This window comes from Halichoeres trimaculatus, unplaced genomic scaffold (assembly GCF_033239565.1).
Source record: "Halichoeres trimaculatus isolate MK-OKI-2021-1 unplaced genomic scaffold, fHalTri1.1 fHalTri1_scaffold_4, whole genome shotgun sequence".
Taxonomy (NCBI): Eukaryota; Metazoa; Chordata; class Actinopteri; order Labriformes; family Labridae; genus Halichoeres; species Halichoeres trimaculatus.
Genome location: NW_027437182.1, coordinates 28,209,835 through 28,281,923, shown reverse-complemented (window position 1 = coordinate 28,281,923; position 72,089 = coordinate 28,209,835). Strand labels below are relative to the sequence as shown.

At 41.4% G+C, this 72,089-nt stretch overlaps 1 protein-coding gene across 1 annotated transcript; it reads left to right on the top strand.

Annotated features, from left to right (window-relative positions):
- Positions 1 to 25,524: 25,524 nt before the first annotated feature.
- tp63 (tumor protein p63) lies at positions 25,525 to 55,897 on the top strand. The gene is made up of 14 exons (XM_074667971.1): positions 25,525 to 25,600; positions 27,041 to 27,175; positions 27,285 to 27,414; positions 41,506 to 41,763; positions 48,930 to 49,116; positions 49,207 to 49,322; positions 49,888 to 49,997; positions 50,091 to 50,215; positions 50,455 to 50,537; positions 50,758 to 50,882; positions 54,056 to 54,201; positions 54,553 to 54,700; positions 55,401 to 55,494; positions 55,595 to 55,897. Exons 2-14 carry the CDS (start codon positions 27,096 to 27,098, stop codon positions 55,889 to 55,891), a joined length of 1,899 nt encoding a protein of 632 aa, XP_074524072.1. The 5' UTR covers positions 25,525 to 25,600; positions 27,041 to 27,095; the 3' UTR covers positions 55,892 to 55,897.
- Positions 55,898 to 72,089: the final 16,192 nt, after the last annotated feature.

The window sequence follows — 72,089 nt, the reverse complement described above, 5'->3', positions numbered from 1 at the left end:
CTCAAACACAAGAAATCCATCCAAACAACAGTGTGCCGCTGTGAAAACATACCACACATGAATCGTATGTCAGGATAGTGTTATTATCCTCGAAGAATGTTAATCACACCGGTCTGAGCGGTGGCCATTTCTGCCTCAAGGGCCTGTTTCCTCAGCAAGTGGAGCAGTTTATGAGTGAGGTTAAGATGTCACTGTGAGCTCTGCTTAAAGACCCCTCCAACCGTCCCCCAGCCTGACCTCCGGCACTGGAGGGAGGAATGTGAAGGCTTGACGCTAAGTGAGCGCCCCTGCTCTCCGTTCCCTCTGACCCCCTCCGCCCAGCGCGGTGGCCCCCCGGGGCTTCTTGTGTCAGCCACTGTGTCCCCAGCAACCTCACCACAGTTTGAAAATATGTCCTTGATATGGTCGGCATGTCGTACGCACATGTCCCAGTGGCAAGAGATAAATTTGAGAGCAAGGAGATGTCAGGCTGGCGACAGCTGTGGGCTACGGTTTCACCAGATGTCCGCGGTTGCTAGCCTTCCGTAGACGTGAGCTGGCCGCCCCCTGGACGTACTTTACATGCACAGTAAATATTTTCTCAACACGGAGCTCGTACAAGGCGCAAACCAGAATTCGTTTGTCACGGCTCGTATGGCCGAGGCCTTCAGGGGCCTGATTTATAAGATCAGGAGGCACGCACCGATGAGATGCAGCCTGAGATTTACTTAAAGAGAAGCACAGCTGGAGCCATGACAGACAGTGACTGAGAAACGAGAGTACGGCTACGTGCTCTGACTGCTCATTGGTCGATCCAGGATAAGTTCTTAGTATACGCTTTATATAACACATGGATGTAGTCAACATATCACCCATCAGTTACTGGAGCGCCATTTTGAAGCCTTTAGTTTTGTATTTTAGCAGCTAGCTGAGCCTTTAGCAAAACAAAGGAAAGCTGCTTTTCAAGTTTTCGTAGATTTTGTAGAAAATCTCAGGTTTCTGCCAACAGAAGTTTATTTTTACAGAACAAGTAAAACAGAAAAAAATTTAGAAATTATGTCACATTTCATACATGAACTCACCCATTGGTTTCTGAAGGGGGATATCAAGACAAAAGATGTTGGTCACCCAGTTCAGATGCTGCATCAACCTCACATTAAGTCACCTGTCTAAAAACAGGTGAAGAAGTTAAGGCAGATGATTATCTGTCAGGCAAACAGCTGTAACGCCCCCTGACTGTCAGTCCTGCACTCGTCTCAGGAAAGTTTATGTAAAACTCAAAGGTCTTTATATCATCACATGGGTCACAAATGAAGGAAAAAGCAACCAAAACGCTGTTTTGAACCTAGCTGTAAATAATTTTATTTTTCTGGATTAGGCACTTGGTCACTTTGGTTTTTGCAACCAACCTTATTAGAGTGCAAAATGTAACAACAACCCAGAATGCACTTTAAAAAATGTATGGAAACTTAAAATGTAACAAGTGTTCAGTTGTTTCCTTTCAGGCTTTTTTTACTTTTTTTTTGTTTATTACATTTTGGGATGTTATTTTATACTCTAAGATGCCTCCAGTGGAGATTTGATGAACCACAGTTTTCTGCTTTTCTAAGCTGGCTTTGATTTTCAACAGCGGAGGGTCCTGATTGGAATGGACCAGGGGTCTGATTTTTTTTCTTTTTTTCTTTTTGAACTTTTTTGAAATTTCATTTTTTTTTTTTTTTAATTTTATCTTTAAAAATATTTTTTCAATTAATAAAAATTGAAATATTTTGCAAATGTATTGATAAACTCAGACATCACATTAATATATATATATATATATATATATATATATATATATATATATATATATATATATATATATATATATATATATTCAAACTTATATAGACAATTATTTACTAGATTTTAACTATGTTTAGAATTTTATACACTTTATTGTCTTTCTTGTGAAGATAAAGCAGATTTTGTGTCTCTTGAAGGACTTTAAACCAGGTGAGCATTAAAAAGATACTTGTGCTTTTCAGCAACAGAAGCGGCATTTAACTCTATACATTCAGACGAGTTAGCATTCTTTAAAATCTAAATTAAAACTGTAAGCAGTAAAAAAAATGTCTGGTTGTTTCATGGTTAGTTGACGAACACACCTAAAAGCCAACTTCTTTGGCCCTCTGACAGGATCACGGCCGTTACTGAACAACAGGTGTTTTGGAGTTAAGAGTGACGGTGTGAACAGTTGACCTTTACCCGAACCAGATTGTCGGCTAACAGTCACCAGATAACAGGGTCACACTGGAACATCATCGATGTCTGGTTGCGAAGTATTTAACACGTTTCTGTGTCCAAGCTCAGTTCACCAGGTTTGACTGTAAATAAGCAAAACTAACGGCCCACTTTCTAAATCCAGTTTGGACTTTTTGCAGTTGATGAAAAAGTTGTTTTTCAACCAAGGTTATAAACAAATAAGACACTAGTGACTCAATATGGAGAGTAAATAACAAGTGAACATTTAAAAAACAATTAAAAGAAACAGATTTCATGTTAACCGTAAAACTACAGAATACTATCAAACTATTAACTGTTCTAATAAATCATCATCATTAGAATACAGTTGGTACAGTTTTCTGTCTGGATGTAGTTTTCTGGCCTGTTTAACATGACCCAGGTGTCATCATCAGCGTCTTTAGATGTCCTCGGATAATGCAGTGGTGAACATTGAATGACGTGTTTGAACTCCTCCCTGGTGTGCGTGCTAAATCCAGCACTACAGACGTCCATCCTCTGAATATCTGTCCACTCACTGATCTCTGAAAAAGCTGGGTCAACAAAGTTGTGGTGGATTCATTTGGGTAACTTGAAAACCATTGTACACCTCGGGACTTCTGTTACAAAAATGTGAGCGCAGCTGCAACTGTTTACAAACAATACAACCGGTCTTCCTTTCTGACCACTGGAGATGCCCTCTGCTGGCAGTTTTAAAGAGCACAGGTTCAAAGAACCTTTCATACCTCGAGGCAGTGTCATCTTCTTGTACACATCTGAAGGTTCGTTCTAAGAAAAAAGCTGTTGCAGTAAAAGCAGATATTTTTCTCTTTGTTTCAGAACCAGCTGGTGTCACCATGATGCCTTCCTGCAGGTCAGACAGCGCTGACGGCTCTGAAGTCCATGTGTGAGGACCGTTTACATTCCAGCTGCGATGCCACAAGACACAAGGTGCCACTGACATGGCTGTGGCATTTCCTGCTGTGTTACAGCGCACACAGCTCTGACTCTGGCTCGGAGCGCAGATTGGTCACAGACGCTCTCCGGTCACTTCTCTGAGATTTGAACTGAGCCTGAAAAGACTTCAGTTACATTTCTGTGCTTCCTGACATTGCTGAAATCCATTCAAGCCTTTTAGAAATTGTTTTGATAAGTGGGATAGTGTGTTGTTTTGAAAGGCCTCGCATGGTGAAAGATGAGCCTCTTTCCTTTGTGCCATGACTCCCAGTGACTAATACTGACAGAAGCAGAAGAGGTGTGATGACGCCTCCATGGGTGCATGCGTGTGTGTGTGTGTGTGTGTGTGTGTGTGTGTGTGTGTGTGTGTGTGTGTGTGTGTGTGTGTGTGTGTGTGTGTGTGTGTGTGTATGTGTGTGTGTGTGTGTGTGTGTGTGTGTGTGTGTGTGTGTGTGTGTGGCATTCAACAGCAGTGCCTTCTCAGAATCACCTTACAGTAAATTTGGCACTTGAACTATTTGTCCGAGCTCACCCTGCAGTTCATCTCTTTCCCATCCTGCGCCTCAGTGCAGACCACCTGAGGGTGTGTGAGCAGCTAGCTGCTATGTGTGTGTGTGTGTGTGTGTGTGTGTGTGTGTGTGTGTGTGTGTGTGTGTGTGTGTGTGTGTGTTGAAACCTCCCTCTTGGCTGTGCTGGGATTGGGTGGGGCTGAAAAGGAGCAATTTCACCTCTGTAGATTTTATGGAAAAGCTGACTGATGATATATTCATCACTCTTTCCACTCTTGTGTGTGTTTCCCCAAACAAAACTCATGGAATAATTAATGCTTCAAGTTTAACAAAGCACATCATGCTTCACTTATCGAGCAAACACACATTTAACCTCCCTGTCACTGGGATGTCTTTGCTGTTGAAGTGAAAGTTCAGACATTTGTCATCAGTTGGGATTCTTTCAGTTATGTGAGGGTGTCATAGCTCTGAGATCTTTTAGGATCACGGCTCAGCTACAGACCAGCATCCGTCAGGATCACAGGTATTTCAAATGGTCTGTGTTAGTCGTGTGGAAGTGAAGCGCTGCACTGTAGGAGCAAAGTGAGGAGCAGATCTGGATCCTTTAGGCCCCTGAGGCTCAACAAACCTGTCCTGCAACCTTCCCAGCCGGCCTGCTTTAGCCTTAAGAGCAGATTTGTTTTTCAGCCCTGTTATTTTCCTGCTTGGTTAATACTGACTCCTTGTATTACAAAGCAAAAACAAACACAAACTGAAACAACAGAATGTGTCATACAGGTAGAGTAACGTCTGTCTGTTCTCTGTTAATCTGATAAGATTTGATTTTTCACGCCTTCCCTGACTTTGTGATTTAGTATTAGATCACATGTGAGATAAAGATTTTCCCAGGAATCTCAGAAGTAACCTGGCGCTCTCCCACCCCTCAGGTTCACCTTTAGCTATTTCCCAAAGGGCAGCACCAAGGTTTTGATTTTTCCTACTACAGTGTGTGTATTTTCATCCTCTTTCTTTTTATTCCTGCAGATTTAATCCACAAATAAATCTACCTGGTCTTTCTGGAATCAGTAAACATCAGATATTCTGAACTGAAGTCTGACAAAATAGAAAAATAGTGCTGTTGATGTGTTAATGCTGACACCCCTATGGTCTGTTTATCTGCCTTCACAAAGATGTAACAGAGGTTATCACCATCATTATCTTCTCAATGACATAATAAAAAACAAATGAATCAAAACATCTGGGTTCCTGTTGCACAATGGATCTGAAGAAATGATCATATCAAGCTTGGGAGCTTATTACACAACTGTTTAAAATAAAGCATGTGCCATTGTTTGTCAAGAGTTTCATCAGAGCAGTGATGGTACCGTTTTCACCACTGCAGATTACATCTAGAAATCAATGATAAAGCTTTTGGCCAAAATGATATCTACTTTTTAGAGAAAATTATACCGAAGTCCCTGTGAGGATTTATAAGTGACTGAAAGGGTCCTACTCTACAAACTGTCTTTGCGTTGGTGATGGGAATTCTGGCTTTTTTTAGAGAGCCGGCTCCTTTGGCTTGGCTCATTTAAAAGAGCTGGTTCATTTAGCTCCTAAGCGGCTCTTCAATTATTTTTCATTGCTTGAATTAATTTATTACCAACAGTAATGTAAAATTGTATGCAAATTAATTACAGCTTGTCCATCATTGTCCAGTTCAGCCAGCCTCCACCTCCACAGGGTCCAGGACTGAGCTTCTTCAGCAGTCTGTTCAGTCTCTGTCTCCTGGATCCTGTCTGCTCACAGCAGGTGAAGTTCTTCCAATGTGGCGTTGGTGTCTGGTGTTAGCTCTGTTAGCCATGTCTGTGAATAGCATGATGCTACTCTGCCCTGTGGTATCCCCTCTGTTGCTGGGTTAGCACAGCTAGCTTGTCCATCTTATTGGAGATAGATCTTACATTCCCAATAATGATGGATGGAAGGACAGGTCCATGTCGTCACTTCTTAGCTCACACCTGAGAACCAGCACGTCGTCCTCACCTCCTTCTCCTCACCTTGTGGGAAGCCATCAGGCCTTACACCAGTTAGCATTGACATGCTACAGGCTGCTAATAGCTGAGTTCACATGTAAACAATGTGGCCATGGTTACATGTAGGATCTCCAGACAAAAACAGGAGAAAAAAAGTAAAATATCACTGAAGCCACAAAAAGTCTGGTGTCCATGACCAACAAATGAGCCATACAAAGTAATGATCCACTCCAAATACAAAGATTATGAAAAAGAGACGAAATAATTACAAGAAACAGACAAAGAAGAGAGAGCTGCTGCAAATGGCAGCCATGGCCAACAGGGCGGCGCCTAGCAAATTGGCACACACCTTGGTAAGAGCCACATCTTTATGACAGTGGTTACTATTGCTGATTGGAAATGGAGTCTTTATCCCAGAAAAACACAAGCTTTTCCAGAAAGTCCTCACAGGGCCTCTAAATCAAATGAATAACTTTTTAAAAGTGGTATTTTTTTTTACAGATTTGAGACAGTCGTAATAATCTTAGTTAAAGTGGTTCATTTGTGTTACCAGAACACCATGTTGAGTGTAAACAGAAATATTGCCAATGATAGGTCTTGGTGGGATTAAAACAACATGCTGTTAAAAATGATCTCAACTCAAAAGAGCTTTCATATTTGTGCTTTGCAGTTTGGCCTTTCAGCTGAAGGGGTTAACGTCTGAACTGTGTCAGTGCTGATCCAGGTGTCACTCAGACCGGCTGCCAAGTGACTCACACCCCGGTTTAGCCGTGTGACGTGAAGGTGAAGCAAGGCTGAAGCTGGCACCAGCGCTTATTAACTTAACAGATGCAGATTGGCAGTTATCCTATTTGACCCTTAACACAGGCTTAACGTGAAATGTGCTTCATGAGCACCCAGAGTTCAAAACACAGAGAAGAGGACGCTAGACTAGATCAGAAATACAAAAAGATGTGCAAAAAAGAGCGTGGATTAAGTAAAATTGGGAGTTTTAAGGTCAAAATACTCTGAATGTGAAAAAAAATCCTGATAAAACCAGATCCTGATCTTGCCATAAAATCATCCTGACATATTTTCTCCACATCACCCCCTAATGGAGAACATGTTCCCTAGTCAGAAGCAGACTTTGCTAATGTTAATGCAACTCGTAACACTGCAGAAAACTGACCACTGATCATCTGGGCTCAGAGACACCTGAGAAACAGGCAAGGTTTGATTTCATCAGTCTGTAATGATGGCACAAGAATGTTTGAGCACACTGAGAGACTGTTTTTCACAGAAATCACTGAAAGTAAGTAGTTAACAATTACTTTCAGGGTTAAAATATATGTCAGTAGGAGCTGCTGGTCTTTGGTCATGTTCGAAAGTTGTTTGTTTTTTGGTCGTGGCTCACACAATTGTTTTCTCCATATCAATCTCAGCAATCACATGAGTTTGCTCTTTTAGGTTAAAAAACAACCAGATACTAACTGCCTCTGTTTACAACAGTTTGTCATCTCCACATGAATCATCGTTCCCCTCCTCTTACCTTCAATCATTTCATCATTGTCAGGTTTAGTTCCTCAGAAGTCACCCGCATCTGTGCTTCACCACCAACAGCTCCACGGTCAAAACTCCATTTATGGCTTATCTGCTCTCAGTCTCACTAACCCGGTAAGTTTATGAACAACATAACTCAAAAAGTTACAAACAGATCTTGATGAAATTTTCAGGAAATGTTCAAAATGGGATAAGGAAAAAGTGATTAAATTTTGAAAGTGATCCGGATCACTGTCTGGATCCAGGCCTTTTTTAGAGTATTCTTTATCATTGTGAGATAGGGCCGTTTTCACCATATGTGTATATAACTCGACCTTAAATGGTCGGATTGCTTTGCAAAACAATACAAGACAAGGTCACCAGAATTTCTGACGGATGTAAAAGTACGATCCAGACCCTGACAATATTCTGGATACTAAGATCAGGAATATGAAATATGTACTGGGTCATCATAATTTTCAACACTGTCAGGAAACAAATCATCTTACAAACCTGCAACTAACAGCAAATTGTATCACACAGTCTGCTGAAAGGGAGTATAACATTAAAGTAGGACTAAAGTGTTGGTGACCATCACAATATGCTTGGTGGAGGTCTGCGCTCTCTGACTGCTTTTCTAGTTCAGATTGAGCTGTAGTTACTCATAGACTGATAACTTTTCTCTCTGTTGCCGGATGTTTTAGATGATCTGTAATGTCCAAAAGGATGCTCAGCACATCTTGACGGGGCTGGTGAGAGTGGATCGCCTAATCTGGACATCTTGGTACAATGGTTTAAGATTACAGCCTCTGGTCAAGCTGTCGTCATCAGGAAGTTGAATTCTTCACAGACGAAACATAAGAGACCCAGGAAGATTTATGATGTTTAACACCATTCTCAATCTTTGCCTGAGGGCAGCACAAATCAGATGCAAGTTTGCCTCCAGCCACTTCTGACACATTTACTCTCAGTGGTTTGTCCCCACAAAAAAAAAAAACGACAAAAAGGGAACGAGATCAGTTCTCCTAACTCTGCATCTGTGTCCTGAAACACCACATCACCTGCTGCTGAGAAGGCCTCTAACAGCTGGTGACACAATGTGGCAGCAGATAGAGACATCGTGCCCTGCTTAAGTAAGAGTAAAAGGAGAAGAGAGGAACTGGCTTCATGTGGGGCCGTGTGTTTGTCAGCCACCGTCGTCCCTAACAGATGCACAATCACACATCGTTAACACAGATTGACGTGTGACGTTATCCAGTTGGATCCTGGTCTACCTGACACTGCAAACATTCCCCTCCTGCTGCCTCCTGCTCTGCTGGATCAACTTTCGTATGTGGTCATTGCAATGTAAATTCCTTAAGCCTTTAAATTAGCGAAAAGGATAACACCTCAGCTGACGTCACCTCCTGTCGGTTAAAATAGGCCAGTGAAAAAGATCAACAAGGTCAAGAGTAAATGTTGGGGGTCATTTCATGTCATTGACTTATGAAGGTTATCAGTAGGAGTCAAAGTATCAGAGATATAAAATTTAATAACCCTTATACAAAAGTATTAAAATGGAAAGTATTAAAATGCAAAAATCTGACATGGAAGATAGATTATTTATTTTATTTGTTTAAAGTTAAATTACATGTCTAAAATTTCTAAAAAATTTTGACAAACAGGATTGGACTCATATAATCTGGGTTTCTTTACTTGTATCTGTAAAGATGGATGATTTCTTAGCAGTTCATTAGTGGTTTAACATTTCTTAGATCTGAGATGAAATCAACACCTGATACTGAATTTAACAGTCCAATCAGGGCTTCTAAAAACCATCTCAGTGTTAGTTCATGAGTCCAAATTTGAGCCAGAAAACTGGATATCTCAGAAAAGTCCAAAATTAATCACAACAACAAACATTCATCAAAACACATTCTTACGTTCAATTGTGAATAAATGATAGATATACATTTATATATACCACTGATAATTACATATAAAACTGTACATTTAAGAATTTGTAGATAACCACACTTACTTAATATGAGCATTATATATATATCATTTTGGTTAAAAAAAAAAAATGCTTAACCTACTACTGGATTGAACATAACAAAACATGAAGAATTTTGGGGGTTTTCATCAATTTACTGTTAATTTAGGACAGAGCTACCAAAATCTTTACACTGGGTGGTCAAATAACAAATGTGTTAAGCACTGCAAATCTTTGGTTTTTGACTTTTCAGGGTTTTTTTTCTTTCCTTCTTTTCCGATTTTATGTAGAACATTTCTTGTGTGTAAGATCAACTGGTCCATAGAAATCTAAAATTATCTTTGAACTAGTTATTTCTGATAACAGTTAGCAAAGAACTAATCATACATCTGATGGATAAATACTCCTGAAAAGTTGATCCACATAAAATAATTCCATGACTGAGTTTAAAGCATGATGCAAAATCAAAGTTGATTTTTTTTTTCTGCCCCTAAAATACAAGCATAAGAAAAAAACTAACCTTGCTGAACATGATCCCCCAGTGACGTATCAAGATGGTAAACAATACACATAGAAAACACAAATACATGCAGTCATCAGAGCCTCCCCTTATCTTTCAACTTTCCTTTCTTAATCTGGGAAGTGTCTTAGAACATAAATTGCATGTTTTTGGTCTCAGAGTGTAAAATAATCCTAAGCAAGCGGTCAAATAAGGTATTCTTTTATTTCAGTATTATGCTTTACATGCAGCACATTGGTGGGTTGGTGGAACATTACAAACAGAAGAAATTTCCCCTTTTCTCTTTAAGAATCAGATGAGAAACTTTTCCCATCTTGGGATTTGTTTGTTTAATTGAGATATGTTGGTACTTTGAACAAGACAACTCAAAGGAAGATTTCCTTAATAAAAATGCCCAGAGTCAGTTCAACATTGTTCATCTTTCAGCTTTGAGCTTTGACCAGTCCAGCTGTTTTCCACCTCTCTGTCTTTGATGTTCTTCAGCTTTAAATGCCCTTAAATGTGTTTCTATGCTTCTTTTAAAATGTTTCAATATCTTGTGTGAGGCACTTCTTGCTTAAATTTTGTAGTATTATGTTTTTGATGTGCAGCACTGTGGTAACCCTCTGTTTGTAAAATGTGCTTTGTAAATAAAGTGGATTGGATTGGATTGGATTAAATGTACGTTCAACAACTTTCTTTGCCTCTTGATTGTTTTTCAGATATACACTAGTTCAGTGACTGAAAGATGACCAGATGAATTCAAAATGTTCTTTTTTTTGTGGAATAATAATCAATATCTTCAATTTTTATGGTGGGTAGACTACACATTAAATATCAAAGGGCCTGGCGCGCTCCTCCTCTAGGCTAAAAACAGCAAACCTTGTGAGATCAGGGTCACTGTTTGAAGTGGTGTTTGTGCTGTTTTATTAAATGTGACTCATGAAAGGAATTAACAGTAAAATCGTCTCCAATAAAAGGAAACCATTCTCCTGCTCTTGAGCCTGCACAATGAGCTCTTTCATGGCTAATGTGAAGACAAGATTATTCTTCGGTATAAGAAAAAAGCTGTCCCAGTTTTGGGGTATTTGGGGATTTTTTTTGTGTTGGCTTCACGATGCAGAGTATGTCAGACATGTAATTGTTAGACGGCTTTGGTATGTTACAGATGAACTATATCCATCTCCCCATCAGGGACTCTGAGAAATGCCTCTGAAATATCCACTTTCTTTCAAGCATCCCAGAACATCGACAGGGTGTTTTATTTTTAAAGCATATCCAGTGACAAAGGACACTTCAACCCCTCACTTAGATTACATGTGGACGAGTGTAAGCTCATGGATGGGGGGGTAATGTGTCTGCGAGCCGCCCTCAGGCATCATTATGTCCTACGCATACATGCTTTTTAATGGGTTGAGGGGCAGACCAATCACACTTGTCAACCTGTTGCCTGGATACCTCTGGTGTGGTTGCTAAACACCGGTCCACAACTTTTACATCATGGACTATATTTCTGAAAGTTAGAATATGAAAGATTGTATTACCTTACAGAAGTGCTGAAGCAGGTCCCGGGAACACCTGCTCTTTCAGTGTAAATATCATCACCCCTGCTCCTGAGCCCTGACAATTTCCCCGCCTAATGCCTGCCCCCAATTGAGAGGATGATCACCAACTAATCCAAATAAATCGCCTGCCCAGAAACTTCTGATCATATTCACACAGCAGACATTTTCCTCCCACCACTGGGTATTACACATCATTACCAATAAACAGCTCAACATCACAAGCATCTGAAACACATTAAAAACCTGGAGAGCTGTTTGGGCTTTATTTTCATTAGCTACTGATACATATCTTATGCTAGCATAAACCAGCTACCTGATCATGGGATAGCAAAGGAATGGTTCACAGTTCTGTGTGCCAAAGTGGTTGTTTGCTAACATTACTGATGGTGTAATGGTGTAATTTAACAACTTAGCAGTAATATTAGCTACTCAGTGGCTGAATGCTAACACCGCTGTTTAAACGTGTAAGTGTTATAAGATAGGAAAGGCTAAAAATAATGAGCTCAGGGTAATGTTAGCTAGAAAGTGTTGAATGTTCAGTTGGATTGTGGAGATGTTCCAAGAAAGGAAAGGCTAAAAAAAAACTAGCCTTTCAAGTTAAATTAGATCAACACTATTGTGTTGATTGACATTTAAATGCTGTTTAAGGTGACGTTAAACTTCTTTATGGCTTCCTTTACATAACGCAAGGGTTTTGTGTTCTTTCAAAGTTACTGTATCACTTTATTATACAGTGACATAAGCATTTAACAACTTTCTAGCTAACATGACTTTCAGCTATGCTGTAAGACATTAGGGATAGAAAAAAATCAGAGTATTGGGATTTTCCTGTTTAACAATTTAAAATTGCATTTTTTGTTGTTGTTGTTAAAAAAAAAAATGTTTTCCCCCTAGTTAAATCCTTCATTTTAGTCTTTGTCTAAGTTGGATTGGGGAAATGTTGAGATGTCAGATCACCTGAATGAACATGTGATGTGCTTTTCTTGGGGGAAATATGGCTCATGATATAGTGTGTAGACATTATCATTTAACTTTTTCGCAAGGTCTAGTTCTAAAAATGCAAACTAAAAATTGCAAAAATCTGAAATTTCAAAGAATCGCAATTTGAACCGAATCAGCACCCCAAAAATCCTACAAGAATCAGAAAAAGCATATTGTCCCAGCCCTAACGGACATAACAGGCTGTCGGTCGAGAGACTTGGTTATAACTATGTTTTTAAAGCTAGCTTTATCTTACCACTTCACGGCTTTCTTTCTTTTTACCTCGACATTTTTGTCTTTCCTATCATGGCCCTCGTTGACCACATGCCATAGCAGCTATTGCTGTCATGAGTACGACATAGTTGCGCACGGATATATTTGTGTTACTTTGCACAACTCCACCAAAACATTTGTACAGTGTAGTCTGTGTGACAGTCAGAGACGCTGGCTGTGTCCAAAATCACTCCCTATTCACTGTGTAGTGCACTATACAGTGAATAGCATTTTGTAGTTCTGTCTGAAATCGAGAACTGAGCATGGTGACACACTAAATAGCCCACTCAATGTATCCCACAATGCATTTTGAAAAGTAGTGTATTAGCGATGCTCACTATGTGAGCAATATATACCATCATGCATTGCAGTTCAAACAGAAAGAATAGCCGATAACATGATTAATGATCACTAATAACATGAAACAACATTAAAAACTGTCAAAGAATAACACTTAACTGTCTGTTTAACTTCGAGCAGAGAAACAAACAACACGGACGTTAGCCGCTGAACAGTTCATCATGGGTGATGCATTCACTGAACCTTGTAATTCTCGGACACAGCACAAGTTTCTAGACAAATATATTGTTTCTTTATGTAAAAAATAACATGTAATAAAATTTTCTATTATATTTGGCTGTTGCGGAAAATATGCTGCATATAATATTAGTTATAGCTGAAATCTATGCTGTTTAGCAGTGTTTGAGAAAAATTATAACTGTAAATCCCCAGCGGTCTGTGAGCAACAAGAGACTAATTATGTCACTGTCAGCGGCTGGCGAGTGGGTGAGTAGTGTCCGAATTGTTGTTTTAGTTTAGCTGATTGAGTGGACTATAGAGTCCACTTCATCTAATTCACTTCATAGTGAGTAATGAGTAAGGAATGAGTAAGTGATTTTGGACACAATCTAGACCCTGCGTTTTCACAGCGATTTGTATTATGCATAGACTGTATAAAACATGGACGTAGTATCTGTGACATCGATCATCTGTTTCTGATACAACGTTTTTAAACTTATTATCAGCAGGAGTCATATTGCAAATGAGGCCGGCTTTGAGCCTCCTTACTAACAGTTAAAGGACTCATCTGTCATTCCGCTGAGCTGTACCTCTGAATGGGTAAACTCATGGTCTTGATATCTACTAAACTGATGAGTGAGAAAACAATTCAACCCCCCTCTAGTGTAAGCAATTAGAGAAATAAGATTGTCAGACTAAAGTCATTTTTTGTACCAGGCTGTAAACATCTTTATTTCTGCCGTGAAAATCACTTTTTGACTTGGTGTGTATGTGGTTTCCTGTATTTTTGGAGCCAGCCTCAAGTGGACACTCGACAAACTGCACTGCCTCACATCTTATGGCTTAGGGTTGGCACATTGTATTTTGGCTCTGAAACATATTGATGTCAATTAAACAGAAACTATTGCAGAGAAGAATTGAGAGATGAAAAAATATTTGGTTGCTGTTCTGCAGTTTTGGAAATGTTGTGAATACAGGACCATTTACAGAGCTCACTGTCTGTATTGTTTTTACCTGTGTAAAAATTGGTAAAGGGCTCCATAGACCTATGATGTAGGCTATGGCATCATGGAAGTATAAACCAGCATTGAAGCATTCAATAACTTCCTCACAAATGTTATCAGTAAGCTAGGTTTTACACCTTTATAACTTGGTCAAAGTTAGCTGCATAGTTGGTTGATAGGTTATAAACACTTCCTATTATATCAACTAGAAAGAACAATTAAATAAATAATTTTGTGGCTAAACAATTAAATGCTAAGCTTTGCTATTTTGATATCAGTTTCTTTATCATTAATAAACTACTTAGCCAACATTCAGTCACAACCTATCTATTACTTCCTGCTAAGTTCTAAATTATATTTTGTTAAATACCAATCAAATGTTTTGAAATTAAACCAATAATTTCTGAGCTTGACACCTGACCTTACACTGTGTCTGTATTTTTTTTTAAACTTTTACTTGCTTTCATTAACTCAGGAAGGTGTGGAATCGCAATTTTGTCAAACTCTCTGTGGTTGCATGACAACTTTAGCACAGCAGTAAATCAAAAAACACATTTTGGCTTCCCTCCATTAGCTTGGCAAGGAGTAATACTAGAAGTTGATAATACATGAGATGAACTTCAATAAAAGTGCATTACTAACATTATCTCTGGTGCTAATGTATATTCTATCTGGTGATCAAATGGTGAAGATCAGGCAGTTATTTAAGTTTATATAAGCCACTTGGTTGATTGGACATCAGGTATTATTTGTGTAATCAGGCTGTGTGACAATAAGCTGCCGTTCCACCTCTTCTCTCCAATGGGAATTTAAATTACACTGTGCAACGCTAACACCACGCCATGAGTGATGTTGACTGACATCAAAAGACAGCAAAGACAGGTTTAGTGTTGGATTACCGTGATTGATGGTTCCTGGTTCACTGGTTGTCTGCCTCTCAGATCTGGGTCTGGTTGGTGGGAAGCTTTGATTGTGTTTACTAAAAGTGCTCCGCTCTTGTCAGTGATGGGATTTCTGTGCCCTTGGGAAGAAAAACAAAGCGATTCCAGTAGTACCCGTTTGAAGTGAAGCAGTTTTTAATCCATAGTTTCATGCTCTGTTTAGCTGTCTATCCCTCATGGCCTCTCGGTTTGCAAAGTCTATGCTATACACAAGAGTATGTTTAAGGAAACACTGTTTTATAATGTTGTCCTGGCAACGCTTCCCTTAATACCACCTTTAAAAAGTCTTTCACAGACCCTAATGTCCTACTCCATGGTCCATATAGAGAGGATACTTTGGAAAAAGAATCAGGTTATTTAAGGTTATCCATCTTTTAAGAAGTCTGTAAATGTGTTGTTGTTGTTATAATAATAATAATAATAATAATAATAATAATAATAATAATAATAATAATAATAATAATTATTATTATTATTATTATTATTATTATTATTATTTATCTGTCTTATTTTTATTCCTTATTTTACATTACTTGTTGCTGGGAATGTGCTGATGTTTTGATGAGAAAGCTCCATTTAAAAAAAAAAACAAACAACTTTACACAACAAAATCAAAAAGACAAACTTATTTAATCAACTTTTGGCCAACTCGTAGATACTGAGGAGACAGACTTAAGGAACAGGGTGAGAGTAGGGCGTGACGTGGGAAAGAGGTTGGATTCAAATCTGGGCAGATCACTCGAGGGCTTGCCTCAGGGGTCACCTGACCTAATTGCTAGGCCAAACCGGGCTCTGATGGATATAAATCTTGACTGTTAGACGAAGCAATAACAATATTGTGTGAAAAGCTTGAAGTACAGGGTTTCCATAAAGTCTCTTAGTGATTAAAAGAAAAGGAGAAAAAAAAAAAGAAAATGAACAGACAAAGATGAGGAAACTGTTATATGTATATATATATATATATATATATATATATATATATATATATATATATATATATATATATATATATATATTTTTTTTTTGTTGTTGTTGTTGTTGTTGTTGTTGTTGTTGTTGTTGTTGTTGTTGTTGTTGTTGTTGTGTTAACCAATTACAGACACCTCTATGTGGGCACCATTAGTTTCATGAAGCACATCAACATGGTACTCTGTAAGGCCTTGTCATTAGTGGCAATGGCATCAGTCATTTTCTTTATTTCTTTTCTTTTCATTTTTTTCTTGCTTTTATGCCTCGAATTGGGCAGGAGAGACGACAGCGGATAGAGAATGAAACACAGCGAAAGTGGGGAGTGACATGTGGGAAAGGGGCTGCAGGCTGGTTTCAGACCAAGGGTACTCGTGCACCGACAAACCTCATAAAGTGCGACCTAAACCACTCAACATCAGTGATCTTTTGCTTTAGATCAGTGATGTCCAATTCTTTTTTGGATACATGATACCTTTAACATAACCCTGTAGCCATTTTTTGGAGGATCGTTAAACAGTACTTCTTTTATCAACAGGAAACTTGAAACACATGAAATGCAACAAGATTAAAAACCTTGATTACTTATTAGTGCATAGCACAAATCTGATTAAGGTATCTCATCAACTGCCTTTGTATCATGTTTTTTAAATGGTAAAGACTAACTCTATGTACACCCTGTAAAATCATGTAGATGGACCACACATTAATGTAAAGGTAGGGGGTTTTCATACAGTCTGTTTTCATAAGGGTGGGAAAACTATTACAGAAGCTCTTTGAACTGCCTGGAGAAGCAATGCTTCTACTTAGCTGCTTTACCGTTTTTCCCTTTTTTTTCTGAAAGACAGGGGAAAACTGAAAAATGTTGAAAATCTAACATTTTTCCTACTTTTAGATATCTATCAGGACCCTGGACACCCAAACTGGGTTTTCTGAATGAATGAATCCACACAACATGAATGAGACAACTTCTGGAAGTGCAGCATTTGTTTGCTTGCTAACTTTTTTGCTGCAGTAATCCTAATGCTGTATGTTTGTTGGTTCTCTATCTTGCTGTAAAACAGAGACATCCTCAGTCCATTGTGACAATTGCTTTTGAGAAGTCAATGTCATCTGTTTTCATTTTCATATGCATTGTTTCCCACCACTCACCCCATAACAGATTAGCACTCATAAACGATCACATATGGGCGTGTTAAAAAAAAAAAAAAAGTGGTTCCCACTGAAGCTCGTTCAACAGGCGTGTTATACAATTCTGGCTCAATGCCTTTATGTTGCTTAAGGCAACACTGATTTTCTCAACGTGACAACGACCTAATATCAGGTGTAAAAGTCACTGTGACAAAAGACACAAACACAGAGTTGAATCACACCGTGGGAAAGCATCAATAATTGTCTGGGAGTCTGGATATTACGATAAATTATGAATAAGCGAACAGGTTCTTCTGGTCACATGTGACAGCTAAGGTTGGCGCTTTATTTTTACCACCGTTATGAAAGTTAAGGACTGGTTGTATGAGGTGGAAAATATTCTATGCTCCAGGAACTGAATTTTGTTTTCAAGTTTGTGGGATTTTTTTATTTATCTGATTTATGAGATTTATTGTGTTAATCCTTCCTGATACAGTTCACCTGTTAGTGAAAATATAGTTTCTTATAGGGATGTAATGAACAATGTCACGTTGCTGGGCAGTTTAGTGCATAGGCTGTAAATTATCACCTCTCAGACACTGCACCGGACACTGGTAGTTTTGACTCATCTGGATTTCCCCTGCATTAGTCACCAACTGGAATATACACACAGACGCACACAAGTATGCCCACATAACCCCCTCACTGTGCGAGAGTGATTGGCCACAGTGTGGTGTGTGTGACTGACACTGATAATTCATCTCTTCATGGAGCAACAAACGTGGAAGCTGCTTCATCAGCTGCTCCAACAACTGCTCTCAGGCATCCCGTATGTAAACTCTTGACATTAATAAGGCTGTGTGAACGGGGCCTCATGATGCCGCCAGGATCCGGACAATGAACGCACCAAAATGAGTTAAGGAGGCATCGGGTCGTACATCATTCAGGCTGGTTGCTATCTTCGGTTTTGACTGCAGATACAATTGCAGGTTTAAGCTAGCTTAGCGCTCTCAAACCGGAGCCTTGCGAGGATAATAACCACATTAGACATAGGCGCACTCTTACTGATGGCAGTGCCAGAGATGTCACTGACGTAGCTGTCAACTCATAAACACACACATACATGTCAAATGAAGTAATAGGGTTTGGTGACTGGTTCCCAACGCCTGTGCCTTAGAGTAATTAATGATGTAAGGCTCTCAGATAGCATCGTAAATATCAGATTTAATGACATCTTGAGGTCACTTTGTCCTTGTTATGTTGAGAGGTAGACTACGGTGTGTATGAAAAGGTTTAATGGCGGGAAATTGCTGCATTAACATGATAATCATCCTGAATTTTTATAAGTCACTTACTGTGTTGGACCTCTGTCCCTACAGGAACTTTATTTGAGGGAGAGAGATGATTAACACTAAGTACTGTGACCTCTGGGAGTATTTGGTTGGACAGCCTGTCGGTCACGGTGTGGTCGTATTTTATTGGGATTCAGTTCTCGGTGAAATATTGTTCTTGAGGCTTTAAAACCCTTTTGTATTTGATATCCATTTAATAAACTCTGATGTCAGAAAACATGGCTCAGGCAAGAAGCATATAAATCAGGTTTTTATGAATTTCTACTTCATATATTTTCCCAAACGAAATAATTACTAGTTTTCATGTATGAATCCTTCTGTTCTATCAATTAGCGCAACCGGTCAGGATGTGCTATCTACATGTTCAGCCCTGTAATCAGTGATAGAAAAATAGCCTACAATTTATCATTAAAATTCATCTATCCATCCATCCATCCCTTATCCTGGTCCAGGTTGCGGGAGCAGTGCTGTCTTCAGTGAAGACCAGTGGCCCCTGTCCTCGGCCACTTCCACCAACTCCTCTAGGCGGATTCCCATCAGTATTAAGAACATAATTCTAAGTGCTTGTTGGCAAATTATTCAGCTAATCTCTTATAATCTTCACTCTAATAATCAGTAAAAGATAAAGGGGCAGAGTTAAGGTGGACCTTTAGCTAACAGCTTTACTGCCCACATGCCGTTGGAGTGCACGATGTCCCAAACTGTGTCCAATAATGCTAAGCATGTCTTACTTTCTTTCCATTGACTACTTCTGAAATTAGAATGACCTTCCATACAGTGTTTAGAAACAGAGAGAAGCTAGTCAGACGTTTTTTTCCTTACCAGGTTGTCTGTTTCTTCTGTAACAACAGGTATATAATATAGGTGTTTGTGTAATCTTCTGTGTATTTGGAACCAGCCTCAAGTGGCCACTTGAGGAACTGCAGGTTTAGCACTTCCATATTGGCTTCAATATTTAGCATCTTAGGGTGCCATTTACAAAGAAGTACCATATGTGTGATGTATAATAAGCGGTGTATGTTTGTGAAACCATTTCTTTCTTTGCTATGAAAGGTCATACAAGGAACCCTTGCTTTGAGAGGTATTTAGCAACCCTCATGGCAAAGTCAGGAACTTTTGCCGGTCATGTGCGTGCAAAAGTAGTATTTTCTGTCTTAACTATTTTGTTTTTATTTTAATGTCTGATAAGAAAATTACAATGAGAGTGCAGAAAAATGCAAATTGAACTATGAGCTATGGCACACATGAAGGTAATAAATAGCAGTAATATGTCCCCAATAGGCTTTTTGCTTTGGTCATATGCATTGGTTTATTTCTTAACCAGTGAAAAAAAAATCACAGAAGCTCAAACATTAAAAAGAAAAAGTGTTTTTTTTTCATCCAAAAAGTCTCTTAATATGCACTTTTCCGTAAAATCAGTGCAAAAAAAACTTGTGGGCTCAATGGAAGACCTCTATATTCGACATCTTTTTTGCTCAGAAATTATTGGGCAATTTGCCAAAAAGATACAGGTGGCCATGTTGGAAACAGTGATGTATCTGTAAATAACATAGACTGTATAAAACATAGACGTAGCCTCTGCAACGTCACCTGTCTGTTCCTGACACTTGAAATGAAGCCAATCCACAGACGCAGCCACATTCGTTATGACGCCAGCTATGAGTTTCATTCAGAAGAGCTACAGGGCGCTCGTCAGTCATGTGACCTGAGCCGTGTCTCTGATTGGGGAATCAGACAATCATAATAACTTCTAAACTGTAAACCATTTTTTGAACCGGGCTGTAAATACGTTTTTTAATGCCGTAAAAGTCTGTTTTTTTGCTGGGTGTGTGCATGCAGCCAGCCTCAGGTGGATTCTCAATGAACAGCGACTTTTAGCACTTTCGCATAGGCTTCATTTTTACAAACCGGATGTTGCCCTTTGGTAAATGAACATAGATCAACACAAGGGGACGGGATTACATAGTACTTGAAAAAATTGCTGAATTCCACATCAAACAATAATAAAACAAATATATATATATTTTTTTTTTGCCTGGTATCATAAAATATGTGACTTTGATGATGTAAAAAAGTCTTGTTGGAGGTAGTTGAACTTGTAAGGAGTTTATGTCCACACTAACAGCTGTGTAGCCCCAGTGTCACGTCACCGTGCTGGCCTACAGTGTGCCCGTCTGCTGTATCAGTGCGCTCCCTCTCATAGGTGCAACCGCAGGCAGTCAGCAGGCAGAGAGAGGTTGTATGTCTTTATTAAAAGTACAAGAGAGCAGCTTAGAGGTTTGTGTTCCCTGGATACACCACATCTATTTATTATCATTCCCCCTGCTGTGACCTCTCCTTTTATTTTAGCCTGCTGAATCATCCTCAGTTCATCTCTGAAAACCACACAAGACCTATAGGTTTACAGTGTCATAGTACTGGGATGAGAGGAAGAGTCGGATATTAAATTGGAAGTATGCGGTAAGATGTTAGCATGATATGTGTGCGTGCTGATATGAGAGTTTATGTGAGCTACTGTAAAGGGTTATTTTCTGTCTTTATGTCTCTCTTACAGGCTTAAAGAGGATATAAGTGGGCTATTATCATCAATTACCCAACAATGACATCTCACTTGACTGATGGGATGTTGTTTCACTTATCTTATATTTGACATCTGGATGATTTTTGCCTTTTCTGTCACCAAATCTTTTGCTGAATCGGCATAGTATCAGTCATCCCTGGCATTCAGAGAATATTTCTGGCAGCTTTAAGCATGCATTAAGCATCATAAGCCTTGATTGAGAGGCATGATGCAACAGATGTGCCTTCAACAAGCAAACCCACTGGGGAATCTGGGGGAAATAACAGAAGTAGCCAGAGAAACAGAGGGGTGAGCTTCTCATCGTGGCCAGCTCGCAGTGTTTGTTGTGTGGGCGAGATGGGAGGTGCAGGGTCAAATGTCGTTGTATGATATCTATATCCTAGCAACTGAGAGTGAGTGATATCTTGTACAACTGTAGCCGGGGATTGGTCAGCCAGGGGGCTCAAGCCCCGCCTGTTTGTAGGCTAGCCTCAGAAAAAATACCTAAATTCAAAACATCTCTCAAACTTCCTCCACTCTGCACTGTACCCTCAGGCACTTTAATCCAGGCCGTTATTTATATTTTATATTTAGAATTATTTTTTATTTTTGTCATTTCTTCTCATGAGCTATTGTTAATACATGTGTCTTTATGAGCAGCTGATAAACCTGAAGATTTCAGCACAGTGAAGTTTGGCATGACAACATGAATTCACCGTTCACAGCCGTGCAGTATTACCCAGAGTTTGCTTTCCATCGGTGAGTACATCCGTCATGTATGACCTAAGGATTTACTGAAAATGCTCCTTTTATATCTTTGTGTGTCTGAGGCCAAGAGGTTTCATGTTTATTTATTTTGAAGAGCCTGAATCTTAAGGCTGAATACATGGCCTGATAGCGACATTGCATAGCTTTAACATGTGCCACAGTATCACAGATGTATCCAGCCAAATATGATTAAGTTCTTTACACAGCATACTGAGAACGATGAACTTACTAACCGCTCTGGGAATCTCCCTACTCTCTGTTTGACCTGGACTCAGACTGAGAGCGTCTGGAGGTCCAAAGTGACCTGAGAACAGTTGTGTCTGCCTGGATCCTCAGCTGCTGCTCTGTACTCATGTATTTATAAGTGTTGCTTACTTATGGCAACAATGCATGTGTAAAAGGCCATCAGGGTCGAAGTGGCAGACGGATTACGTGACATCGTATTTGCTTGGTTTTCTTCTTTTGAGTCTTACTGCTGAGGACTTTTGGCCTTTGGGCTGAATATGAATGTTTCAAAAGATGTTGCGCAACGCTTTAACCCAGAACACGGAATTCATAAAACAGTATGAAAAGTATTTAACTCAGGTGCAGAGAACTTTGTTTTGGGCCTCTCTTACATCTGTCAGTGGCTTAACAATAACAGTGAATCAGATAATTATTTTGTTTCCTTGATATCTGAAACCAAATGGTTCAACTCACAGAAATAAACAAATTAATACAAACTGAAGGGATTAACACAGGATGTACTGCTAAGACTGAGGGTGTGATTCAAAGGGCTACAAAGAAATCACTCACAAGTTAAACGAGGTTTTTGTCAAAAACAAAACAAAACAAAATAAAGGTTATGCTGTCAGGTAACATTAATAAAAGAAGAAAGAAAACCATTAGACAATCTAAAAGAATTGAAATAAAATATAAACATGATTAATGCAACTGTTTATCTTTAAGTTTAAGCGGTTTATTATATTTCTGATTATTCAAGTATAATCGTGTGTTTAGCAGAGAAACACCCTTTTGAAAAGGGTCAAATTTAATATAAAATAGGAAATATAACAAAATATAAAAACTAATACAGATGAGGCTATGATGAAAAACATTAATGATATTGGGGGAAAAAACGAATGTAACACACAACATGTAAGGAAAAGTTACTCCGGTATGGCAAAAAAGTATAGAGAGAATATATATAAAGACAGAATATATACATGTTCGGCACCATGAGAGAGTCTGTGTGTCTAACATTGGGAATAATTTAGACTTGTGTTGAGTTTTTCAGTTTTCATTAATTTAATTGTCTGATTGCCTAAAAAAAATGTGCTGATAGGGGTCTTATGTGGCTTACTACCAGAATATGTGTATTAATATAAATGTGCCACTGAACTTTTTATCTGTATATAAACAAAATTAAACTTACAAACATTTATTACAGTTATTTGTTTGGAGCTAACTCATAAAACAAACAGATTTTAAATTAACACTGAAAGTTTAGCTTGACAAAATGGGTCTGTCTGCTGTGTCTTTACTTCAGGTTTGATTTTTAATCAAAGCTAAATTACCTGTTTTGTTTTATGAATAAATAATTACACTTAATGATGTTAAAAGAACTTTGTATTTTGCTCTGTTTGGATGTACACAATCTTGTTGGGGTTGGAAAAGTTTGTTGTTCCTTTTTCTTGTATCAGTTAAGTGTGCAGAGCAGTTATATATGATGTTGTCTGGCATTAAAGTCCACAGAGTTTTTAGGTTTTAGAATAATTACAATGCTTTCAACTCATCACTTTAACCAAATGACAAATGGAAAAACATGCTGTTTGGCTCCAAGTAATCTATTTATTGGATCTTGACATCTACACTGACGTGAGTGTCTGTAATTCATATGATGCTTACAAGCAGCACAAGCAACGAGTGATGCTTTGGTAAAGTCTTTTTTTTTTTGTCAGAACCGATTTGCTAGCTTTTGATTTTCTTTATTGTTGCATTTTAGTTTTAATTTATCTCTAAGCAGTATAAATGTGTCTTTATGGTCCAGTAATTCTCCTCCTCTGTGCCTCCACTTTGCATTCCTAACCTCTGAGGAATTTGTGCCTTTTCATTTTGCCCCTGAGGATTTGACTTCAGACCGTTTCACTTCTATAAAAGTAAAGGGGAAAAGAGGGGGAACAAACTTCTGGGCTTTCTATTGTTTTGCGGTCATGTCCCTCTTCCAGCCAGGGTGACAGATGAGGAGGGGGAGAAGGTCTTGGACCTTTGAACAGGTGATTAATAAGGACACAGGAGAAGGGCCCCGATCGGCTGGGCTGTTTGTTTTGATTGCATTTTCATCGGTCGGTGTGCCCAACCTGCCAAGAGACAATGGCCGTCCCTGTTTAGTGCTGACCTTTGCCCCAGTCTTGTCTGGAGGCGCTGCTCCATCTTTAAGTGGATGCTGAACAGCCTTCGCCTCAGGCTAACTGAAAAAGAAACTCAGAGTAACCAGACACCAGATAGCAGGCAAACAACAACCAGAACAAGGATAAAACCATCTATCTTGGCAGCTTTTAAAAAATATTTCAATAGTTAAATGTTTTAAAAAAGATTCACAAACTTGCACTGAGGGTATTCACGTGGAGTTTAAGGACATTTTTTATAAACTCTGTTTCACCATTTAACGGATCTCATTAAGTAGAGTAATAACAGAGGACATTAGTTGCTGCAGAATTGTCTAATGCGATTTTATTGATGCAGCCTGCAGGATGCAAGTGCATGCAGAACCTGATGCACCACTTTTGTGATTACAGACTATTTTTTATTATCAATGGTCATCAAACACTGCTTTCAAAAGCTTAGAAGTCTTTATAGAACTTGAGTAGGTGACAGTTGAACAGGACAAACAGCTTCATTGAGGGGAAAGTTAAGCCAAAATCAAACAAGCTATATTAAGGCCAGCAGAGGGATCACACCTAAATCATTCCTCTTTGTATTTATTAGTACAGTTAACACAAAGCTGTTGCACCTGCTCAGGTCTGACACAAATGATAAAGAAAAAGTAAAATATATATTTTTTTAATGATCTTGTTTGTTTTATTGTTTCTATTATAAATTCAATGAAGTATTTTAAATCCTTAAAACAGAGCAGCTATAAAACCTTTTTCATACATGTGTTGCTCCTACTATCTTCAATAATAATTGAAAATTCTGAAGTTAGTCTAAATCAAACATTCAAACACTCCCCTTTTAGCATATAAAGACTTATGGATTTTCAACAGACTGGTTATGCATCAGATAAAAAAAAAAGCACATACATTTGTCATGATTTTTGCCATGTTTTTTTTATTTTTGTTTTGTTTTTTTGCTCACTGTAGACAAAAAAAAACTTTTTGCCTGAATAATCTAACAGCGTATTTTTTTTTAATTCAAAATTGAATATCTAATAAAATAATATAAATCTCTTTTTTATTTTATTTATAACAGCCGACTTCCTCATCTGAGCTGGGTTCCTGCGTGACTTTGATTGCAATGATCACGTTATAAAGTCAATTCGTCTAAAGCGGAAATAGATAGATCCGGTTTTCCACAATAAAGGTAATTTATAAACTTACAGCTAGAGTATTTCAGACTCGTGTACTAGAAAACTCTTTACAGTTACGACAAGCGCCAAGGGAGGAAATGCTGCCTCAAGTTTTAACTTATAATTTTTATTATCCAAGCCAGCCAAAGGACATTCAGCATAAATGTAAAAATGACCGTTTGTTTGTTTGCCTTGACACACAGACGACATTATGCTAACTTTCGCTTTTTTAAGCTAACATAAACAGAAGCAGGTGTAGCTGTGAAGACCGTCTTCCTCTAAAAGGTATTAGAAGCTGTGGCAGGTAGATACGTTTTTCAAAGTAAGGTTGCTTATACCTTTATAAAAGAGGCTGAATTTATCAGAGTTAATAATGGAAACTAAGGCTAACTTGCGCGATTTCGGCAGTAGCAGCATTAGCTTAGCTAAGTTGAGTCCTACATTCCCTTTTATGAACTTAAAACGCCTTTGTCGGGGTTTTTAGTGTGCTGCTTGGCACATTGTAAATGTTTAACCATTTTAGAAAGTTCTTTTTTTTGGCCAGCTTTATACACACGGTGCACGGGCTGGGAAAACTATATCACACTTAGTAATAAACTCTTAGGTTAGCCTGCTAACTTCTACTGCACATTGTACTTAATACTGTTACTTTGATAAACTCAAACTCACCTCTAATGTAATTTTACAGAGAACATGTTGTGTCATGAGTGCAATGAGTTATTTAAAACATAAGCTTCCTTGTGTGTTAAGGACATGCAAATGGCTTGCAAGTCGAAGACTAATCCCTACATTTTGCATACAAAAAATAGACAAAGGATAGTTTTATATTTCGAAGTAATGAGGCTGTATTTTCAGTTTTCATGAAGTCAAAGTGAAGTATGAGTAAGCTCTTTAATTACCAGTGTTCGTATACCATTACTCTTCTTGTGCAGTCAAAGCCTTCACATTGTGCTGTAAATGATAAAACTTTTAAATGTTCTCTAAACCTAATCTGCTTTTTGTGGATTTGAGGTTTAGCAAACTCAGTTAATCTCTCTGTCAACTCTTAGCTCCATCTTCTCTACCTCATGAACAAGTTAATTTTTTTTTCTTGGTTCATTAGATATGCCTGTGTTTGTAAGTCTGGTATTAATATCATTCATCACACAGTGCAGGGGAATTCCAAAACCTAAAATAGTGCCAGCTTCAGATTATACCCCAGTCTCCACCACCTTCCCCCAAGTCTGTCCAGCTGTACACATACCAAAAGTTGCAGCAGTGCTATCATATAGTCTGTGGGGGGAATTCCGCCTGTCTCAGACTCCTGCGTGCGCCACTTCAGCAGGAACAATGGAAGGCTGAGCTCTGAAGCAGGTGTAATGTTTCAGGGGAGCAGGTCAAAGTGCCTCTGTCTGAATGGTGCATAATCACCATTATGTGTAGTACAAATATTCAGTATTATGCAGGCTGACTTCTTCACAATGGAAGTGCCCTTCATGAATGGCTGCCAGCAGGACTCCTCCTTCTCCTCCTCCTCTTTCTTTCCTCTGCTGGCTGGGTGGCCAAATCTCAGCCCTGCACAAAACAGCAATGTTGAATGTTTGCTGTCACAGCAGAAGTGAAAACTGCTCATTTAAATATTCACACTGTCTTACAAACAAATAATATATGAGTGATTTACAAACTGACCGTTTGAATTGAAGTTTTAAAGTGAAGATGGTTGTTGTTGATTGTGTTCCCTTGCAGACTCAGGGACCCTTCTTCACGTTTGTCCTGGAGAGAGAGCTCAATCCTCACCGCTATGTCACAGAATCAGTCATCACAGACGTCTGACCTCTTCAGCCAGGATGCATTTAACCAACTGTTTGATATGCTGGACCAGTGAGTAAATACTAAACCTAAATTCTGTGGTCTGAGAATTAGCCAACAAGCAAACTAAAAGCAAACTTGAATGACTGTTTTTCAGTATGACTGGTGTTGTATGTTTCAGGTCTGCCATTCATTCGGTCCAGCCCATTGAGCTTAACTTCACAGAGAGTCCAACTGATAGGTCTGCAGGGAACACCATCCAGATCAGTATGGACTGCATAACCATGCATGAGCCCGATGAGATACTTTCTGTAAGTACGTAGGTTTTTTGTTCAAGAAAAAAACGCTTTTAAGCATTTACCATGGATCCGGTTCATTAGTCAGATATTATGCTTATTTCCCATTATTTATGAACCTTATTTATTATTATGAATTATAATTATTATGAATTATGATTATTTATGAACATTTTAAAGTTTTTAATTGTAAAACGGGCAGTAAAAATCAGATTACTGCTCTTTACTACCTTAGTGGCACTGGTAATATAAAGTCAGCTGAAACATTATGGATTTTGTTTTACATGCATAGTGAAACTAAGAGGTACTTGTTTTGATCAGTAAAGGAGAAAATGCAAACAGGATGTCTCAAGAAACGCACACTGCTCAGATTTCCATGAAATTTATTAATTGAGAAAAATAGAAATAGATGAATTGCTCAGCACTCTGCCTGCCAGACATATATAAACTCACAAAAACCGCAACATACAGTATCATACTGAAAAGAGGCCGATGAGTAAAATAAGTAAATAAAAAGTTTATTATTATACTTGCTTTAAATCAGATGGTTGCAAAACAGGATACTTGTCCGACTAATGGTCAGCTTTGTACAAGATCTAGTAAAAAATTCAATTTAAATGCCGAACCGAAGTAATTTGGTCAAATACAGACTCAAAGACTTTGTCAAAACAAATTCAAAAAAACGTTTGAATATAGAGTAAGGCTGTGGAAAAGTTTCTGACAGCTCTTTAGAGTGGTCAGATAAAACATCAATGAATATATTGAGCATGCAAGTAGTATTTTTACTCCATACAGTTTTGTTTTGTATCTTTTTTTATTTGGTTAATCTTCATAGAAGGACCATGACAAACAACACAAATGCTTCCTTTATGCATAGTGCTAGTTAAGGTTACCTCAAAGCTTATTTAATGTTAAGTACCTTCTTTTTTTCTGTAGACATTTTGTCTGCTTAATATTTTTGTCTCCTCAGAGTGACTTCCACATTGGTTTCACTCTGAGTTGGTGGAACTCCCTGCTGTAAAGTCCACAGGTTTTATAATACAGAGCTTACTTTCAATTCTCTGTTGACAATGGAATTTCCCTGGGACAGTTAAATGACAAAAATGTTTTGCAGAGCAGATCAACAGGCTGTGAATGAGGCTGGGTTATCTGTTTTAATTCCAAGATGTTGTCTGAAAGGTGATGATATGATCTCATTCAGCCCGAGTTGTGCTTGACCTGGGTGGCCTCTGGAGAGACAAGAAGCTCTCAGAGTCTGTTTATGGTAGAGTGTGGATTCAGACGGTCCCGTGCCAGATAATATCATTAAATGAACATTTGATTTTCCTGGGGTTTTTTTGTAAGCAAGATGATTTAACTCAATACAAGAGTATGATCTTGCTTCTTTTGATAATTTACAGAAGAAAACTTAAGTATAGTAATGTAAACCACTGGAAAAACTTTTTTGGCAACAAATGTGCATAAATCAGCACACCGTGTCAACTCCCTTCAGTTTGACCTGCAGTGAGGGACATCTGTATCCCTGCCAACGCTGCTGCTGAGGGATGAGGTGCACGCTCCCCTCCCTGTGCAGGAATGCTGTTGTCCAGCCAGAGTGGAAAAAATAGCAAATAAAAATTGTGTTCAAGGAGCTGAGTAATGTTAGCCTGCGTATCCCCCAAGGGGGCCTGCGCTCTCTTGAACTGGTGATTAATGGTCCCACCCCCACCACCACCCACTTTCCTCTCCACAGAAGAGGGGCGTGGTGCGCTGATTGGCACGCCAGCAACTCAGGCAGCATCCGTGTGGGGCTTAAACTTTACTGCAGTGGCAGCTCGCCAATCACCAAGCCCTGATCGTTATTACCAAGTCAAGTGTCGGTTCGGATGAGAAGAGATGGTGGGCAAACCAACCCCCCACATCCACCCATGTGGAGGTGTGCCTCTTCATGAGTCATTAGAATGCAGCTCAGTGTTTGGTGCCCTGGGGGACTTATTTGTATTGTGTAGGGTTTATGTTTAATCTGAAATTCCTTTTTCTGCTGGATTTTTTTTTTCTGTAGCTGCAGGGCAACAATTTAACGCAGCACCTGCCTCTCTTGCAGAGGTCCCAGCTCTCATCTATCAGTACGTGTCTCTTCTATTTGAAGGTGGGGGTGGCACAGGGGAGGAGGAGAGGAGCAAGCAAAGGGTAGAATAACATGGAGGAATGCAGCAGAAATAGTGGCAGAAGTAACGCAATATCCCACCCCAAACAGCTGATTTTACACCCAGATAAAGCTCTGATCAGCTGTGCGTGGAGGATGCAGTGTAGAGCAGAGGGACTCGGGTTGTTTCAGGTACAGGAAAGAGTTGAAATAACTTCACAGCAGAGAGTAGCTCAATCAACACGCGGCTTCCCTGAGATCTGATTACATGCTTGTGTTTGGATTCTGCTTTTTTTTCCACCACAGCTCGTGTGTCTCGTGTGTGATGGTTGTCTGTTCTATGATGAAGCACCTGATCAGTTTCTCTTCTTCCTCTGGAGCCTGAAAGAATTTTAAAGAATTGCCAAATTTACTTTCACTGTCATTTAATTATATGTTCCCTTTAACTCACACTACACTAGTTTTGCTTTTTTAAGTTGAGCAACAAGAAACACAACTTAAATCTCATCTTGACTTTCTGTTCAGAGACTTGTACTGTTTTTAATTTGAAGTGAGCAACCGTATTAAGCTCCTCTTTTATGTGTTCATGCTCCACCAGTTTGCCTCCAGCATGTTAGGAAGTGTTTTTAAAGGTGTAGCGCTCAGGAACGAGCGCTTGCCACGGTCCGCTTGGATAACTGTTGGGTTCGTGAGTCAGTGTGAGACCTTGTCTGACTGTGGATGTGGGGCTGCTGCAGCAGAAGCCCCTATCACCCCATCGCTTGTATTTTTCTTACATCTTTCTTACAGCTCAGACAGGCTCAGCCGTACTTTCATACAGAAGTTTTGTATCCCGCCAGGTTCAACTGAAAACCTTGTAGGTCACACCCTTTGAGAGGGAGTGCGTGAATAAATCTTCCAGCAGTAATCCCATAAATGACTTTTGTAAAACATTGGTTATCCACATTGATTTCTTTCAAATACCAGATTTTAATTCAGTGCTTTTTAACATGCTAGAGAGTGATAGAGAGCAGCTACGCTGATGGGAGGGAGTTGGAAAGAAGCACTGAAGGTCTGGCTCTGGTTTTTATAAAGGCAGTTTTGGGGTAAATGGATGTTAAATGTCTCATTTGAGAGAAAATAAGACGTGCAACTTCAGTTTGTGAGAGAATAACGCTCACTTTGGATAAAGGAACTAAAATTTAGACTACATACATGAACAGAAAGGAAAAAGAGTGCCCTGCATGATGAGCTTTAATCAAAATGTTAATTTATTAGGGATGAAAGAGGCCTAGACACTAAACCTAGAAACAGTATGGCACTGAAAACCCCCTGTAACGTGTTTTCCTTTTTCTGGAAAATTTAAAGATGGGGTGCTGAAGGCCTAGTGGTCTAGGCTGTGGCCCATGATGTTTTCTCTTGAGTGGTCGGCCTGGGTTCCAGCCTCACCTGTGACCTGTTTCCTGCATGTCATTCCCCACAATCATCCTGTTTCCTACTCTACCCACTGTCCTATTCTCACTAATTAAAGGCAGAAAAAGTAAGAAAAAATAACTTTAAGAATATAACAACACAGAGGTTTTTAAATTAACACTTGTGTGAAACATGCAGAGAAACTGATACCGCCAGAACTGAAGTCATCATAAACTGATTGAATGTACCTTTGAATGTTCAATTTCTACACTCTGTTCTGTCAAATACCATTAAATACTGCAGACTATATCTTTATAATGTTAAATAAGCTTGGTAAGTTAACTTGAAGCTTAAAAATGTTTGGTATGTTAATAAATTGCAATTAGATGTTAAACAGTTATCAATCTGTCTTTTAAACCATGTCTGAGTATTTGAGTCTATTTACTGATCTGCAAATGCCATGACTTTGTTTTATGTTCGTAAAGTTTAAACTAGTGTTGGGACTTGATCAGAGAAAAAAATAGTTAATTAGATGTTACATAATCAATTAACTGAAATTAAACTTATTTTAACTAGATATGCACCAATTAATCGGCTGACCGATTGATTTCCTTAATTTATGGGGATCGGTGATCGACCCATCCTTACATATGAAACTGATCTTTTATTCCTCCAAGAAGGTCTGACAGCCAGCCATTGTTGCTTTTTGCTCTGAAACCTAAAACTCAGGACACTTTATTGGTTGTTGAAGTTAAAACATAAAGATTTTATTGTTTCACAGGTGTTGTTCAATGATTTTCAATAAAATAAGATTGGAACATTCAAGGCATACGCTATCAGTTATAAAAAATAAAAAATAAAAATGAGTATCGGCCCAAATTGGTATAAGCAGGTCAGGCTTTTAAAAGATTGGTGATCCGCTAGAAAATTGTGATCAGTGCACCCCTAATTTTAACCACATTTCAATATTTTTGACGAAAGAGGCAAGTATATTAAATTCAAATGGATTTTGGGGAATGAATGAACAACATAATCATGCTTGTTTTCAACCAAATTCATTCTTTGAATGTAAAGTGCATTTTAAAGAACATTACTGCATCTTAAGCAGGCGATTCTTGTAACTTGAACTACCAAATTCATGTTTTTCAGGACTTTCTGTAAACTCAAGCATGGGTTGGTGACACTGTGTGCTCATACTGCAGCTAGCTCTGGTGTCTGTGCTTCCAGCTGCAGTATACAGTCTGTGGCTGCTACATGTTAAGCACTGAGGTGGTATTGGAGGTTACAATTTCTCTGCTGATATCCAGACTCTTTCTTGAATAACTTGCACACAACAAGGCCCTTATCTACACTTCAACTGGAATTTTTATTTTAACTTAGAAACCGTCTTCTCCATCTCCCCTCCATTGTTTGGTGTCAACCTGGCATTAGAAGGGTGCTTCCCACATTGGGAGAGGGTGGGGGGAGTCACCTTGTACATCCCTATGTTTGGTATGCACTGAGGAACATTCTGTGTTTTCTGAAGTACAACAATAAACTCCAATGAAATATATTAACTTTTTTCAAAACATTTTTTTTTGTAATTAAAGTGTTTAAGTTCCAGCCCTATTGAGATAATATGGTGGAGTAAAATCCTGCCTTCATTACAGCTGCAACGTTAGTAAAAAATGCAAGGATTAAAATAAAGATAAGCTTCCCTAACTGAAGTTCTGACCAAGTTTTGACAGTTCTTCATTTTATTACTAAGGTTTTCTTTTGGTCTTGTTTGACCCAAACCTACAATGAGCTCACTGTCATAGAAAAAGAAAAATACAACAATATGTTCACATTTAAGAACCTTGAATTAGATAAAGGAAATAACTTGAACAGAATATTGAATTTGAAAAGAGTCTATGATTGATTTCAAAGTTTATAACTGACAGATTTAACTATCAGCAGCTTCAGCTCTGAAATACATCATTGTTTTCAAATTGAAGATAAACTAGTGTTGTCAAATTGTTCTGCAGGTAAATGGGTTTTACCAAAAGCAGCTTATTTCCTTTTCAGAGGAGCATTTTAGGATTTGTGGACTTTGGTTTATTGTTGTGGTTTTAACAATTGCCACCCAGGTGATGCTCCCTCCGTTTCCATTGACTGCCTGCGTCTGTCAGTGTGGACGGGAGCTTTGACTGTTTTCAGGGCAGGTGTCTGTGCCCTCTGAGCTGCTGCAGCCTGACACCTGATACTGGACTAATCTAGCTGACTTAAGAAACAGGCCCTTTAAAGGGAAAAACTTTAGGAAAGCTTCTTTTGTCTGAGCCCCTGGATCTGCAGATCTTTAGCTGCTGCCTGCTCTGACTCTCTAAAGTTTCTCTCTGCTGCTGGATCTGAGGTGTTGAAGTTAACAGAGATAAGACTGTGCACTGTGGGGTTAGGACAGACTGAGAAAGTGTTACTTCTACTTATTGAACACTTATAGCATCTTAATTGGACTTGAAGAAAATTATTGCATGTAACTTTTGGGCCTTGGTGGAGTTATTTTGGTACAGTTGTTTTTAAGTCAAATGTAAGGAAATCCAGTTTTTTTTAAAGGGTTTCAGATATTTGTTTATTAACAGGAGCAGTGCAGTTTGTTGCAGCCTGATTGTCAGATGCCCTCATTGGATAATTGGTCAAACTCTGTCTGCTCTGCTTGATGACAGCCACCACTCTATATTTTACCGCAGCCTCACCCTAACACCAAGTGCTCTAACTTCTTTTCAGATGCCAATGTTGTTTTTGCATAATTAGAAGTTTGTTTAGCTGAACTAATTATCACGCTCAGAGGGTTTGGCCAGGTCTCCGCTGATGCCTCTGTCCCTTGGGAGGCAATTGAATCAGGGCTCTTTAAAGTGTTGATTTGCCTTTGTGACAGGCTGACCTGTGGGCTTGTGGCCCCGGGGCCTGAGCAGGGTGTGTCTGCTGATTGGAGACACTGACTGGAGGTCATAGTTTAAGTTTTCAGACAGCTTTCAGATGATTCTGGCCACAGGGCAGGAGTTTGAGGCCTCTGGCTCTGGAGTTAGAGGAGCGATTTGCAGCCCTTTGACATGCTCATGTTTACATCTGTGCGATAACTGGAGTTTTACATTTCTGACACACTTTCACTTTTAAATGTTGAAGGTTCAGAAGCTGCAGAGACTGTTGCTAATCAGTTAACATGTTCTATATTTTTTAGTGTAGTTATTTGCAGGATGCAACAGCAACTTCTGCACAAACGTAAAGTACTTTACTGAAGTATATTTGTTAGATTGTTATGGATTATACATGAATACACTGCCTGGGTCTTCACCATGTGACAGATGAGGATTAGGGATGGGCATTTCCAGATTATTTGAATAGGTCTTCCGTTCGGACAACACAATAGACATTCAGTCAGTGACTGTGCAAATTTCAACACAACATACGAATATGTTATAGGCATATATTCTACTTTTACCTGCTAAGTTTGCACTGAAGCTTTTTGTTTATTTTTTTGTAGAAATTCCTCCCAAAACACTTGGTGCTGCAGAGGTCGCTGCGTTTTTCTCTAGCTCTGCATTTCACAGAGCTGCACATGTTTTAGCAGCAACTGGTGCTAATGCTTTCTCAAATTATGTATGTATGGATGTTTTTTGTTATGTTGATTAATGGTGAAAAAAAGAAAACAAACTTTCAGATGCCTAACAGACACCGTCAGGCAGCTGTATGACATCACAACCAGGGGCTGTGCAAACATAAAAAAAACACATTCTGAAGATGAGATAATGGCCACATGAACTATTTCGGTATTTATGATTAAACAGTTATTCAGATATTCTAAAACCATGGCTCATCTTCTACAAAAATCAAGAAAAAGGTTTGGGATGGGTGCACAACCTGAAGTAGGAATAAGACAGAAGCAGAAATCACAGCCTGCCATCAGGAGTAATTCATTTATAACTTATCCCAACCCCCGAACCCCTCACACCCACCCCACAGTCTGATTGTCTGACGCTTTTATTTAGACCAGGGGTGACCAACCAGTCAGAGACCAAGAGCCACAAAAAAGTGGTCTTGCAAATGCACTTCCTCTCACACATGAACGAAATTACATGAAATGAATTCATTTGCAATTTTTCAAAGCCAGATTTGTTGTGTTTGTCAGCGTGTTAAAATTTGTACTTGGAGCCTTGTGAAAGACAAATTTCTGTTTTTACTGCAGAAGAGACAAAGTTCAGTTAATATATCTATCTATCTATGAGCACATGAGTGATGAGAGAAGTAGAAGAAGTAGAGAAAATAAATTGAAACTTAATTATCAATCTCATCACCCAAGTATTGATCAGTACTGATCCCAACATTTGCAACAACATATCAGTTTTATGAGTGGACCGAAGAGCCACACACCGAAAGGCCACATGAGGCTCGCAAGCCACAGGTTGGCCACCCCTGATTTAGAGCAATGTGAAGTAACAACACTGGTGTGTCGAAATGATAATTGGTTAATCTTTGTTGAGAGTTTTTTCATCAGACCAGCGGTCTGATGATAGGACTTAACATCAGCTGTTTGTAACATCAAAATCTAAACATGCTAGCCTCTTTGAGTGACAACAGTTTTAACTATTTTCTGATTTGTTTGGGATTAAGTATTTTCTCTGAGACATTCACATGGCCTAAAGTAGCTACGTTTGTCAGTTGATGCAGACATGAAGTTATGGAAAGGCTCCTGAATTTGAGGGAACAGTCCATTTTGAGCCATCACCCTCCAACAGAGCCGGTTAGCTAATGTTAGCACAATTAACAGCATCTGAGCCACAATGCATGTTTCTACAGCAGATCTACATCAGATATCTCTGTTAGATACAAGCCATGGACAGGAGTCACATTGTTGTTCTGGGTGGGCTCTGCAGAGGGGAGTGATTCTTATGCTAACTAGTGACTGGAGGATTACCCCTCAACTCCAGACACCACTTCACCACTTCTCACTCTGGCCTTTCTTGTGTTTTTCTCTGCATTTATTCAGTGAAGTTTCCCATCATTCTCTGCTCTCCTTCTCAGGATGCATTAAGTTTTTTCAGATATTTTGTACATCTTACTGAGATCTGGGCCTGGGTAATGTCGTGATAAAGTTGATGTCTCTTCGCTCTAATGGGAATTGTTTTTTTTTGTTTTGTCAGGGAAAGTTGAAAAAAGTCAACGCACGTGATTTAAGCATCTCTAATGTTTTTGAGCTGGATGTGTTGCACCGCTAACAACACTAAATAGTAATTCTCTACTTAACTCATACCTCCAAGGATTCCTGCAGAGCTTCAAAGGCAGAGCAGGGAGAGGTAGCTTCTTCTGGAGATGGGTGTGGACTCAGGATTGGGACAGGTAGCTTAGTCCCCTCCCCTCTCTTCCCGGTATATATGACATCCCATAGATTCCTATAGAAGCTTCTTGTTGTCCACTTTGTGCCTGTCGTCCACATCACTCCTTCTGAGTGCGAAAAAGAGATTTGTGGAACCCTGGAGCCAGTGGAGCAAACAGCAGCAGCTCTGCTCAATCTCAGCGCCAACATGTTGTACCTGGAGACGGGGTCCACCACATCTTACAACGAGGTAAGAACAACGCAGGGAAACGGTGATGAGGCATCGCCATCAGGCCCATTCCTCACGTCAAGGCCCAAGAGATCTATAGGGACTTATAGATATCACGGTTGTGTAAAGGGCCTTTAGTTCTGGGACTCTGACTTTACAAAAGGGCTCCCCGGGATCCAAAGTCTGAATAATGTGAAATTTAAAATACAGTCAACTTATTTTGATTTAAAAGATCAGATTTTGTCTGTTACAACCAAGAAACGTTTGAATTTTAGAGAAGAAAAGCTGTAAAGATGGCTTTGCATTCGTCAGTGTCTGTGTTTGTATGTGTGTGTTGGCGCGCACACCTGTGTGTGTAGCAGTCCTGAAAGCAAGGGAATGTAAACACCTGGAGAATCTCTTCAGATTGCTGTCTGCTGGCCTTGTAAAATGGCTGCTTTCTGCTGTGCCTGAAGATTTTCAGATGATTTGATTTCAGAGGGTTTGACTCTGATTGTTGTTGAAGGCTGGGTTTGCCTCAAAGAATCCTGCTCACACAGGGTTTAGTGGGTTTTCTTTTTACTGTGGACCATTTTCACTCCTTTCTTTAAAGAGTGGAGCATGAAAAGAAAGAGTAAAAAGAAAAAATATGTTTAATTACGAATATCAGTTGCTGAATTATTGGAAAGTGGTCTTATTTGTGCTCCATTCAGTGACAATTTCTAAGAAGGATGCTCATTTGAACAGGAGCTGCCATCAGTTTTTCAAGACTTACATTAAATATTATTTATTTTCTTTCAAAGAAGAGAAAAACCAGTCTTGAAAAAAGCTTGTATCTGTTTCAGAAGTTTAAAATGAAAGGATCAGAGCTTCTGTTTCCATTTTTCACAATGAAAGTGTAAGCAGTGTGATTAATGGAGCTGTGTTTGCAGAGACTGATGAACTTGATAAACTTCCAATAGATGCTTTTAAAGGGAATTTAAGATTTAAGATCAAGAGTATAATAGCATAACATCTAAATTTTTATTTTAGGCTAGCAGCTAACTTGGAGTTAGTATTTATGTGTTTTAAATCTTGAAGTCTGATTCCCTCTGACGGTGTAATGGCGGGGATGACACTGTTAATGTGAAGAGCGTTTTCTTTAACAGATCCTGACTGTCTGTCTTCAGTAAGTTTAATCGGTGTGGATCATTTGCTTTAGTTTAGGACAGTGATGCTCTCCATACCATGAGCTTTAAGTTGTTTTTGTTGTCTGATGATTATGTGAACTGCTCAGCCGTGTGATTTGTGTTTTACTTTTCAGTCTGAATCCTGCATTCAGACCTTTAGAGCCGACCAAGTGAGCGGTGATGGATTCTCAGATTGCAGGTTGCAGATAGCAGGTGTGTCAGGTCACTGTCTTTTAAGTTGTCGAGCAGGGGGTCTTTAAGTAGTGTCCGGCTCTATCCCTCCCGCGTGTGAGGTATCAGGTTCCCCCGTCCCCCCCAGTCTCCTGGGAGCCGCAGCCGCCATTAGAATGTGGCTTCTGCAGCGGCTGTTTAGTCCGGGATCGTAATTGCTTTAATGGTGTGTTGATGTAGATACAATCACCTGCTCTGCCCACCCCAGCAGGTATAAGGTGTAGATAGACCCCCACCCAGCCCCACCTCAACCCCCTCAGACCCTCTTGAGCCTTTAATGCCTCCCTCCCCTGTGGTCACTCATCACAGTCCCCAAAATGCTTTTATATCCCGGCCCAGGGTACACAGAGCAGGTCACCAGAGAGCCTGGAATGGGAGCTATTCCCCCCTCGGGCTGGGTCTGCTCTGGTTCCTGTCATCTGGTGGTCAACACGCTCTGGGTTTATCACACTTTGTGACCACCTCGCAGCAGCAGCAAGTTACTGAGTCTGTCTTTGTGCTGACATTTGTTTTGTTGAAGAGGATATGAGGCTGATTTCTTACAGAGGGGATGCCTCTGTCAAAATAATCAGTGTTCTGTTGCTGGTTGGCAATTACAGTAAAAAAAAACCTTGAGTTACTGTAGTAATACGATGGAAACCTTTACTGGTACAATGACACAAAAATGAGAAACAAGAAATCAACCTATGAGTTTTAAAGCTTTATGACGTGTTTCTGGTGTTGGTGCATATTTGCAGCAGGGCAGCTGGTCTGCAGCAATCACAGTCTGTGGTGCCTTAAAAGAGTAGTTGGAGCAAAAATTTTTGATGAGTTTTCTTGGAATTTATCGAACATACACCAAACAAGCTGAGCTCCACAGGGTTTTGATATGAATTCAATGATAATTTGTTAATCCCACAATTAAGCCCTGATAGTTCCTGTAATTTATTTTCCCACCGGCCTCATGAGCACAAGTCATATTTTATAAGTTCAAACATGTCATGTCAAATGCCACGCTGTTGGCATCTGCCATAGCTTTTAAATCAGCGCTGCCTTATGCATTCGAACTATCTATGATACGCGATCTACAGGCCATCACTCTAAACGTCAACGGTCTCCTTTTCCTGCTGGCCAGAAGTGCTTACCCCAGCATTTGTGTCAGACAAAGAAAAGGGCTCCAAGGCCTTAAACAGACGGTGAAACCTTTCCAAAACTTTATTAAAGGCTGTTGAGGATGTCAAGGCTGCTGATTTACTGTGTTCCTGCTTAGCAGCCTGACATCCCAAAGGCCTAAACACAGCCTTGGCTATAAACAGGAGGAATTTTTAAGAGCAGCTAAAGTGGTTATTAAATGGTAGCTGTATTATAGTGGAATAAGATCTGATGAAAGGAAATGAGGAGAAGGGCCTTAAACTCCCTCACACAAGGCTGATGTACAACTTCCAGGCAATTTAACATTAAAACACCAAGAGTTTAGGTCACACTATCTGGGCCTCACTATCTGCCTTTATCCTTGATTCATTAGACCAGGAGGAGCATTACCCAGGACCCTGTATTTAATTCAGAGTACTCCGTGGCTTTATGTCCCTGCTTTTATCTGTTCTTGGTCTCTGGCCAGCATCCACCTTTTCTTTAGAATAAAGATTTAACTTTGATAATGAACGCCTGTCACAGCCACCTTTACAGCTGTCAGCATCACAGGAAGGCTGTGTCATCCCCGCACAGCCCAGCGTCTCAGTGACACTGCAGCCAGTTACGAAACAGTTGGAGTGTACAGGTATGATATCATGATGATGACTCCTCAGTTACCAGAAAACACTGACTGAATAGGAAAATGTGTCAGTTTTTTACCATGCAAATCTGTACCTCCTGATCCATGTGGGTTAAGTAAAACTAGTTGAAAAATCTACTAAACTACTTCAAAATATAAGTCATACTTTATTACTACAAGGGACAGCTCAGGTCTTTGGAGTTTAAATGTATAAAACAATTTATTTTTTGTTATTTTTTGTTATAGCTACACGTTGCACATTAAAAAATCAGTATTTCTTCAGTGCTCTTTGAAAGACTGAGCACATGTGGAGGGCTGCTGCTTTCATTTGCCTTAAATCTTTATTTATACCTAGATTTATTTATTATTTGATGTCCCTTATTGGTGATAACTGTCAAACTAGATTGTTGATTAGTTTCTTTGGCGTCTACCTTTTTTCAGGAAATGTAACTAAACTTACAGACATAACCTCATGACTTTTGTGCACATAGAAGTGAGGTATCAGAAGCAGTGTGTAATATTATACCCAATTTTCCTCTTATTAGATCATGTTTGCAGGACATGGCCTCAGCCTGTTGTGTTTAAACCCTTTTAATAAGCTGTGTAATTAGCCTTTTGTGAGGAGTGTATGTTTGGGAAAGCCTCTCCCTGCTAAAGGCTGGAGGGTCCCCACCAGAGAGCATCCCCCCTCTTCAGTGTATGTATGTGTGTGTGTGTGTGTGTGTGTGTGTGTGTGTGTGTGTGTGTGTGTGTGTGTGTGTGTGTGTGTGTGTGTGTGTGTGTTCCATTCACAAAGCACTTGTCTCCTAACACCTGCATGCCCAACTTTATTGTTCTCCAGACGGGCTCTTATAAGCCCTGCTGTTATTGTTTCTGTGGGGGTTAAGCAGCAGCCGTGTGCTGCACACACACACTGACCCTCATCCAAACGCTGAGCTTCCCTGTGGCGCTGTTTCACAAGCATGCCGGGGTTGACTCAGATGACCTCTTTCAGGTGTGTCTGCTCCATCTGACTGTGTGTGAAATAAAGCAGCAAAGTTGCTCCACACGTCCCTGCCTTGGCGCACAGGTACGTGTTGCTTTTCGTCTGTGTTTTGCTGGTCATTTGGCTCACTGCTAACACCTGGCAGCACCGCGGGTGTGAGCCGGACAGCTGTGGTCAGCCGTGCTTGGAATAAACAAGAGGCCCTGGAGAGATTAATGACTGTCTAAAGAGCGAGAGCCACAGCACCTCGTCCAGGAATGTGCCATTTATAAATGGAAAGGAATGGGATGAATGAGGAGCAGAGCAAGCAGGAAGGGGCTGGCTGCGGCCCAGGTGTATTCTCCATCTTGTTTAAAGAGGAATGGATACCATAATTCCTCCTCTCCTGTTCAAACAGCAGAGGCTGTGGACTTTGACAGAAAGTTCATTTGTTGCAGAATGATTGGTTCATTTTAAAGAACTTTAAATTTCCCCTCCCCACCATATACGCTCTTTTAAAGTCAGAGATCTCAGCTGTGTTGATGTATTAGTTCAGGAGAGAGTCAGACCATAAACACATCACATAGAAACATGGTTTAATATTACTCTACCATACTTCTTTTTAGTGCGAAACAAGATCTCCTCTTCCTGTAGCATGCCTTCTTCAAGTGTTTTCAACACCTCTAGTCATCACGTGTGGTGTGATAAGCCTCCAAAAGAGTCTTTTTCTTATCTTTTTCAACATTTTCTGGGCTAATCGCAAGAATTTGAACCAAAAACATTTAACATCAGTCATTTGAGCTTTGTGCTACTTTTCATCTGTCTTGTGTAAAAGTGAAGATTGTCTTATGAATACAGATTCAGATTCTTCCGCTGATGATAACTGATGACATTTCTGTTTCTTCCTCCTCCTTCTTCCCCCCCACCCCCCTTTCCAGTCACAGTATACGAACCTGGGGCTCCTGAACAGCATGGATCAGAACATCCAGAACAGCGGCTCAACCTCCACCAGTCCCTACAACAACGACCATGCACAGAACAACGTGACAGCCCCCTCGCCCTACGCCCAGCCCAGCTCCACCTTCGACGCCCTCTCCCCTTCACCGGCCATCCCATCCAACACAGATTACGCCGGGCCCCACACCTTCGATGTGTCCTTTCAGCAGTCAAGTACAGCCAAGTCTGCAACCTGGACGGTAAGACGTTTATTAATTAAAAAATAACAGAAACTGACAAAATTTTAGAGATTAGATTATTTTATATTAGTTGATCATTGCACCATCTGCTCTGACACTCACTGATGAGCGCACAGTCACACTTCTGTTTCAGTTCAGGTCTTTTTGTGAGGGACATTCACACGTGTCATCTGCTGCTGTTGTCTGTGCACCTCTGTTTTCTTTACTCTGTGACTTTAATGTTTCTATCTTATGATAAAAACAAAACACACTTTGGCATACATCACTTTTTTATGTACCTCTCAGAGACGCCCTAATGCATTCGCTGTCATCTCAGCAGGTCATCGTTCGATTTAGTGATTTGTCATTCAGCGCAGAGGTTAAGGAGAAACTTCTGCCTTGAACTCCTTATCTGACAATCTGTGCTGCAGGCAGATTTTAGTGCACTTTATTTGAAAGCCCTGCGTTGCTCAACTACATCTGGCAAGGAGGAATGTCACTTGAGATGTATAGCTTCGAATCATGACTTTACCCCGGGCGCTTTGTGTTAAGACATTACTTGATGAAAGAAGTGAAGCTGAAGAGAATGAGCTCACTACACACACACCGTCACCAGGAGAGAGGTTCACCCAAAATGCATTTTTCATGTCTTTCAAATGTATTCCTCATTAAAAACTCACTAATGTTCCTCATATACCTTCACTCAACTTCCAGCGACATGTTAGTACGCTCAGGCTCCAGCTGACTCACAACTTTGCCAAAGTTCAGCAGCACTTTGTTGATGACAGAGGTAAACAGCTTTAACAGTTGGTCCAGGTGTGGTGATGTCCTTAGCGGCTCGCTGTGACCATGTGACTCTCTGTAAAGCTACACAACCAGCTCCTCCTGCTCTGTCATTACACATGACAGGGCTGAGGGACAGCTGTTGCATCAGAGCCCCACCTGCTCACTTGTTTATGTGTCTGATCTGCACTGCTGTGCTCTGACACTCAAACCACAAACCACACAAGATCTGTGAATGAATGCTCTCTAGCGGACATCGCAGGTGACAGACGTGTCCCCCACTGTGACAGTTTCGTCATCAAACATGTGACACATTTAAACTGAGCGTCATTCAGGGGGATTCAAAACTTTTAATAAACCTGTCACAGTAGAGTGGTTCACCTCCGCTGTGCACGACTTAGGTCGAAAAGGAAAAATGATACCGACTTTTATTCACAGAGCACTTTGTAGAAATTAATAAAACAATGAATTTACAAACATAAAGCAGTGAAGAGACAAACATTTTTTAAAAGAAGCAAAATTTGGTTCAAATGACATAAAAAATCCAGATTAAATCACAGAGCACTCATTCAAAAATATTTGATAAAAATTGATTTTGCCGAAATCTGCTGACATGATTTTTCACAGGTGTTAAACCAACAATCTAAAATAGTTTTACCAAAAAGTTTCTTTTTTGACACAGAAATAGTTTTAAAAAGATTTGTCATTAGAGGGAAATCATTCAGAAACAATCCTCACAACTGGTTCCACTAAAATTCGTCTGATTCGACGGTTGTAAAACCTGCCCAGCTTAATGCGCCGACTTTAACGCTCGGTGCCTTCGTAGTAAACAGGCTGAACTCTGGGAGTGCTGGGCCATTTCTCACCTCGTTCCTTGGCCACGCCGACTGTGGGACTGTGACATTTACCCAATTCCCACAGTGCCTCACTCATCCCTCTCATTTTCACAGTCCCAAAAAACAAAAGTGTTTGTCTGCAGTGCAACCGTGAGCAGGTAAAGAGTGTGGTTTGGTGAGAGGCACGCCCCGCTAGGACACATCCCCATCATAGACACACATGTAGTGCAACAGTCTGTGTGTCCCACAGTCATAACACATGACGCAAGACTGGTTTGATAGGTCTGACTTCAGGTGGAAAAGCAGTAGACGGCTACCTATTATCTCTCCCCGACGCCTCCACTTCATATTTACCAATTTAAGTCATAATTACCTCAAAAATAAACAAAAGGAGAGAAGTTCTGCTGAGCTAGTTTGCTTTTACCAGCTGTTTCAGCAGCTACAAAGAAATAAGACCGACTAGGAGGAAAACAATGTTTCATTTTGCAAATTCTAAAACGACGAGTTACAACAAAAAAAACAGAATGCTTTAAAGTCATACAAACATATGTGTAAGGTGAAAACTTAGGCTAAGCTTCAAATTGACTGCTAAATTTGTTGAATGAAAGACATTTCAGAGATATGTTTTAACTTTCCTTTTGCTCTGATCCTTTGAAATTAATCAAAAGTGCAATGACCTGAAATTTATCAGTGTGAGTCTTTTAATGGTTTGGTTGATTTTTGTAGATTTCGGTCTTTAAAATTGGAGAATTAGTAAAAAAAAGAGATGAAGTTCCACATCAATGACGCTGCCTAAAGTATTTTGAACAAGTTGCAGAGAAGCTTCTGTGTCATGATACACAGGAACACAACTTCACTTAACTTTTGATAAATTCCCATTCCCATGAGCCTTTGCTCCAGTATAACAGCCCAAGTCCAAGTGAACTGCTTACATCTGGATTACTACAATCCAAGAAAATAGATTAAAAAAATCATTAAGGAAAAAAACTGACTGAGAGAAGTGAAAAAGTTTAAACATGAGATCTTTTCAGAGGATGATGTTGGGCTTAAAAATGTGATTTGGAAACTTTTCACGGTTTTCACTTGTGCAAGAAAATGATCTCATTTAAATTACAGATAAAAAGCAGAAATGTCCGATGTTTGCACTTGTTTGTAAGAGTCCTGCATGGCTGAACTTTGTTTTGTTGTCCTGCTGATCTTCAGTCACGTCTCACAGAGAGAGCGCGAGGGGGTCATTCTCCGCTGTGATTATAGTTTTTTGTTCCCATCACTGAGGAGGCTCCCTCACCTGATCTCAGGAGATCTTTCCTAAAGCTCCCATAATCTCAGCCCAATAGCTCGGCTGCTGGACTGACGGACGGATGGCAGCGAGCCACTGAAGATGTCACCACGGCAGCTTTGCTCTGTGCAAAGATCTGCTAATGCCCCCCCTTTTTGAAGGCCTGCGGGATCTTCCACAGGACTTAGTGGACTGTGTACTGTGCTTTTTGATGACTGTTCTTATGGAGACACACCTAATCCCTAACCCACACCTTAACCTCTTCCTGTCTAGGATGACTGTGACACACACACACACACATCATTTCCCAGAACTGCTCCCACACAGTTTCCTTGTTGGCACTCCTGCAGTCTCCATGGTGTTCCCCCTTGTGTTATGTTGTAAGAACAAAAAACCTCAACAGGTCAAACTAATACACGTTGGAGACTTTTTATCTTCTTTGCTTTGCTAAATTAATGGAGTGTCGCGAACGAGGCAGCCATTGTTGACAACCGATGCAGCTATTGTGAAGCTGAAGATTGGTTGTGTTTGCCGTGTGTATTAGCTGCCATCAGGTGAGGCAGTCAAAAGGAGAGGAATGTCATGGTGTGGGCTATCAGTGGGACGCTACGGAGCAAGGGGGGATTACAGTAATGGATTGAGGGCCTGTAGATAATACTTGTGTAAATACTGTGTGCCTCTTTCCTGAACCCTGTGCTCCTGGAGAGGGTTCTGTCTTTTTGAGAGAGTTAAGCTTGATGGTTGCATCTCACATTGCGCCGGAGGAGGAGGAGGAGGAGGAGGAGGAGGAGGAGGAGGAGCCCTCCTGAATGCTCAAAGAGAAGAGTGTTCTAGCGAAAGGCTGCAAGACGCAGCTTGTCCCTGGAACATCTGCGGGCCCGTCCCACGCCTCACGAGATGGGGCCGAGACTTGTTTGTGTCAAGAAGCTTGTCACAACTCGCCCATCACAGAGAGACAAGCCCTGAGAGCTACAGATGGGAAAAGGTAGAGGGGATTTTCTTTAAAAAGGCAAGAGTTGAAAAGGTTTTTATGATATGGGCTATGGGATTTCTCCATAATCAGTGTGGAAAAGCCCAATCTCTTTCAGTTTACATTACAAGATAACTTTTTTTTTGATCAAACAATGCCGTAAAGAGCCCCGCAGCAAGAATTTACCTCAACAGAAACAAGAGATGTGCTGCAGTCGAATAAAAACAAAAAGAAAGACATTAGTCTGTCATCAGGTGAAGAGAAGTTTTTCTTGGATCAGAACTTAACAAATCCTGACGGAGTTTGTTGGAAGCTCTTAACACAGAAAAACATTGTTATGTGATGACTGAACTTTGGAGTAACTCGAATGTTTCTGCAACTGGATCAGACAGGGGGCTCTGAAAATTCAAGACAGTGGAAAGAAGTTTATAATTTTTAGCCTCTTTAACTTTTTTTTGTCTGCTTTCAGTTAAAGTTACAGCAATTCAAACCAGTCTGTCTGAACTAGTGCTCTTAGAGTTGTGTTTTTTACCTCAGTGTCACAAGGTTGATACACTTTTTTAGTAAATGAACCAGCAATGATGCAGGTTTGTATCTGCTCAAACTTTTTTTTAAAAAGGGTAGGTTACTGAAACAGTCTGAAAACTACCGATGGAAACTAAAGTTCACATGTCTGACCCACAGAGTGACAGATATTTGGGTCTTTCAGCGCTGGCTACATAAACATGACACCACATGACAATGTACAGGTTTGCTTTGGGACAGGTGTCACCACTTAGATTTGATGTTAAAGTCAGAGGCCAAAGACTCGAACATACCGTTGTTGTTTTTTTAATCCAGAGAAGATACTCATAAACTTCACATTTCCTTTAAAGAAGCAGGTGTTTCACTTCATCCTGGAGGAAGAAAAGTAGAAAAAAAGCTCCTCTGCGTTATTGTTGAATTAAACAGGTTTGGGAGAAGCTCTAGGCATGACATGACATGTCAGGTATGAAGAAGACAAGACCAGAGGCGCCAAACAGTGCTTGTTTAAGGCCCGATGTTTGTCAGGACTTGACTTCTGCATGCGCCCGCAGCGCCTGTCAGGGAGAAAAGAACGCTACAGCTACGGGCCTGCCTCAACCTGTGCTACACGGGAAGTGAATGCGTGTGTGTGTGTGTGTAGTGCATGTGTTAGAAAGTAATTGCACACATACAGTTCTGTGAACAAATTGTATATTGCATGCAGTGGGATCATTATGAGGACATATTTTCATTATTACAGCGTTTACGAGCTGCAGGCAGATCAGTGTGTCTTCACTCTGCCCTGAATGTAACCAGCTTCAAAAGGTCAGCCATCGTTTCTCTGCAGAGATGTCAAAAGTTTCCTGCAAAACTTTTTTCTTTCAAACGATCATGATTAAGCGGCGCTGCATTGAGCCCTGTGTGTTCCTTGGCTGTGACCAATGAAAGGCTCATAATTACATGTTAACACCTGAGCACCGCGCCCTGTGTGAGCCACTGAATCCCATCACTCAACCGGCTGTCCTCCACCCTGAGCACTGTTAGCTTTAGCTCTCAGCAGTCAGCAGCGGCAGCCTCCGCTCTCACTGCTGAGCAAACACGGCTCCAGAAGCGCATAGTTGTGTGCACAAAGCTGGTAGCTGGAGGGCTGGGAGGGCTCCCTGGTGTTTGTGTGGAAAGTGGAGATAGTGGATATGATCTAAACAAACTTTGGTTTTCTGTCTTAAACAGCCTGATTAGATCTAACTGCTCTGATTTTTGCCTTTAGCTACGCGAAGCAGCAGCCTGTAATTATTCAAAACACTACGTACTGACCCTTTACCTCGCTCATCTCTCTTTCTCTGCGCCTCACTATCTTTTACTCTATCTCGCTGCTTTGCTCTTTTACCTCCGTCCTGACTCCTGCGCTTGACTCCTCCACCTCATTTATCTGACTGACGGAGGCGTGCAGGCGCTATCAGGTTAGGAGTGAGGGGACAAGCGTACGTCTTTCTTCTTCTCTGCTTTGATTTGAGGGAAGAAGCCGTTCTGCTGCGTCGACGTAGAGCTTCAGTTGTGCTCTCCAGTCATGTTAACTAGATGTATTTATGCACTTGACACTTCATTTTATTTTTATAACCTCACCGTCTGCTTTCACGTTTAATTCTCTGATAACTCTGAGTGAATATAAGCAGTGTCAGCTCATCATGTGTACAGTTTATAATGAGGTCACTTGAGGAAAGGAGCTGGAGTTTGGTTATTATTAAAGCTCCTTTCTCACTGTGTGAGATGCATGGGGTAGTGTGTGTGTGAGAGATTAAGAGAAGGAGAGATGTGAAGGTGTGTTCTGGCTGATGAAAGGAAAAGGTTGTGCCTGGGGAGCAGGGTAGAAAACGCCAAAGCTTGTGTAATATTTAAAGTAAGCACAGACGGGCATTGGGATGAGCGCCCTCTTTTTTTTTTTTTAAGCGTGTTTAATAGAAGTGGAATTTTTATGTTGCATTGTTCTCCAACAGAGCCTGGAGCAGGTTTTCACAATGTTCACTTTTCTTCACTCAGAAATGAACCTGACAGGAAAACGCACCCCTCCTACCTCCACCCAGCGTCTGTGCACAGAGAGGGATTTAAAGCTGTGCTTACACAGCACTGATTTGAATGATCTGTTTGCACAGTTGGGTTATGCCTATTAGTAACAATTCAGTCTTTCTTAATGCTCACTGGTTATCAATTCTTCCAGTGCCAGGGATCAGCGTACATCCATTATTCATGGCTCCTGGCTTTACGCTTGAATGTGTGCCAGCTTGTGAGAGCAACCATCACATTTTGGCGCCACATCCTGTATACCTGGCGTGATTACGCCTTCGTTGCTGCTCTCTGAACTAAGGCAGAGCCGTTTTCATTGCAAATCAGCGCTCAGCCTTGTGTAGGGGGAGCTTGCCAGCTTCCTTCAGAAGTCGTGCCTGATGAGTGGCCATCAGATGCTGCGGCACAACACCCCTCCCTTGAAGATGAAAGCCAGGCCCACTTTAATTGCTGCTGGAGGGGTCCATTTTATGGTGCTCCTCGGAAGTCCCAGAGGCTCTCTGAGACATCTTTGAGGTTTCCCAACACACACTTGCAGCACCAACACTTGTGTGTGTGTGTGTTTATGTAAGTAGGTCATAATCACAGTGTGTGTAACCCCTTTCTGCCTCAGGAGGGACTAAAAGTGCACTGCTCAGACAACAGGTGTTCACATATTGATCTGTGCGTCTCACATTTAGCCTGATAAGTTGTTAACGCCTTAAAACAAGTCACTGAACTAACCTGTGTGTGTTTTGTGTGTTTTCTGTTACAGTACTCCACAGACCTGAAGAAGTTGTACTGTCAGATTGCAAAGACATGTCCCATCCAGATCAAAGTCCTGACCACCCCACCTCAAGGGGCTGTCATACGAGCCATGCCCGTGTACAAAAAAGCCGAACACGTGACCGAGGTGGTGAAGCGCTGCCCAAACCACGAGCTCAGCCGCGAGTTCAACGATGGTCAGTTCTTTCTCATCTCATGTCTCCGATGTTTTTAAAATCACTGTTTTCTGGTGGTTCTGTACTGACAAGATCTGTGCTGCTCTCCAGGTCAGATCGCTCCTCCAAGCCACCTGATCCGTGTGGAGGGGAATAACCACGCCCAGTACGTGGAGGACACCATCACTGGAAGACAGAGCGTACTAGTTCCCTACGAACCTCCACAGGTGAGCTGTCTGTCATCGTAGAGCGAGGTTGGGTAAAGGCTCCGTCAGCTGCAGCTCAGCACCCCGTCCAGATCGTGGAGTGACTGACTCTGAGAGAGCTCAGTCTTTCATGTCCAGCCACTTACTTTCAGCCTGGTTGGTGTACAGTAATTCAGCTTTGAATGACTTATGTACATTAAATCCTGGAGCTAGTTGAGGGCATTGTTATCAACCTGCATCATAAAGAGTTGCTGGTCTGTGTCCCACCTGTCAGAAAGAATTTATTCAGATCATAAAGCATCTGTAATGAGGGATCAGTGGATGGTGCTGTTCATGTTTTGATTTCAACACCGTCATCTGCAAAGAAAATAACAAGAAATGTGTAAAACATTACCAGAACTGTGACAAAAAAATTAAACAAGTGTGTTTTCGCATCATTAAAAACTCAGAAAGACTTGATTAATCGCCTTGATTCATCTCTCTTGATTGAGCTGTGGAGGATTTAAATTAGCGATCAGTTACTTCCTGTGAACGCAGCCTCCTGCCCTTTATTTATTATTTACCACGTGTGTCTCTTCTTTCTCAGGTTGGGACGGAATTCACCACAATCTTGTACAACTTCATGTGCAACTCAAGCTGCGTCGGCGGCATGAACAGACGCCCGATCCTCATCATCGTCACCCTGGAAACCAGAGAGTAAGAAACAAGATGCATACCCGTCCTCTTCCTCAGTAACTCCCTGTCTGTGGACTGTGGATTGTTCCTCACCGCCCCTTTGCTCCCTCTCAGTGGTCAGGTACTAGGCCGCCGCTGCTTCGAGGCCAGGATCTGCGCCTGCCCGGGCCGAGACAGGAAGGCAGATGAGGACAGCATCCGCAAGCAGCACGTAACGGACGCCACAAAGAGCAGTGAGGGTACGAAGCGCCGTAAGTAGGGCAGGGGCTGGTGATGGGCTGAAGAGCTTTGGTTTTAGATGACATGCTGACAGTGTGGAGGACCTGAAACCTCCACACTCACTAACACCTCAGGCTCGGTGTGTGCAACCAAACTATCCTCCACCTTCCTACTTTTTGCTTTGGCACCTTCTGCTCTGTCTTAAGCCAACTCTTTAGATGACAAACATGCTGACAACGTTTTTCTTTCTCTTTCTCAGCCTTTCGCCAGGTCTCCCACGGGATTCAGATGTCCGCCATCAAGAAGAGAAGATCTACAGATGAGGAGGTTTTTTGTTTGCCTGTAAGTATCCCAGAAGTATTTGCTTTTAAGGTCCAAGTGAATGAAAATCGGTAGATACCGTACACACTGGGTCAGGGAAGCTGAAACGCTCCTGCGGTTTTGACTCCAGATTTTGGTGCAGACAGAAGTTGACTTTCAATATTGAAGACTAAATTAGCAGAGGACCTTTAAGTTTGTCTGAGTTTCTTTCTGACTGCCTCTCCTTCTTTTTTTCTGACAGATTAAAGGCCGTGAAATTTATGAGATTTTGGTAAAAATCAAAGAGTCTCTTGAGCTCATGCAGTTCCTGCCACAGCACACTATAGAGTCATACAGGCAGCAGCAGCAGAATCTCCTACAGAAACAGTGAGTACACGTTTACGTCAAATCACAGCTGTTTGTTCATGTAAGGGTCACCCTCAGCTCCACCTCCATCATGCTAGGTCACCTCTGGATAAAATCAATCATCATAAGTCGACTGAAGAGATTCAACCCCACATGATTGACTTCTAAAAAAAAGCACTGCATGAGATTTCTAGCTCCTATTTTTTGCAGCCATTAAAGCATTGCAGCCTTCAAGTAAGCGTTGATCATAATTGCCCTAAAATGGTCCTTGTTTAGTTTTTTTCCCCCAGCAGCCTTTGCTCAGTGCTGGTAAACCAGAGGGTGAGCCTTGCATCAAGCAGAGCTGTTTTTTTTCCTCGCTCTTCTCATGGGATACGAGCCAGAGCCGATGAATCGTGACAAATGTACCTGGCTACGCTTTGTTAACGAGAAGCTTCCAAGAGATTGGTGGGAACGCCTTTGGGTGCTTTGCCAGAGGTTTGCACAACAGCGGCACCCAACAAAATGCGCGCCTCAGCCTCATCTATTTATCTCCAACATAATTAAAAGTGTCTCAGACGCACATGTTCACACACTCTTTCCCTCGCTCACGCCCATTTCACTATAAGCTATGGAAAAGAGGAGAGGGTGTAAATGATAGTTTGACAGCTCTGTGATGATAATTACTGCTTATGTTATCGTTTCACATTAAGAGACTGGCAGACAGCCGCGCAGTGAGATAATGCTGCTTTCGCTGCTTTTTGCTTTGGTCCTGTTTGGTGCTGGAGACATGATGCTGTCAGGCTAAAAAAACACTTCATTCAAAAAAAATAAATCAAAAAATAAATTTGATATCAAAGACAACAGTCGACACCTAAAAACAAACTTAAGATGCAGCAAATATTTGAGAAAAATGTATTCTACATAATTAAATCCTGAATATGTGAAGAAATTCTTTATGGCTGAGTGTATCAAGTTGTCATGGTAAAGCCCACATTACCTCAAATGGCCAGCAGGGGGCAGCTTCACAGGTTGCAGAACTGAACTCTGTGTGCAAAGAAACCAAAAGTGATCGTACTTCTAGCTGGGTTTATGAACTCTGTGGACTTCATACAAAACGGTGCAGGCTCACAGTCTCTGTCCAAAAACTTCTTCAATGCTGCAATATGAATCATGGTCCCATTTGGATTTAAATATAAGCTGAAGAAGCAGAAACATGAAGGCGTGGTGATCAGTCATTAATAAGACTCTCATGTCCTGCAGCTTCCCTCCCTTTTTCATTTCTGTGGTTTCCTGCATGTTTTCCATTCACATCTTTAAAATCTGTGTATCCTCTCGTCTGTCGATAACATCTCTCTCAGTGTTTGAAATAAAAGTTTCTGTTAATGGAACATGTTTCAGACTTTCTTTCCTCCCTCTAAATGTAAAATGAAAAACTGGATGACACTCCAGTCCTGATCTATGTTCCTAGAGTGCCATCTTCTGGCCAAAGACAGTACTGCACCTCATCCATGTTGTGGACCCCTGTCTCTGTACATCTCGTCCTGTCAGTGTTGTTTTATTGATCTCTCCTGAGTCTCGGGGCCTCCTCAGGGCCTCTCCTCTCACCTCCTTCAGCGAGCCCTTATCTGTGCTCTCTCTTCTCTCTGGTTCCTCCCTCACAGTCTGATAAAAACTCGCCTGGGTAGCCAGATCATGGAACCTGCAGGAGAGCAAAGGCGGCGCTGCAGCTCCTCCTGAATCTCTGCCCCACATTCCTCCTCCTCCTCCTCCTCCTCCTCCTCCTCTTCCTCCTCCTGAGCTACATGGACCTCCTCTCTATCTCCTTTTACGCACTGATTTTTTCTGATCTCCTCATCTTCTGCCTTTCCTGGTATTCAGGGGACTTGACACTGAAACTTTCTGTTTTTGATGGACTGTCGCTCATGCAGGCTGTAGCCCTGCATGCTGGATCCTTTTAATCGGTTATTTTACCGACTGGGCTAAAACTAGAGATTTCAATTTCAGGACTGATTTGCATGCATCATATTTGATCTTTCTGACATGTTGCAGGGTTGTCTCGCTGTTTCAGTGAGACTCTGTTAAACATTAGTCCCGTTCAGCCTCTTCTGACGGCTGAACTGAGACAGGAACCAAGCCTAAACGAAGACTGACAGAGCTCGTTACAGTCAACGTGTTTCAAGAGCTGGACTCATAAAATCTATATTTTCGTGTGTTTCATGGAATAAAAAGAGACTTTATTACTTTAGTGAGATTTTTCTTTTTGCTAATGCTGGTCATGTTTTATAAAGTCACTGCTGGACAGTTTGTTTGTTTGAAACAGCAGATGTGAACTCTGATCGTTCAGAGCCGATCTGTTTGAAACAGATTATTTTGTTATTTTTGTGGCTTCTGCTCTCTCTTGTCTATCATAACTAAATAAACTGGTTTTCTTTGCTTGAACTCTTTCCTCTTTTAGTAAATATGTCATCTAAATTTTAAACATGTTTGAAATTATGAAGTAGTTGGATCAATATTGATTTCTGGGGAAAAGACAGATGTCGATGGAGTGACATGGATTAGTTTTTTTCTATATGATCGTAAATATCCCAAATACCAAACATTCTAGTGCCAACAATTCATTTTCTGCAGAAAGTGCTGAGAGTAACTGTTAACAGTGGAATTAAAGTGTCCTTACCTCATTTATCCAGCAGAGGGTGCTCTAACTCAGCAGTTTAATGCATCACATTACAACTCAATGACAACATGTAACTTTAATTGTTATGAATCAAACAGCTAAAAAACATGTTTGATTTTCTTTAGACTAGATGTCAAATTGATGCAAAAAGTGGAAATTGCTCGATAACCGAATTAAGTTTTTGTTGTTTTATATCTGATCAGACAATTCTTCTTTCTATAAAAGAAGATGTGTGTTGGTCTTTTCTTACAGGTTTTGTGCATTTAAGTTTCTGTTAAACAAAGTCTGCTTGTTTAAAAGTGATATTTATGGTGCATCAACCTAGATCATAATAATAATGATAATAATAATAATAGTGATAATAACATCCCATCTGGTTTGTGTGAGGTGTATCAGTTAGTTTATGCGATAAAAAAGTGATATTTTGAGCTGCTATCTTTATTTCTGTGTTATTTATTGTTGTCTGTAATTAAAATTAATCATGCTCAGTTTTGTGTCGTCAAACCTCCTGACCGTCTCCTCCTCTGCCCCTCATTAGGACGTCGATGCCGTCTCAGCCCTCCTACGGCTCCAGCTCCCCAACTCACGGCAAAGTCAACAAGCTGCCCTCCGTCAGCCAGCTCATGAACCCCCAGCAGAGAAACACACTCACCCCATCCAGCATGTCTGGAGGCCTGACTGACAGTAAGTGTGTCTCTTTGTTCTCCTTCCTGTCTAAGTCAGACTGTCCCCCCTCCTCTCTACCTGGTCGTCCTGTCCCTCCTGGGCTGATTGTAGACTCAGAGGTAGCGTGTCCAGGCAGGCAGGAGGGGACCTGAACACCTCTCAGCCCCCCTGACAGAAAGCTTCCTCCTCAGAAAGAATGTGATCCCTGTGAGACTGTCCTGCAGGACCTGTTGTGATGCATCATGTGTCATGTTGAGAGTAACCTCTGCATGCCCCCCACCCCCTCCCTCTCATGTACTTCAGCTGACGTTACGTAATCTTTAAATCTCAGTAGGAGAAGGCTCACAGCAGCTGCTTTTGTCTCTGCAGTGACTCCTATGATGGGCACTCACATCCCCATGAACGCTGACATGAGTTCACTGAGCCCCACACACGCACTGCAGCAACAGCTCCCCCTGGTGCCTTCCTCCCACTGTACCCCCCCTCCTCCATACCCCATGGACAGCAGCATCTCCAGGTACCTCATCAATCCACAGTGGGACACATCTACCGCTTGCTTCTCCCACTGTAATTACTTCACTCACAAATCCAGAAATGTAGAGTTCATAATTGATTGCTGACACTGAATTAGGAGCAATTACAAAAAATAACAATAGATGAAAGAGGGACACAAATAACAGTACAGTTCGAGGATCGCTGGTTTAGGAGAGGTTGTTTTAAAGAATCAGGGATAAAAGTGCCCGCTTTGACCTCAAAACTAAAGGTTATTTTGCAGGATGAGGAAACGTGATTTACACATTCATAGAATAAAATCAGTAAAGATAGAAGAGGTACTGCTTTGTCCACAGGGGGTGCCAAACTCAACACAACAGAGTTCCTCATTGGAGCTTTAGGAGGTGGACACACACTCACCTCTTAGTTCAGAGAATAACATAAGTGACAGAGTGTCTTAATCCTACACTCTGTTTTACTAATTGTGAGCAGGAAGGAACTTCTCTAGATTAAAACCTCATTTTTATAAAAGTCTGTGAGAAAATAATTAATATTTGAATATTACCTCTTACTGTCCTAGTCTCAGTCTCATGTTTCTTTTTAAATGCTCTGAGCTAAAGTTAAAATATGACATTGTTTTAATGTCATCACATGCTCTAGTCATGATGATGTTTGTCAGCCCTTGTGTTTCTGTCAGTCTGACCTTCTCCTCTGCTCTCTCACAGCTTCCTTATTCGGCTGGGCTGCGCAGGCTGCTTGGACTACTTCACAGCACAGGGCCTAACCAACATCTACCAGATTGAGAACTATAACATGGAGGTGAGCCCTTGCCTATCCAACACGAGTCATATGATGGGTTAGAGAGAAGAGTGGCTCCGCCTGCGAATACTAATGCTCCCTCCTGTGTAATGACCATTAGGACCTGTCCAGGCTGAAGATCCCTGCAGAGTTCCAGCACATCATCTGGAAGGGCATCATGGAGCACCGACAGGCCATGGATTTTTCCCCACCCCCTCATATAGTGCGCACCACCAGCGGGGCCTCTGCAGTCAGCATGGGCTCCTCCGAGGCGCGAGGCGAGCGCGTCATTGATGCCGTACGCTTCACTCTGCGTCAGACCATCTCCTTCCCTCCGCGCGATGAGTGGTCCGACTTCTCCTTTGACCTGGATTCTCGTCGCAACAAACAGCAGCGCATCAAGGAAGAGGGAGAGTGAAACATCCGCGGCCTTCTCCCTCGTGATCTCGTTTCAAACTTCACGCCTGCTGTACGAACATTTCATTTGAAAAAAACTTGGTATTAGTGCAAATACTGCTGAGAACAAAACCCATTTTTACACAGAAGTGCACTTATTCTCATTTGTTGTGGTTCAAAGGTGCATTTTTTTATGTTTGATTTCTTGAGAGCACTTAAGAAATGCTGACGGATTCAGTTTTTGACTTTAAGTGTTCATGCTTCATTCCTGCGGTAAAGCATGACTGGAAACAGACCTTTCATTACAGGGCTTACTAGGGCTTTTATTTGTGCTACAAACTTTATTTTTTGATCATGTGACAGACTTCTGAGCTTCACCTCTCTGGCTGTACAGGTTAGTCGAGTACACTGGTGTTCACTGAGGCAGAAGTCAGCGTTGATTGTAAACATTTCAAACATTTCCTGTCAGAAGTATTAAGTCAAGTGATGGGCAAATCGTTTTTCTGATGTCATATCTGTGTTTTGCTTTTTTTTAATGTCTGTTTTGAGACCAACACTTCAGCCCTCTGTGTCAGGTTTGAAGAACGTGTGTTAAAGTGACAGACGGTTGTTTCATTGATGTAGCCACATATAGGCCTGATGCTCTTGACCCAGTGTTTGACAGTAAATATATGACTGATGTCCTTTGTGTTTGTGGTTGTTTTCAGAGGTCTCTCTGCAGCAGATGCCTTGTTCAAGTATTTTTTTTAATCCTTATCTGTGCTGGTAGAGGTTTATTTCATGTGATGACTGGCCAAAGCGTTTGATTTATTGTATATAAATTTGTATAGTTCTTTTATTTTAAAGCCTCCCTTCAGAAAAGTGCCTGAATTTCATCCTGGATCAAAACGAACTGATGTGAATATTGTTTGGTAGCTTTATCAGTGAGAACAATGTTTGTGTTTATCAAAAGGAGAGCTGACAGTGTGTGTGTGCATGTGTGTGAGTGTGTGTGCTTACACTACACCAGCCCATGTTGTTTCATGTAGCCAGCATTGTTTGGAAGCAGAGACGCTCTGCATTTTCATATTTTTGTACAATGTGTTGTAAATATGTTCCAATATATCAAGGCTATTTTGATATAAATTCAGAATAAATATTATTACTTGCTTTACTGCTCGTTAATCTTTCTTTGTGTCTGATTATTTAAAGTGAGGGCACTGAAACCATCACAAAAACAATACTCTTACTTTTTTATTGAGGGTCATAAAGCAGTAGTTTGTACCCGTCATTTAAGATAGTTTGGATTTAAGTTCTGAAGTACGTAAGCCCTCAAAGGCCATGTTTTTTGTTATTTGTTTTAGTCAAATATATTTTCTTGGTTTTCTCAAGATAATAAGTAATAATAATGATAATAATAATACATTTTATTTGAATGGCGCCTTTCAGGACACTCAAGGACAACCTGCTACTGCTGCCACACTGTGCTCTTTTGCTCCTTTAAGTGAGGAGGAGGTCTCCAGACTTCTAAACTCCAAACCTACAACATGTCCTCTTGATCCTATACCTACCAGCATCCTGCAGACCATTTTACCCCAAATCAAACCTGCAGTCACACACATTGTTAATTCCTCCTTGGAAACTGGTGAAGAAACAGAATTTCAACCCCGACAAGGTTGAAAATTACAGGTCTGTCTCATTACTGCCTTTCCTGTCAAAAATACTTGAGCGAACACCAAGTCTCTAAGCATCTACTGAAAAACAACCTGATTGACTCCTATCACTCTGGCTTCAGGTGTGACCACTCCACTGAGACTGCACTCCTGTCAGTCACAGAATCACTGGGACTGGCTCGAGCTGCTGGCCAGTCCTTTGTCCTCCTACTGCTTGACTTGTCTGCTGCTTTTGACACAGTAAACCATCAAATCCTCCTCTCCACACTCTCTGAACTTGGCATCTCAGGATCTGCATTGTCATGGTTCAAGTCTTACCTCACAGGCAGATCCTTCAGAGTGTCATGGCGAGGAGAAGTGTCTAAGTCACATGGTTTATCAACAGGTGTACCCCAGGGTTCAGTGCTTGGTCCCCTACTCTTTTCCTTACATCACCTCACTTGGTGCAGTGATCCGCTCTCATGGCTTTTCCTACCACTGCTATGCAGACGACACTCAGCTCTTCCTGTCGTTTCCTCCTGATGACATAACTGTCTCAGCTCGGACAACAGCGTGTCTGGCTGATATCTCCACATGGATGAAGGAACGTCACCTTCAGCTTAATCTGTTCAAAACTGAGCTCATCGTCCTTCCTGCTTGTCCCTCAGTTCAACCACAGATCAATGTCCTGCTTGATTCAAATCAACTTGTGCCACAAACTCTGCTAGAAGTCTGGGTGTCATGATTGATGACCAGCTGACCTTTAAGGTTTATGTGGCCTCAATTTCACGGTCTTGTTGATGTGCCCTCTATAACATCAGGAGGATCAGACCCTACCTGACACAACAGGCCACACAGCTTCTGGTACAGGCCCTTGTGATATCATGCATTGACTGCTACAACTCCCTCCTAGCAGGCCTCCCTGGGAGGCCTAAACCTCTGCAGATTACCCAGAATGCAGCCGCCCGTCTGGTCTTTAACCAGCCCAAAACAACACGTCACCCAGCTGTTAATCTTGCTTCACTGGCTTCCAGTAGCAGCTCAAATCAAATTCAAAGCTCTTCTTCTGGCTTACAAAACATTGACAAGAACGGCTCCTGCCTACCTGGGGTCTCTCATCCAGGTCTACACTCCTTCTGGCCCACTACGCTCTGCTTGTGAAAGACACCTGGTGCTCCCAGCTCAGCACGGCTCTAAATTACTAGCCAGACTCTTCTCCTCTGTTGTTCCCAAACGGTGGAATTAATTACCTAACTCTGTACAATCCACAGAGTCCCTTTCCCCTTCAAGAGATGTCTAAAAACTCATCTGTTCAGGGAACATTTGTGCACTTAAGCTGACCCTTCTCCTCTTTGTCTTCAGGGGGAGAATGAGTCAGCAGGTCTAAGACCCAGCTCTTGTGATTTTTCAGCACTACTGCATAAGCACAAAGCAAGGTAAAAAAAAATAAATAAATAAAAAAACTTTAAAAACAATAATGAAGAACATATAGGGGAAGGAATGAGTTACACAGAGTAGGCACATTTAAACAGATGTGTTTTGAGGAGAGATTTGAAGAGTGAAAGGGAGTCATTGTTGTCAGGGGGGAGGGAATACCAGAGCTGTGGCGATGAGCAGCTGAATGCCCTACTGCCCATGGTGAAGAGGTGGACACGGGGGACAGCAAGATGGGTGGAGGAAGAGGATCTGAGTGTGCCAACAGGAGTGGAAACATGGAGGAGGTCATGGAGGTCATGGAGGGGCAATGTTGTGAACAGCTATGAAGGTGAGTAACAGTATTTTGTAGTGTATGCGGTGTGTGATAGGGAGTTGCTGTAAGGAGTAAGGTAGAACTTGGAATTTAAAAAAAAGGAAATAAAATCTCTTTAAAATCACAAACAAAACCCAGTAGAAATAAAATGAAATCCTTACCTGATATGAATCATCAAAAATGATTTAAAAAAAATAAATTGAAGATTTAAAGACTTTTTAAGCACATCTAACTAAGACTCAAGTATCTCATGAAACGGAGAGCTAATGTAGAAGTGATCAAGGGAAACATAATTAACTTCTAAATAAAGAAAATGAAGCAACAGAAAGAAATTTTCAGACAAAGTAACCTATACATCACAGATATTTTCTGTTAAAAACATTTTTTGTCGATAAATAACTCGTTTATAGTTTAAGTGTGGGTGTTTTGTACATTTTATTTTCATGCACATGTTTTTGAAGTGTGGGAGAAACCAGAATCACCCGGAGTAAACCCACCTTACCACAGGGGTAACTTACAAACTCCCCTCAGAGAGGAGTTTAAACAGATGATGGGGTCATTGGGGGTCAGAGTGTTTGGTGTTTTGGTGTTTGGGATGGACAGGGGGTCTATCTTTTGAAGAAGTTGAGAAATCTTCTCCACCTAGAGGGTTTTTTTGGCGTCTTCATCAATTCCTCCACCTGTTCTGTGAGCTGCTGAATTCTGCTCATCATGTCCTCATTGGCAGTTTTCAGTTTTTTCAGCCCATCCTTCTGATCTTCAATGGACTGCAGCAAACCGACCTTTTCCTCCTGCCACAGAACATTTCCCCTCCTCTGGGCTTCCCGCAGCTGGACCAGCTTAGACGCCAATCTGGAGTTTTCTCTCCTCTCTTTCTCCAGCGATGTCTCAGCTTCCATCTGCAGCTTTTTCTCCTTTTCCAGTTCTTTTTCCAGTTGATCTACTCTCTGAAGAGCCTCTTCATGGTTCAGCCTGGTTTCCGCTAACTCCTGTCTGAGGCTGAAGTCTCTGGTGTTGTTAAGTATGCTGGTGTCAGAACCCTGGGCTCGGGCAGCCTGGATATTTTCCTGCAGACTCCTCACAAGAGCTGTTCTGAGTTCCTGCTCTTCCTCCAGCCGGAGGGTGAGCTCATCTTTCTCATTCATGAAGTCCTGGGACACCAGCATCGTCTCCACTCCAGTCTGGAGTGAAGATGCCGCTGCTGCAGTCACAGGATTGGCGTTGGAAGCCTGCTGTGGTGGTGTAACAGGCTCTCTTTGAAGAATCTGTATAACTGGTTCCTCATTTACACGCTGTTGCTCCTCTCTGACATTGTTCCTCTCATGATTCTTAAGATGATTTTTCTTCTCTTTACACTTCCTGTGTACCTGTGGCTGTGTTACTGCTTCTGGTACCTGTGGTGTCTCAGGTGGAGAGACAAGATTTGGCTGTTCAGGTTCTGCAACCATGTCTGGTTGACTCATGGACCCAGATGCCCCAAGTTCTTCAGCTGCCATCATCTCTGGTGTTTTCTCTCTCTGTTGTGAGTTTGTGTCTCTCTCTGTGCTCATTGTTTGTTGAACTGAACAAGTGTTGGCTGTTCCCAGTTTATAGTCTGTGATAGTTCTGACCCTCTATGATGTCACAACATGAGGGGACTTCATTCTGGAATGGATCTGTCTTTTTTTTTTTATTTGTTGTTGTTTTTTAAAAACATGCAGGAAGTCCTCGATTCAAATTGAAATTCAAAGTAACCTTTATTGGTGTGACTTTTTTTTTTTTATAACGTATCCTAAGCCACAAATAAATAATCCTACAAATAAAAAACTAACAATGATCTATACTTCCATGGACATAGATGTTTTTGTTACCTAATAACACCTTATTAACAGTCTTTCACAGAAGCCTGTCTAATGCCGCGGCCACACCAAACGCGAACACACAAATTTACTCGCGCGAATGGCCTGTCACGCGCCGCGTGAACGCCCGAGTCTCGCCGCTGGACTTTTTTGACAAGCTGTTACGTATTCACATTTTCAGCTCACAGCTAAACAGTAGCGCTCTCTTCACCCAGAATCTTACAGATCTATTCCTCTTCGGGGAAATTAAAGAATTCAGGGTATAAATATGTAAATTTTGGGGAAAAAAACCTGTCTCTAATATTCATATAATTTGGAAAGGTGATGAGGAAATAGTTCTTAGCTTCTACCTGTCCTGTATTACAGAGCCCACAGATTCTCCAAGATCTCTCTAACCACTGATTTCTATTCTGACCAGTTTCAACAATCAGGTTATGATCAGGAAGTCTGTATTTAGTGAGTTTGTGTCTCTTTAACAGCTGCCAGTTTAAATCTATGGTTCAACTGCTATCTTTAATAGTTCATAAAATTACAATTTGTTGATTGAGTTTCCAACTTCCACTGGTGGTAATATTTGTCCATATTAATCTGGTCTAACTTTTGTAATTTAAGTTGGTGATGACTTTTTGGTCATTATCTCGAAAAAACAGATCCTATTTCCTGTAGCGTGGTGTTTTCCTCTGGGTTAAGAGAGCGCTGCTATTCTAGGTAAGCTCTGTGTTTGTACGAGTCTGGCTCAGACTCCATCAGGTGGTTGGGACGCGGTCACATTGGTCATCCAAAACGTACCGTGCCTAAGCACGATTGCCCCCCTGCAGCGCTGATCCCCAGCTGGAGAGTACGGCCGGCGGTCACACTACCCCATTATGAACAAGACTTTAGCGGGTATCAGACACGCGCACAGCCCACCTTCGTCATCGTGAAGCCTTTGTTTACATGAAGCGCGATCTCATCAGAGTCAGCACAATGAGACACAGAGAGCACTGCTACAACTTAAGAGACTTTTTTTTCGCCCGACACAGCCCTCTAACACCCCCGCTTTGTTTAAAATGATCGTCGAGAGATGCGCTCGCTGTGATTATACGTAATGATCGCACGCGCTGTCCGCGTGCTTGTGCCCGTGCATGAAGTAAACAGCGCCGAAGCCCACCTCTCCGAAGCGTGCCGAAGCACGGAAGGGAATCGTGCTTGAGAACAGCACAGTTGCGGTCACACTGGCCATTCCAAACATGCTTTACGGCTGATGCGTGCTTAGGCACGGCAAGATTGGCCAGTGTGACAGCGTCCTAAGCATAAACACAGGACAGCAGCACAGGAGGCCCTGTCACCCATGGTCCTCAGTCTGGTTCTGGGTATATGGAGGAGGCCTGAGTGAGTGGAGTGCGGGGAACATGTTGGGTTTTGTGGATTTTTACAGTTAAAGCAGATCTCTGGGACTCAAAACCAGTAGAAAAGGTTCACCTGGAGTTCTGTAAGAACATCTAAAGAGTCCACAGAAACTGTCCCTACCCCGACCAATTCCTTCTGCTGACTCAAATTAAAAAGAGAAGCATTAGGACGCGGTCACACTGGCCAATGACTCTGATGAGATCGCGCTTCATGTAAACAGACGCTTCACGATGACGAAGGTGGGCTGTGTGCGTCTGATACCGCTAAAGTCTGGTTCATATTGGGGTAGTGTGACCGCCGGCTGTGACCACTTGAAATAAATGTACTTGGTCAGTACTGTTACCCTAACATAAACACTGACTTGAAAGTGAAATGCAGTAAGTGCTTCTTGTTGGGGTAGTTTTGCTGACCACAAGGGACCCAGGACTTTTGGTTTGGAGATAAACGTACTTCATATAAAAGTTTGTTTTCTACCAGCAGCAATAATTTGGGGGCACATATGATCTTTGAATGTTTGATTTTGCTGTGGACAAAGTAGAGGAAGAAGGCCATCACGTGACCAGGTGTCACATCAGACAAACATTGCCCTGCCACAATTGCAAATGAAGGCTGGGTTATGGGCCATCTTCTCAAGTAGTGCCAATAGAGCCGTCAAGAACACTGAAACTCTGTGAACAAGGGGGAGGGAGTCAGACCATGGTGGCAGCATATAACCTAAGGAAGACACATACTGAGTCAACATGAAGAGCTCCAGGAACTTGTGCGAGGGGGTTTCCAGCCATACTTCAAGAGAAAATACAACAGGACACAAGTAAGGGATCGGCGCTGCAGGGGGGCAATCGTGCTTAGGCACGGTACGTTTTGGATGGCCAATGTGACCGCGTCCTAAAAGTGCCCCCTGGTTAGCAGAACACATGCATTTTGGCTCCCAAGAGGACATTTTAGCATGTGTTTTGACTCCCAAACTGGCACTTTAATGCATTTCTCAACAATTGGACCATGAGTGGGACCCCCCCACCTCGTACACACCACTGCCCCAGGGATGACCCAACAGTACAACCAGCGGAGGCTCATTCATCTGGGAAATGCAGGATTAAGTGATCGTGTCTGTGTGCTGCACCACCTGTTTTTAGGAACAGGACTAATAAAAAAAAAGTTCACTGTGAGGAGATTAAGTGAAGAGGTCAGATCAGATTGTGATTTATATTATATATTCACAATTATAAACTGAAAATGATCAACTTCAATTAGAAGGATTATCCATCTGCTATTTGTGTCTGAAAAGTGTTTGATAATGTTTCCTTTAAAGTTTCCTTGTAATACAGCGACCCCTGCTGATCTGATGCTACCAAAGGAAAACAATACATTTCTCCCCCACCGACTCCTCCACAATGACACATCTGTTTCTATGGCATGAGTTTCTTAACCAAAGTAAAAATCTGCTCTTTTATTCTAGCAAAAAATAACCTTTTTCTCTTTAAATGATTTCTAATACCTCTGGCATTAACAGAAAAAATAAACACAGATTGACACGTAACAAGTAAAACTAAAAACTAAGGACACTCAAAACCCTCTGTTAGGATTTCAACTGTTGCGTTGCATCTGCGACAGACCGGTGCATTTTTTGTTTCTTTTCTTTTCCCTAGTTTTATTGAAGGGCTCATAAAGAAATAGTCGAAAGCCCCTTATAATTATATTCCTTTCAAACACTGAACAAAAAGTTTTTCAAGGTCAACACTACTGGGACAGATGTTTCTCACCTACGCATTGTCACTCACTGTCACTCTTTTTCCATCAATGTGTCAAGTCTGAGGGCTAAAACCTCTGTTTCGGGTTTTACCACATTGAGCTCAGAACGTAAGGTCGGGACCTGAAATTTGGAGCCAAAATTCAAATTTTCACTTTGGCTGAAATTGCATGAAATATGTGTCCCCCGTGGAAGCCCATGCCATCCCAGGTGAGAAAAATGCATCCTGAATCAAGTCTGAGGGCTAAAACCTCTGTTTCGGGTTTTACCACATTGAGCTCAGAACGTAAGGTCGGGACCTGAAATTTGGAGCCAAAATTCAAATTTTCACTTTGGCTGAAATTGCATGAAATATGTGTCCCCCGTGGAAGCCCATGCCATCCCAGGTGAAGAAAAATGCATCCTGAATCAAGTCTGAGGGCTAAAACCTCTGTTTCGGGTTTTACCACATTGAGCTCAGAACGTAAGGTCGGGACCTGAAATTTGGAGCCAAAATTCAAATTTTCACTTTGGCTGAAATTGCATGAAATATGTGTCCCCCGTGGAAGCCCATGCCATCCCAGGTGAGAAAAATGCATCCTGAATCAAGTCTGAGGGCTAAAACCTCTGTTTCGGGTTTTACCACATTGAGCTCAGAACGTAAGGTCGGGACCTGAAATTTGGAGCCAAAATTCAAATTTTCACTTTGGCTGAAATTGCATGAAATATGTGTCCCCCGTGGAAGCCCATGCCATCCCAGGTGAGAAAAATGCATCCTGAATCAAGTCTGAGGGCTAAAACCTCTTTTTCGGGTTTTACCACATTGAGCTCAGAACGTAAGGTCGGGACCTGAAATTTGGAGCCAAAATTCAAATTTTCACTTTGGCTGAAATTGCATGAAATATGTGTCCCCCGTGGAAGCCCATGCCATCCCAGGTGAGAAAAATGCATCCTGAATCAAGTCTGAGGGCTAAAACCTCTGTTTCGGGTTTTACCACATTGAGCTCAGAACGTAAGGTCGGGACCTGAAATTTGGAGCCAAAATTCAAATTTTCACTTTGGCTGAAATTGCATGAAATATGTGTCCCCCGTGGAAGCCCATGCCATCCCAGGTGAGAAAAATGCATCCTGAATCAAGTCTGAGGGCTAAAACCTCTGTTTCGGGTTTTACCACATTGAGCTCAGAACGTAAGGTCGGGACCTGAAATTTGGAGCCAAAATTCAAATTTTCACTTTGGCTGAAATTGCATGAAATATGTGTCCCCCGTGGAAGCCCATGCCATCCCAGGTGAGAAAAATGCATCCTGAATCAAGTCTGAGGGCTAAAACCTCTGTTCCGGGTTTTACCACATTGAGCTCAGAACGTAAGGTCGGGACCTGAAATTTGGAGCCAAAATTCAAATTTTCACTTTGGCTGAAATTGCATGAAATATGTGTCCCCCGTGGAAGCCCATGCCATCCCAGGTGAGAAAAATGCATCCTGAATCAAGTCTGAGGGCTAAAACCTCTGTTTCGGGTTTTACCACATTGAGCTCAGAACGTAAGGTCGGGACCTGAAATTTGGAGCCAAAATTCAAATTTTCACTTTGGCTGAAATTGCATGAAATATGTGTCCCCCGTGGAAGCCCATGCCATCCCAGGTGAGAAAAATGCATCCTGAATCAAGTCTGAGGGCTAAAACCTCTGTTCCGGGTTTTACCACATTGAGCTCAGAACGTAAGGTCGGGACCTGAAATTTGGAGCCAAAATTCAAATTTTCACTTTGGCTGAAATTGCATGAAATATGTGTCCCCCGTGGAAGCCCATGCCATCCCAGGTGAGAAAAATGCATCCTGAATCAAGTCTGAGGGCTAAAACCTCTGTTTCGGGTTTTACCACATTGAGCTCAGAACGTAAGGTCGGGACCTGAAATTTGGAGCCAAAATTCAAATTTTCACTTTGGCTGAAATTGCATGAAATATGTGTCCCCCGTGGAAGCCCATGCCATCCCAGGTGAAGAAAAATGCATCCTGAATCAAGTCTGAGGGCTAAAACCTCTGTTTCGGGTTTTACCACATTGAGCTCAGAACGTAAGGTCGGGACCTGAAATTTGGAGCCAAAATTCAAATTTTCACTTTGGCTGAAATTGCATGAAATATGTGTCCCCCGTGGAAGCCCATGCCATCCCAGGTGAGAAAAATGCATCCTGAATCAAGTCTGAGGGCTAAAACCTCTGTTTCGGGTTTTACCACATTGAGCTCAGAACGTAAGGTCGGGACCTGAAATTTGGAGCCAAAATTCAAATTTTCACTTTGGCTGAAATTGCATGAAATATGTGTCCCCCGTGGAAGCCCATGCCATCCCAGGTGAGAAAAATGCATCCTGAATCAAGTCTGAGGGCTAAAACCTCTGTTTCGGGTTTTACCACATTGAGCTCAGAACGTAAGGTCGGGACCTGAAATTTGGAGCCAAAATTCAAATTTTCACTTTGGCTGAAATTGCATGAAATATGTGTCCCCCGTGGAAGCCCATGCCATCCCAGGTGAGAAAAATGCATCCTGAATCAAGTCTGAGGGCTAAAACCTCTGTTCCGGGTTTTACCACATTGAGCTCAGAACGTAAGGTCGGGACCTGAAATTTGGAGCCAAAATTCAAATTTTCACTTTGGCTGAAATTGCATGAAATATGTGTCCCCCGTGGAAGCCCATGCCATCCCAGGTGAGAAAAATGCATCCTGAATCAAGTCTGAGGGCTAAAACCTCTGTTTTCGGGTTTTACCACATTGAGCTCAGAACGTAAGGTCGGGACCTGAAATTTGGAGCCAAAATTCAAATTTTCACTTTGGCTGAAATTGCATGAAATATGTGTCCCCCGTGGAAGCCCATGCCATCCCAGGTGAGAAAAATGCATCCTGAATGAAGTCTGAGGGCTAAAACCTCTGTTTCGGGTTTTACCACATTGAGCTCAGAACGTAAGGTCGGGACCTGAAATTTGGAGCCAAAATTCAAATTTTCACTTTGGCTGAAATTGCATGAAATATGTGTCCCCCGTGGAAGCCCATGCCATCCCAGGTGAGAAAAATGCATCCTGAATCAAGTCTGAGGGCTAAAACCTCTGTTTCGGGTTTTACCACATTGAGCTCAGAACGTAAGGTCGGGACCTGAAATTTGGAGCCAAAATTCAAATTTTCACTTTGGCTGAAATTGCATGAAATATGTGTCCCCCGTGGAAGCCCATGCCATCCCAGGTGAGAAAAATGCATCCTGAATCAAGTCTGAGGGCTAAAACCTCTGTTTCGGGTTTTACCACATTGAGCTCAGAACGTAAGGTCGGGACCTGAAATTTGGAGCCAAAATTCAAATTTTCACTTTGGCTGAAATTGCATGAAATATGTGTCCCCCGTGGAAGCCCATGCCATCCCAGGTGAGAAAAATGCATCCTGAATCAAGTCTGAGGGCTAAAACCTCTGTTTCGGGTTTTACCACATTGAGCTCAGAACGTAAGGTCGGGACCTGAAATTTGGAGCCAAAATTCAAATTTTCACTTTGGCTGAAATTGCATGAAATATGTGTCCCCCGTGGAAGCCCATGCCATCCCAGGTGAGAAAAATGCATCCTGAATCAAGTCTGAGGGCTAAAACCTCTGTTTCGGGTTTTACCACATTGAGCTCAGAACGTAAGGTCGGGACCTGAAATTTGGAGCCAAAATTCAAATTTTCACTTTGGCTGAAATTGCATGAAATATGTGTCCCCCGTGGAAGCCCATGCCATCCCAGGTGAGAAAAATGCATCCTGAATCAAGTCTGAGGGCTAAAACCTCTGTTTCGGGTTTTACCACATTGAGCTCAGAACGTAAGGTCGGGACCTGAAATTTGGAGCCAAAATTCAAATTTTCACTTTGGCTGAAATTGCATGAAATATGTGTCCCCCGTGGAAGCCCATGCCATCCCAGGTGAGAAAAATGCATCCTGAATCAAGTCTGAGGGCTAAAACCTCTGTTTCGGGTTTTACCACATTGAGCTAAGAACGTAAGGTCGGGACCTGAAATTTGGAGCCAAAATTCAAATTTTCACTTTGGCTGAAATTGCATGAAATATGTGTCCCCCGTGGAAGCCCATGCCATCCCAGGTGAGAAAAATGCATCCTGAATCAAGTCTGAGGGCTAAAACCTCTGTTTCGGGTTTTACCACATTGAGCTCAGAACGTAAGGTCGGGACCTGAAATTTGGAGCCAAAATTCAAATTTTCACTTTGGCTGAAATTGCATGAAATATGTGTCCCCCGTGGAAGCCCATGCCATCCCAGGTGAGAAAAATGCATCCTGAATCAAGTCTGAGGGCTAAAACCTCTGTTTCGGGTTTTACCACATTGAGCTCAGAACGTAAGGTCGGGACCTGAAATTTGGAGCCAAAATTCAAATTTTCACTTTGGCTGAAATTGCATGAAATATGTGTCCCCCGTGGAAGCCCATGCCATCCCAGGTGAGAAAAATGCATCCTGAATCAAGTCTGAGGGCTAAAACCTCTGTTTCGGGTTTTACCACATTGAGCTCAGAACGTAAGGTCGGGACCTGAAATTTGGAGCCAAAATTCAAATTTTCACTTTGGCTGAAATTGCATGAAATATGTGTCCCCCGTGGAAGCCCATGCCATCCCAGGTGAGAAAAATGCATCCTGAATCAAGTCTGAGGGCTAAAACCTCTGTTTCGGGTTTTACCACATTGAGCTCAGAACGTAAGGTCGGGACCTGAAATTTGGAGCCAAAATTCAAATTTTCACTTTGGCTGAAATTGCATGAAATATGTGTCCCCCGTGGAAGCCCATGCCATCCCAGGTGAGAAAAATGCATCCTGAATCAAGTCTGAGGGCTAAAACCTCTGTTTCGGGTTTTACCACATTGAGCTCAGAACGTAAGGTCGGGACCTGAAATTTGGAGCCAAAATTCAAATTTTCACTTTGGCTGAAATTGCATGAAATATGTGTCCCCCGTGGAAGCCCATGCCATCCCAGGTGAGAAAAATGCATCCTGAATCAAGTCTGAGGGCTAAAACCTCTGTTTCGGGTTTTACCACATTGAGCTCAGAACGTAAGGTCGGGACCTGAAATTTGGAGCCAAAATTCAAATTTTCACTTTGGCTGAAATTGCATGAAATATGTGTCCCCCGTGGAAGCCCATGCCATCCCAGGTGAGAAAAATGCATCCTGAATCAAGTCTGAGGGCTAAAACCTCTGTTTCGGGTTTTACCACATTGAGCTCAGAACGTAAGGTCGGGACCTGAAATTTGGAGCCAAAATTCAAATTTTCACTTTGGCTGAAATTGCATGAAATATGTGTCCCCCGTGGAAGCCCATGCCATCCCAGGTGAGAAAAATGCATCCTGAATCAAGTCTGAGGGCTAAAACCTCTGTTTCGGGTTTTACCACATTGAGCTCAGAACGTAAGGTCGGGACCTGAAATTTGGAGCCAAAATTCAAATTTTCACTTTGGCTGAAATTGCATGAAATATGTGTCCCCCGTGGAAGCCCATGCCATCCCAGGTGAGAAAAATGCATCCTGAATCAAGTCTGAGGGCTAAAACCTCTGTTTCGGGTTTTACCACATTGAGCTCAGAACGTAAGGTCGGGACCTGAAATTTGGAGCCAAAATTCAAATTTTCACTTTGGCTGAAATTGCATGAAATATGTGTCCCCCGTGGAAGCCCATGCCATCCCAGGTGAGAAAAATGCATCCTGAATCAAGTCTGAGGGCTAAAACCTCTGTTTCGGGTTTTACCACATTGAGCTCAGAACGTAAGGTCGGGACCTGAAATTTGGAGCCAAAATTCAAATTTTCACTTTGGCTGAAATTGCATGAAATATGTGTCCCCCGTGGAAGCCCATGCCATCCCAGGTGAGAAAAATGCATCCTGAATCAAGTCTGAGGGCTAAAACCTCTGTTTCGGGTTTTACCACATTGAGCTCAGAACGTAAGGTCGGGACCTGAAATTTGGAGCCAAAATTCAAATTTTCACTTTGGCTGAAATTGCATGAAATATGTGTCCCCCGTGGAAGCCCATGCCATCCCAGGTGAGAAAAATGCATCCTGAATCAAGTCTGAGGGCTAAAACCTCTGTTTCGGGTTTTACCACATTGAGCTCAGAACGTAAGGTCGGGACCTGAAATTTGGAGCCAAAATTCAAATTTTCACTTTGGCTGAAATTGCATGAAATATGTGTCCCCCGTGGAAGCCCATGCCATCCCAGGTGAGAAAAATGCATCCTGAATCAAGTCTGAGGGCTAAAACCTCTGTTTCGGGTTTTACCACATTGAGCTCAGAACGTAAGGTCGGGACCTGAAATTTGGAGCCAAAATTCAAATTTTCACTTTGGCTGAAATTGCATGAAATATGTGTCCCCCGTGGAAGCCCATGCCATCCCAGGTGAGAAAAATGCATCCTGAATCAAGTCTGAGGGCTAAAACCTCTGTTTCGGGTTTTACCACATTGAGCTCAGAACGTAAGGTCGGGACCTGAAATTTGGAGCCAAAATTCAAATTTTCACTTTGGCTGAAATTGCATGAAATATGTGTCCCCCGTGGAAGCCCATGCCATCCCAGGTGAGAAAAATGCATCCTGAATCAAGTCTGAGGGCTAAAACCTCTGTTTCGGGTTTTACCACATTGAGCTCAGAACGTAAGGTCGGGACCTGAAATTTGGAGCCAAAATTCAAATTTTCACTTTGGCTGAAATTGCATGAAATATGTGTCCCCCGTGGAAGCCCATGCCATCCCAGGTGAGAAAAATGCATCCTGAATCAAGTCTGAGGGCTAAAACCTCTGTTTCGGGTTTTACCACATTGAGCTCAGAACGTAAGGTCGGGACCTGAAATTTGGAGCCAAAATTCAAATTTTCACTTTGGCTGAAATTGCATGAAATATGTGTCCCCCGTGGAAGCCCATGCCATCCCAGGTGAGAAAAATGCATCCTGAATCAAGTCTGAGGGCTAAAACCTCTGTTTCGGGTTTTACCACATTGAGCTCAGAACGTAAGGTCGGGACCTGAAATTTGGAGCCAAAATTCAAATTTTCACTTTGGCTGAAATTGCATGAAATATGTGTCCCCCGTGGAAGCCCATGCCATCCCAGGTGAGAAAAATGCATCCTGAATCAAGTCTGAGGGCTAAAACCTCTGTTTCGGGTTTTACCACATTGAGCTCAGAACGTAAGGTCGGGACCTGAAATTTGGAGCCAAAATTCAAATTTTCACTTTGGCTGAAATTGCATGAAATATGTGTCCCCCGTGGAAGCCCATGCCATCCCAGGTGAGAAAAATGCATCCTGAATCAAGTCTGAGGGCTAAAACCTCTGTTTCGGGTTTTACCACATTGAGCTCAGAACGTAAGGTCGGGACCTGAAATTTGGAGCCAAAATTCAAATTTTCACTTTGGCTGAAATTGCATGAAATATGTGTCCCCCGTGGAAGCCCATGCCATCCCAGGTGAGAAAAATGCATCCTGAATCAAGTCTGAGGGCTAAAACCTCTGTTTCGGGTTTTACCACATTGAGCTCAGAACGTAAGGTCGGGACCTGAAATTTGGAGCCAAAATTCAAATTTTCACTTTGGCTGAAATTGCATGAAATATGTGTCCCCCGTGGAAGCCCATGCCATCCCAGGTGAGAAAAATGCATCCTGAATCAAGTCTGAGGGCTAAAACCTCTGTTTCGGGTTTTACCACATTGAGCTCAGAACGTAAGGTCGGGACCTGAAATTTGGAGCCAAAATTCAAATTTTCACTTTGGCTGAAATTGCATGAAATATGTGTCCCCCGTGGAAGCCCATGCCATCCCAGGTGAGAAAAATGCATCCTGAATCAAGTCTGAGGGCTAAAACCTCTGTTTCGGGTTTTACCACATTGAGCTCAGAACGTAAGGTC

Excerpts from the sequence above, each read along its gene's own strand:
- tp63 (XM_074667971.1), top strand. The coding sequence starts at position 27,096 with ATGTCACAGAATCAGTCATCACAGACGTCTGACCTCTTCAGCCAGGAT. Across the intron at positions 27,415-41,505 it reads AGCCCGATGAGATACTTTCT|TCACAGTATACGAACCTGGG; the intron begins GTAAGTACGTAG and ends CCCCCTTTCCAG. Across the intron at positions 50,883-54,055 it reads CAGAATCTCCTACAGAAACA|GACGTCGATGCCGTCTCAGC; the intron begins GTGAGTACACGT and ends GCCCCTCATTAG.